This window comes from Coregonus clupeaformis, unplaced genomic scaffold, assembly GCF_020615455.1.
Source record: "Coregonus clupeaformis isolate EN_2021a unplaced genomic scaffold, ASM2061545v1 scaf0217, whole genome shotgun sequence".
NCBI classification, from domain to species: Eukaryota; Metazoa; Chordata; class Actinopteri; order Salmoniformes; family Salmonidae; genus Coregonus; species Coregonus clupeaformis.
Window position 1 is genome coordinate 77,917 of NW_025533672.1, and position 72,089 is coordinate 150,005.

At 41.2% G+C, this 72,089-nt stretch overlaps 3 protein-coding genes across 3 annotated transcripts; all 3 read right to left on the bottom strand.

The window, feature by feature from the left end:
• Nucleotides 1–8,085: 8,085 nt before the first annotated feature.
• Nucleotides 8,086–18,640, bottom strand: LOC121553860 (GTPase IMAP family member 9-like). Its single transcript, XM_045214218.1, has 2 exons — nucleotides 18,523–18,640; nucleotides 8,086–9,164 (listed from the first exon to the last, which is right to left on the bottom strand). The coding sequence occupies exons 1-2, from the start codon at nucleotides 18,638–18,640 to the stop codon at nucleotides 8,278–8,280; spliced, it is 1,005 nt and encodes a 334-aa protein (XP_045070153.1). The 3' UTR covers nucleotides 8,086–8,277.
• Nucleotides 18,641–26,172: 7,532 nt separating this feature from the next.
• Nucleotides 26,173–28,669, bottom strand: LOC121554050 (GTPase IMAP family member 4-like). Its single transcript, XM_045214219.1, has 3 exons — nucleotides 28,599–28,669; nucleotides 27,492–27,581; nucleotides 26,173–26,894 (listed from the first exon to the last, which is right to left on the bottom strand). The coding sequence occupies exons 1-3, from the start codon at nucleotides 28,636–28,638 to the stop codon at nucleotides 26,173–26,175; spliced, it is 852 nt and encodes a 283-aa protein (XP_045070154.1). The 5' UTR covers nucleotides 28,639–28,669.
• Nucleotides 28,670–42,672: 14,003 nt separating this feature from the next.
• Nucleotides 42,673–51,956, bottom strand: LOC123484181 (GTPase IMAP family member 7-like). The gene is made up of 3 exons (XM_045214220.1): nucleotides 51,935–51,956; nucleotides 44,362–44,946; nucleotides 42,673–42,803 (listed from the first exon to the last, which is right to left on the bottom strand). Exons 1-3 carry the CDS (start codon nucleotides 51,954–51,956, stop codon nucleotides 42,673–42,675), a joined length of 738 nt encoding a protein of 245 aa, XP_045070155.1.
• Nucleotides 51,957–72,089: the final 20,133 nt, after the last annotated feature.

Sequence of the window (72,089 nt, forward strand, 5' to 3'; positions counted from 1 at the left end):
TTGCCCAGCGACAGCCCCAAAACATCACTGCTCTAGAGGAGATCTGCATGGTGGGAATGGGCCAAAATACCAGCAACAGTGTGTGAAAACCTTGTGAAGACTTACAGAAAACGTTTGACCTGTGTCATTGCCAACAAAGGGTATATAACAAAGTATTGAGAAACTTTTGATATTGACCAAATACTTATTTTCCACCATAATTTGCAAATAAATTCATAAAAAATCCTACAATGTGATTTTCTGGATTATTTTTCTCATTTTGTTTGTCATAGTTGACGTGTACCTATGATGAAAATTACAGGCCTCTCTCATCTTTTTAAGTGGGAGAACTTGCACAATTGGTGGCTGACTAAATACTTTTTTTCCCCACTGTAGCTGGTGTAACTGAGTCAGGTTTGTAGGCCTCCTTAATCGCACACGCTTTTTCAGTTCTGCTCACAAATTTTCTATAGGATTGAGGTCAGGGCTTTGTGATGGCCACTCCAATACCTTGACTTTGTTGTCCTTAAGCCATTTTGCCACAACTTTGGAAGTATGCTTGGGGTCATTGTCCATTTGAAAGACCCATTTGTCTTGAGATGTTGCTTCAATATATCCACATAATTTTCCTTCCTCATGATGCCATCTGTTTTGTGAAGTGCACCAGTCCCTCCTGCAGCAAAGCACCCCCACAGCATGATGCTGCCACCCCCATGCTTCACGGTTGGGATGGTGTTCTTCGGCTTGCAAGCCTACCCCTTTTTCCTCCAAACATAACAATGGTCATTATGGCCAAACAGTTCTATTTTTGTTTCATCAGACCAGAGGACCAAAAAGTACGATCTTTGTCCCCATGTGCAGTTGCAAACCGTAGTCTGGCTTTTTTATGGAGGTTTTGGAGCAGTGGCTTCTTCCTTGCTGAGTGGCCTTTCAGGTTATGTCGATATATATATAACTCGTTTTACTGTGGATATAGATACTTTTGTACCCATTTCCTCCAGCATCTTCACAAGGTCCTTTGCTGTTGTTCTGGGATTGATTTGCACTTTTCGCACCAAAGCACGTTCATCTCTAGGAGACAGAACCCGTCTCCTTCCTGAGCGGTATGACTGCTGTGTCGTCCCATGGAGTTTATACTTGCGTACTATTGTTTGTACAGATGAACGTGGTACCTTCAGCCGTTTGGAAATTGCTCCCAAGGATGAACCAGACTTGTGGAGGTCTACAATTTTATTTCTGAGGTCTTGGCTGATTTCTTTTGATTTTCCCATGATGTCAAGCAAAGAGGCACTGAGTTTGAAGGTAGACCTTGAAATACATCCACAGGTACACCTCCAATTGACTCAAATGATGTCAATTAGCCTATCAGAAGCTTCTAAAGCCATGACATAATTTTCTGGAATTTTCCAAGCCGTTTAAAGGCACAGTCAACTTAGTGTATGTAAACTTCTGACCCACTGGAATTGTGATACAGTGAATTATAAGTGAAATAATCTGTCTGTAAACAATTGTTGGAAAAATTACTTGTGTCATGCACAAAGTAGATGTCCTAACCGTCTTGCCAAAACTATAGTTTGTTAACACAAAATTTGTGGAGTGGTTGAAAACTAGTTTTAATGACTCCAACCTAAGTGTATGTAAACTTCCGACTTCAACTGTACGTCATTTAAGGGGACATTTAAAAAGCCATGAGACGGTAACATGCCCATTTAAGAATTGTGATTATCGCACTAATGTATACTCCTCATTTAATGCCCACAAGAGTAGGAGACATGCAGTTGCTGTTACAACATCTTCACAGAAGTCGTTTCTATGTGTGGAAAGTGATATTCTCCCAGTCACTAGCTCAGTTGACCCTGATGAAGAGTGTCCCATTCAGAGTGCAGACACTGTTGACCCCCCTGAGTGTCAGTTTGACACAAACGAGTTGGGAGCTCAGTTTTTTTAAATGTGCACCTCTATTCTTGCGAAGTGTTCTCCATGTTTCTGACTACGCAACACAGGAAATAGTTGAGCACTTGGGGCAGATATTTTCTCTCTCTCAACCTCTGGTCAAGGAAGCAATAAAATATGTATTATTGAACAATGAACACACCATTAGTGATTCTGCCCTTGACCAAGTAGTCGAGGCAGTCGTGGACAGCAGTGTTTTTGCCAGTGTCACTGCTAAAGGTGCAGAGATGTCAACTTCTAAGCGCAGGAAAACCTTTGTTGAAAATAATTACCCTCTAGTAATGCCAGTGCATTATGTTTCCTGAACTCAACTTAGCAGGCTTTTTAGAATCCTTTAGTGCTGACTTTGTGTGTTGATTCTGTACAGCCACTCAAGACCAATTTTAAACCTATGACGTTGGTGAGGCAGAATTTAGTAGGAGAACAAGAGCCAGCCAACCGCAGTGTCTTTGTGAGACGCAGAGTAGGTGAACGGATGATCTCTGCATGTGTGGTTCCCACCGTGAAGCATGGAGGAGGAGGTGTGATGGTGTGGGGGTGTTTTGCTGGTGACACTGTCTGTGATTTATTTAGAATTCAAGGCACGCTTAACCAGCATGGCTACCACAGCATTCTGCAGCGATACGCCATCCCATCTGGTTTGCGCTTAGTGGGACTATTATTTGTTTTTCAACAGGACAATGACTCAAAACACACCTCAAGGCTGTGTAAGGGCTATTTGACCAAGAAGGAGAGTGATGGAGTGCTGCATCAGATGACCTGGCCTCCACAATCACCCGACCTCAACCCAATTGAGATGGTTTGGGATGAGTTGGACCACAGAGTGAAGGAAAAGTAGCCAACAAGTGCTGTGCATATGTGGGAACTCCTTCAAGACTGTTGGAAAAGCATTCCAGGTGAAGCTGTTTGAGAGAATGCCAAGAGTGTGCAAAGCTGTCATCGAGGCAAAGAGTGGCTACTTGCACTAACCTGCAAGTATCAGCAGGATCAGGAGCATGGGTTTCCTCCTCCTCCTCTTCCTCCTCTTAGAGGCAAATCAAATCAAATCAAATCAAATTGTATTGTATTGGTCACATGCGCCGAATACAACAGGTGCAGACATTACAGTGAAATGCTTACTTACAGCCCTTAACCAACAGTGCATTTATTTTAAACAAAAAAAGTACGAATAAAACTCACCTGGCAAACTGATGAGCCAATAGTCAACAACAGTGTAAAGGTCAGTGCAAAGGCATTTACAGATTAGAATTGTTATTTACTTGGCTGTGGTTATGCCAAATCAGATATACCGGTCTCATTGCTTTGACACTAAGCCAAATGCAGTAGTTAACAAAGGATTCAACAGTTTTGCTGTGATGCGTGATTTGAAGGAGTTAGGCGCAGGAGGGTAAATCACAGTATACAGAGTTTATTCCGTAATACAACGTAACCAATCCAGTGCGCAATACAGGCGCACTGGAACAAACAGGCACACGGGGAAAATACCCCGGCAATACAAAATACTGAGCTCAACCGGGCTACTAATCCTCACAATACACAATCACCCACAAGGACAAGGGGGCAGAGGGAACACTTATAAATGTACTAATGAGGGGATATGAATCAGGTGTGTGTAATTGACAAGACAAAACAAATGGAATGATGAGATATCGAGTGGCAGTGGCTAGAAGGCCGGTGACGACGAACGCCGAAAGCCTGCCCGAACAAGGAGAGGAGGCAGCTTCGGAGGAAGTTGTGACATTTACTCTCTTTTTTATTTTCATTAAAATAAAATAATATTATATAATTAGAATTGCAATGACAAAACTGAATCATTTGCAATTACACATAATCATATGTTACAATGCATTGATTACCAGAAAATGCACAATATGAGGATTCAATAAATTAAATAAATACTACAATCAAAGGATGTTGTTTACATTTTATTTAAATGTTACCCAATTCAATTGTTTGGTGTCAAATGTCTTAACACATTTCCATACCCCCCCATCTCATTTCAAATTACAGAATAAACAGCATTAAGTACTTGCTTTTAGAAAAAAATAAGCAAACACATTTGGTGTTCGCCAAAAGCCATGTTGGAGACTCCCCAAACATATGGAAGAAGGTACTCTGGTCAGATGAGACTAAAATTGAGCTTTTTGGCCATCAAGGAAAACGCTATGTCTGGCGCAAACCCAACACCTCTCATCACCCCGAGAACACCATCCCCACCGTGAAGCATGGTGGTGGCAGCATCATGCTGTGGGGATGTTTTTCATCGGCAGGGACTGGGAAACTGGTCAGAATTAAAGGAATGATGGATGGTGCTAAATACAGGGAAATTCTTAAGGGAAACCTGTTTCAGTCTTCCAGAGATTTGAGACTGGGACGGAGGTTCACCTTCCAGCAGGACAATAACCCTAAGCATACTGCTAAAGCAACACTTGAGTGGTTTAAGGGGAAACATTTAAATGTCTTGGAATGGCCTAGGCAAAGCCCAGACCTCAATCCAATTGAGAATCTGTGCTATGACTTAAAGATTGCTGTACACCAGCGGAACCCATCCAACTTGGAAGGAGCTGGAGCAGTTTTGCCCTGAAGAATGGGCAAAAAATCCCAGTGGCTAGATGTGCCAAGCTTATAGAGACATACCCAAGAGACTTGCAGCTGTAATTGCTGCAAAAGGTGGCTCTACAAAGTATTGACTTTGGGGGGGGTGAATAGTTATGCACGCTCAAGTTTTCCGTTTTTTTGTCTTATTTCTTGTTTGTTTCACAAGAAAAAATATTTTGCATCTTCAAAGTGGTAGGCATGTTGTGTAAATCAAATGATACAAACCCCCCAAAAATCTATTTTAATTCCAGGTTGTAAAAGGCAACAAAATAGGAAAAATGCCAAGGGGGGTGAATACTTTCGCAAGCCACTGCACCTGTGTGATGGGCGTAACACTCATCACGTTCCACGCTGACTATATTGCTGACGTTACATTGCATAACAGTCAGTCATCAGATTGCTATATCATATGATGTGGTTAGCTGATGTGTCCATCCCCCAATTCAGTGCCTTTTGAGAAGTGTAACTTGGTATAATAAAAAAAAGGGGCTTTACACTGATGGTGAAACTTGTAGACATTTTTGGATTAAGTGGGTTTAAATCTTCCTAAAAGTGACAGAGGGTTGACAGAGGGGATTTGGGCAATTTAGCAAACCTTTTATTCATATTAAGAATATTCATATTATTCCGATTTATTGAATTCCCAATGTGGTCTATATTAAAGGGCACTTCATGTAATATAACAGGCTTTTAAAATTCAAAATTGGTGAACAAAATATCAAGGGACGCAAAAGGCAGTCTTTTCATGGAACGACCGTGACATGTTAAACACCTATCCAAGGCGTTGTGAGATCTGACAGGTGTCGGCATGGTGACTATTATGATCAGTATTGTGATGTGTCATTGTTGGGGCAGAGAATCAAACTGAGAATCAACCCCCCCTCTTCTCTTTCCTGATCAACATAATACATTTCTGTGAAATTGACATCTGTGCAGCAGAGATTCCACCTCCCATTAACCTTAGGTTACACGATCAGTGAATGTTCAGTTCATTACCCGCCAATTGTATAAACAGTTGGGGCCCATAATGACCTAGTTACATAGGTGGGGCCCATAAATAGACAAACAGAAATAAATACTTTCGTTTCTCCAGTGAGCCAACACTGTTATGGATGTGGTACAACCAGACAGACAGCAGAAACAGATAGCAGAAACTCCTTTCAACAGGTGGGGCAGAGAATCAAACTGAGAATAAACCCCCCCCCAAACTGAGAATCAACAGAACACATTTCATTTTATTGAGGTTTTCAAATAAATCATAATTAAAAATGTTAATTTAATTAATGGTTAAATGCTGCTTTATGTCCTAAATCTAGAAAAACGTGTGAAAATGCTAACAAAATTTACCCTGGACCATTTAATTGTGCTATAAAACAAAACCAAAAAGAAGTTTGGAGATTTGTATTACATTTGAATAATCTAATACAGTGAGGGAAAAAAGTATTTGATCCCCTGCTGATTTTGTACATTTGCCCACTGACAAATAAATGATCCGTCTATAATTTTAATAGTAGGTTTATTTGAACAGTGAGAGACAGAATAACAACAACAAAATCCAGAAAAACGCATGTCAAAAATGTTATAAATTGATTTGCATTTTAATGAGGGAAATAAGTATTTGACCCCCTCTCAATCAGAAAGATTTCTGTCTCCCAGGTGTCTTTTATACAGGTAAAAAGCTGAGATTAGGAGCACACTCTTAAAGGGAGAGCTCCTAATCTCAGTTTGTCTACCTGTATAAAAGACACCTGTCCACAGAAGCAATCAATCAATCAGATTCCAAACTCTCCACCATGGCCAAGACCAAAGAGCTCTCCAAGGATGTCAGGGACAAGATTGTAGACCTACACAAGGCTGGAATGGGCTACAAGACCATCGCCAAGCAGCTTGGTGAGAATGTGACAACAGTTGGTGCGATTATTTGCAAATGGAAGAAACACAAAATAACTGTCAATCTCCCTCGGCCTGGAGCTCCATGCAAGATCTCACCTCGTGGAGTTTCAATGATCATGAGAACGGTGAGGAATCAGCCCAGAACTACACGGGAGGATCTTGTCAATGATCTCAAGGCAGCTGGGACCATAGTTACCAAGAAAATAATTGGTAACACACTACGCCGTAAAGGACTGAAATCCTGCAGCGCCCGCAAGGTCCCCCTGCTCAAGAAAGCACATATGCAGGGCCATCTGAAGTTTGCCAATGAACATCTGAATGATTCAGAGGAGAACTGGGTGAAAGTGTTGTGGTCAGATGAGACCAAAATGGAGCTCTTTGGCATCAACTCAACTCGCCGTGTTTGGAGGAGGAGGAATGCTGCCTATGACCCCAAGAACACCATCCCCACCGTCAAACATGGAGGTGGAAACATTATGCTTTGGGGGTGTTTTTCTGCTAAGAGGACAGGACAACTTCACCGCATCAAAGGGACGATGGACGGGGCCATGTACCGTCAAATCTTGGTGAGAACCTCCTTCCTTCAGCCAGGGCATTGAAAATGGGACATGGATGGGTATTCCAGCATGACAATGACCCAAAACATACGGCCAAGGCAACAAAGGAGTGGCTCAAGAAGAAGCACATTAAAGTCCTGGAGTGGCCTAGCCAGTCTCCAGACTTTAATCCCATAGAAAATCTGTGGAGGGAGCTGAAGGTTCGAGTTGCCAAACGTCAGCCTCGAAACCTTAATGACTTGGAGAAGATCTGCAAAGAGGAGTGGAACAAAATCCCTCCTGAGATGTGTGCAAACCTGGTGGCCAACTACAAGAAACGTCTGACATCTGTGATTGCCAACAAGGGTTTTGCCACCAAGTACTAAGTCATGTTTTGCAGAGGGGTGAAATACTTATTTCCCTCATTCAAATGCAAATCAATTTATAACATTTTTGACATGCGTTTTTCTGGATTTTTTTGTTGTTATTCTGTCTCTCACTGTTCAAATAAACCTACCATTAAAATTATAGACTGATCATGTCTTTGTCAGTGGGCAAACGTACAAAATCAGCAGGGGATCAAATACTTTTTCCTCTCACTGTAGACCAGGAAGGGAGGGTAGATGGAGAACATAGACCAGGGAGGGAGGGTAGAGGGAGGGTAGATGGAGAACATAGACCAGGAAGGGAGGGTAGATGGAGAACATAGACCAGGGAGGGTAGAGGGAGGGTAGATGGAGAACATAGACCAGGAAGGGAGGGTAGATGGAGAAGATAGACCAGGGAGGGAGGGTAGAGAGAGAACATAGACCAGGGAGGGAGGGTAGAGAGAGAACATGGACCAGGGAGGGAGGGTAGAGGGAGGGTAGATGGAGAACATAGACCAGGAAGGGAGGGTAGATGGAGAACATGGACCAGGGAGGGAGAGTAGATGGAGAACATGGACCAGGGAGGGAGGGTAGATGGAGAACACAGACCAGGAAGGGAGGGTAAATGGAGAACATAGACCAGGTAGGAAGGGTAGATAGAACGGTACTGTAGATATACAGAAACCTAGAATGTCTTTACCCATTCTAATTTATTATCTATCTCTAAGTTTATGAAACATGATTTGTAGAGTTCTGATTTTTCTGTTTGTTTTTGTTGAATTATATACAGCATCCTATGTTATTATCCCTGAGCCTTTGAATGATTAACATGTTAAAAACTGATCATATTAGAAAGTGATGAACAATCCCTGTGAATGTCATTGTTCAGTATTAATCTACTGCTACTACTTGAGTGGTATTTTACACTGCCACCTCTTCGTCATCTTTACTTACTGAGAATCTTGGAAATATTCAACTACCTCTTCAACTACCTCTTTTGCAAGTAGAGCAACTCCAACTGGAATTGCTGCTGGTCCTGCTACCACCGCTGTGCCAACAGTTGCTACCAATCCCACTACTTTTCCCCATAGGGACTTTGACTTATTCTTCTTAATCTCCTCCTGTTTCTTCCTCTCCTCCTCTCTCGCCTCCTCTACCCGTTTATTCTTCTCCTCCTTTCTCTCCTCCTCCTGCTGTTTCTTCCTCTCCTCCTCGTTGATCTTCCTCTGGATCTCCTGGTACCTCTCATTGGTGTAGTGTTGTCCTCCATTCTTCACCACCATCTTATCTATCTTCTCCAGCAGCTCTGTGACCTGAGTGTTGTCATTCTTCTTTTTATTATTGAAGACATGATATCTGCCGTTAAAGACCTTGACGAGTTTCGTAAGCTCCTCACTCTCATTCACTAAGTCCTCCAATGATTTGTCCTCCAGCTGGTCTCCTCCGGTGAACAGAATGATGGTGTACTTTGAGGCTTCTTCTCCAAAGTTCTCCTGGATCCACTTCACAGTGTTCTTCTCCTCCTCTGTGAACCTCCCCAGTCTGATCACCAGCAGGAAGGCATGGGGTCCTGGGACAGACATATAGATGGCCTTTTCTATTTCACCTTTCATCTCTGCTTTAGACAGTGTTGTGTCATAGAGCCCCGGGGTGTCGATGACATCAATCTTCGTCCCATCCACCACTCCACTCTGTTTCTCACACTGTGCAGTTACAGACTCAAAAGAAGCTTCCACTTTAAACACCTTTTTACCCAAGATGGTGTTCCCTGTTGCACTCTTCCCTGATCCAGTCTTTCCCACCAGAACTATCCTCAGTTCAGAGGGCTGCTCTGAATCTGTAAAAACAGACAAGAAGTGCTTGAGTTGATAGCGATTGTCTAACATTAAACAAACGTTTCTGTCATTGTTGTTCGGAACCCCCTTCTCACAAGTTGTTGTCAAGTTCACCACCCCCCACCCGTCCGTTGGTTGCGCCTGTTTCCCAGTCTGCCCTGTAAGGAGATTTGTTTAACACTTGATAACACTTGATTTAACCTACATCATCATCCATATTCAGTCTGATTGGCTGATAGGCAGCAGAGAGAAGAAGAAAAGACTTCAGTCTGATTGGCTGATACGCCCAGCAGAGAGAAGAAGAAAATACTTCAGTCTGATTGGCTGATAGGCAACAGAGAGAAGAAGAAAATACATGTAAATCACAATCAGTAAAATAAATAATCTAACTAGCAGATTAACATCTATCATCAACATCAATGATCAGCTGATAGCCCGCCTTCTTTTCCCCATGTCAATCATGTCTTTAGGAGGCAATGAACTAGTTTGTAATGATGAGTGTGTTGCAGAAATAAATAGGCCTATGCTTGAAAATGTACGCTACAGAGGCATTTGTTATTTTCTAAATGTTGCCCTGTTTTTATATTGAGCACCTGCCCCCTGAAAGGTCTGTGCACGGCCCTGGTGTGTGTATGTGAATGCATGTGTTTGTGTGTGTATGTGTGTTATTGTACCTTGGCATTGACCAGTGAAGTCTTGCAGACAGAGTGTCAACAGGAACAGAATCTTCAGAGTCCCTCTTCCTCGTTCCATCGCTGCTACAGTTGGCCAATCAAAAACATAGAAAACAGACGATGACCTCATTACAAAAAACAAAGTCCATATGAACTAAATTAGAATTTATTCTCGGCTATTTCACTTGAAAACAATGTGAACTATAAAAAGAGTAATGCTATGTGGTGTAACTGTCGTAAAACATAGTACATTCCCTAACAACGTAGCCTACATCAGGTAAACATAATGTACTCATTTAGGGTGTGTCAAATGACATTCTAAACATGTGTATCATTCTACAGTTTACAGTCTGCTACGTGTTGGGACCAGATGAACCAGTTCAAGATAAATGTTTCAGATAAAAGTGAAAAACATCATTCTCCTTTCATTGTTATACAATATTAAACCATATGTATGAATACAAACATATCGAAGAATGTGATTGTTGACATCCGAATCGTTTGATCATATATGCATAAATGTCAACAAACCTGGTATCAATGAATGTTTACTTAATGTTGTACAGTTATTAAAATACTGTACAATAGATTGTTGTACATTTAATTAGTAAGGTAGTTAAGTTGAATACTCACTTTTAGTGTAGTTGCACGTATCTGTTAATTGTCCCCTGTTGTGACAGTGAGAGGTGAAGCTATGTGCTGCACCTTATAGTCTTGAGTTAAGTTTCGTTTCATCTGTAACTAGTCATTTCTAGCCAATGAGAGAGGCTGAATTCTTATTGGCTGTCACTATTATCAACCTCCTACTGACACCTTACAACCTTGGATAAGCCACAACTCAACCCAGAATCAGAAGATAGGTCACATCTCTGGGGAAATGAAACGTGTCGGAAACATAGATACCTCTTCCTGGGAAAAAAAGGTTCAAAATAAAACTGCATTTTCAAATGTAACTATACAGTTGGTTAGCCTGGTCCCAGATCTGTTTGTGCTCTTTCCAACTCCATTGATCACTATCAAGCCATGACAATAAGTGACAATGAGTTGGAATGATAGCACAAACAGACTGGCACTCAGGGTATTAGTTGCCTAGGTCTTCTAATGTATTTGTTTTGTCCTGCTCAGTGGTGAGCCTCTACACTTATAGAAAAAAAACATGCTATCTATGAAGCTGTCCCCATAGAAGAACCCTATAAAGAACCCTTTTTGGTTCCAGGTAGAACCGTTTTGGTGACTGAGACGTCCATGGCATATGGTTTACATAGTTTTCAAGCTCATCAAACCATTCAGTGACCACTCGTACCCTGTGGATGGGGGCATTTTCATCCTGGAAGAGACCACTCCCATCAGGATAGATATGATTCCCCATAGGTTGAAGGTGATCACTCAGAATGGCTGTGTATTTACTGGTGTTTACCTTGGTCTCTAAGGGGTTGAGTGGACCTAAACCATGCAAGGAAAATGCATAACAGAGCCACCAGAACTTCCAGTTACTCAAGTGTTTCCATTATTTTGGCAGTTACCTGAACATTCCGAGTTAAGTTTCATTTCCCCTGTAAGTAGTATTTATAGCCAATGAGAGTGTTGCTAGGCAAAAATAATTCAACTCAGGACAGGCAGAGTCTGAATTCTGATTGGGTGTTGCTATTGTCAAGCTCCTCCTGACAACTCAACATTGGCTGTCTGCCCAGAAACACAAGATAGTCCACAGCTCTGAGTAAAAAGAAACATGTCGCACACAGAGACACCACCTTCAGGGGGAAAAGGTTGAATAAAATAAACAAGCATTGTGAAATGTTAGTATATAGTTACCTAGCCCGAATCCCAGATCTGTGTGTACTCTTTTCCATTTACTGCTCAGTGGCACCCTCAGCAGGGTCTGAAATAAACATTTTGGGACCCCGCTCAGGCATTTATTTAACTCCTGCTGAGTTAGGTTAGCTCAGTCTCTAGCTGAGTCTCTGTTGTCCCTGCAGTATACCTACACCCCTGGTTCTCAACCAGGACTCTGTCCCTGCAGTAGACCTACACCACTGGTTCTCAACCAGGACTCTGTCCCTGCAGTAGGACTACACCACTGGTTCTCAACCAGGACTCTGTCCCTGCAGTAGACCTACACCACTGGTTCTCAACCAGGACTCTGTCCCTGCAGTAGGACTACACCACTGGTTCTCAACTGATAGGACCCCTAAGGGTACTTGGCTGGAGTGTGTCAGCAGTTCCTGCAAGAGGAAGGCATTGATGCTATGGACTGGCCCGCCCGTTCCCCAGACCTGAATCCAATTGAGCACATCTGGGACATCATGTCTCGCTCCATCCACCAACGCCACGTTGCACCACAGACTGTCCAGGAGTTGGTGGATGCTTTAGTCCAGGTCTGGGAGGAGATCCCTCAGGAGACCATCCGCCACCTCATCAGGAGCATGCCCAAGCGTTGTAGGGAGGTCATACAGGCACGTGGAGGCCACACACACTACTGAGCCTCATTTTGACTTGTTTTAAGGACATTACATCAAAGTTGGATCAGCCTGTAGTGTGGTTTTCCACTTTAATTTTGAGGGTGACTCCAAATCCAGACCTCCATGGGTTGATAAATTTGATTTCCATTGATAATTTTTGTGTTTTTGTTGTCAGCACATTCAACTATGTAAAGAAAAAAGTATTTAATAAGATTATTTCATTCATTCAGATCTAGGATGTGTTATTTTAGTGTTCCCTTTATTTTTTTGAGCAGTGTATAATTCACTGTATCACAATTCCAGTGGGTCAGAAGTTTACATACGTTAAGTTGACTGTGCCTTTAAACAGCTTGGAAAATTCCAGAAAATGATGTCACGGCTTTGGAAGCTTCTGATAGGCTAATTGACATCATTTGAGTCAATTGGAGGTGTACCTGTGGATGTATATCAAGGCCTACCTTCAAACTCAGTGCCTCTTTGCATAACATCATGGGAAAATCAAAAGAAATCAGCCAAGACCTCAAAAAAACATTTGTAGACCTCCACAAGTCTGGTTCATCCTTCGGAGCAATTTCAAAACGCCTGAAGGTACCACGTTCATCTGTACAAACAATAGTACGCAAGTATAAACACCATGGGACCACGCAGCCGTCATACCGCTCAGGAAGGAGACGCGTTCCGTCTCCTAAAGATTAACGTACTTTGGTGCGAAAAGTGCAAATCAATCCCAGAACAACAGCAAAGGACCTTGTGAAGATGCTGAAGGAAACAGGTACAAAAGTATCTATATCCACAGTAAAACGAGTCCTATGTCGACATAACCTGAAAGGCCGCTCAGTAAGGAAGAAGCCACTGCTCCAAAACCGCCAACAAAAAGCCAGGCTATGGTTTGCAACTGCACATGGGGACAAAGATCGTACTTTTGGAGAAATGTCCTCTGGTCTGATGAAACAAAAAATAGAACTGTTTGGCCATAATGACCATTGTTATGTTTGGAGGAAAAAAGGGGGGACTTGCAAGCCGAAGAACACCATCCCAACCGTGAAGCACGGGGGTGGCAGCATCATGCTGTGGGGGTGCTTTGCTGCAGGAGGGACTGGTGCATTTCACAAAATAGATGGCATCATGAGGATATGTGGATATATTGAAGCAACATCTCAAGACATCAGTCAGGAAGTTAAAGCTCGGTCACAAATGGGTCTTCCAAATGAACAATGACCCCAAGCATACTTCCAAAGTTGTGGCAAAATGGCTTTAGGACAAAAAAGTCAAGGTATTGGAGTGGCCATCACAAAGCCCTGACCTCAATCCTATAGAACATTTATGGGCAGAACTGAAAAAGCGTGTGCGAGCAAGGAGGCCTACAAACCTGACTCAGTTACACCAGCTCTGTCAGGAGCAATGGGCCAAAATTCACCCAACTTATTGTGGGAAGCTTGTGGAAGGCGACCCGAAACATTTGACCCAAGTTAAACAATTTAAAGGCAATGTTACCAAATACTAATTGAGTGTATGTAAACTTCTGACCCACTGGGAATGTGATTAAATAAATAAAAGCTGAAATAAATCATTCTCTGTACAATTATTCTGACATTTCACATTCATAAAATAAAGTGGTGATCCTAACTGACCTAAGACAGGGAAGTTTTACTAGGATTAAATGTCAGGAATTGTGAAAAACTGAGTTTAAATGTATTTGGCTAAGGTGTATGGAAACTTCAGACTTCAACGGTATATAAATATGACAGTGACGACAAATACAAAGTTTCCCATTTCTTGCATAACAAGCGAAGGATATAAAGATGCTTCCAATTAAAACAGAGATGACTGTATTAAAATATAAATACCGTATAGGCTACATTGACCTATATATTGGAACTATATTGAAATCAATTTAATGTTAATTTAATTCCGTTTTATTTAGCTATTTGTACGCTAGGCTACTGGTCTGTCATTTTTGCTTCAATATATTTCGTAATGTGTAACATGTGCCAATGATGTGCCAATGATTTTGATTTAGTGCATTGTTATAGTGTAAGCATTTGTTTAAGCCGTCTCAATATTTGTAGCCATAGGTGTAAATATCTCTCTAGGAGCTGATCTATCGTCATTATTGTGGAATAAAGTATGAAAATGTATGCACTCACTAACTGTAAGTCGCTCTGGATAAGAGCGTCTGCTAAATGACAAAAAAAAAAAAGTTATGTAAAAAAATAATAATGTTAAGGTAAGATTGGAAAGGGAGAACGCTGATCTGAGAGCAGCGCTGCCTGTCTTTCGATCCTTTCAGTATCGACAAGCCTCAACGACACACTTAGTGAACATTCTCTCTATGTGGTGTTTTGGGAAACGCATGTTGTAGGAAAGATGCATTGTTAAAACACTCGTAAGCTTAAGTTCTATCGTTATCGGAAAACCTGGCCACGAGGTTATCGGGAAACCGAGATCTGGGGTTAGTGGGAAACCGGGAACTGGAGTTAGTTGGAAACCGAGCTCTGGGGTTAGTTGGAAACCGGGAACTGGAGTTAGTTGGAAACCGGGCACTGTGGTTAGTGGAAACCGGGCACTGTGGTTAGTGGGAAACCGGGCACTGTGGTTAGTGGGAAACCGGGCAATGTGGTTAGTGGGAAACCGGGCACTGTGGTTAGTGGGAAACCGGGCACTGTGGTTAGTGGGAAACCGGGCACTGTGGTTAGTGGGAAACCGGGCAATGTGGTTAGTGGGAAACCAGGCACTGTGGTTAGCGGGAAACTGGGCCCTGGAGTGTCCACTACATCAATCTTCCTCCTAGCCACCTTTCCACTCTCTTTCATTCAGAGTGAGGTCACAGACTTGGGGTAGACATCCATATTAAACACCTCCCTCCCCAGGAGGGTGTTTCCTGTTGAACTCTTCCCTGATCCAGTCTTCCCCACCAGAACTATCCTCAGGTCAGAGGGATGCCCTGAATCTGTAAAACCAAACAGGAAATGTAAACATTCTAACGCAAGCCATTGGTTCACATTTTCCTCTTCTATAATTGTACTGTATATTGTGAAATGCAAATGAAGAGACATTCTAGTGAATGTATTACAATATTTTGTTACGTTTTGGTTTCTCTGTTCAGATACCTAACTCACAGAGCTTTGAAGCTGAAATAGCTGTACTCACATTTTCCCATTCCTCTTAGCCTCTGTGTGTTCTCTGTAGCAGCCTGTCTGTATGTTCTCTGTAGCAGCATGTCTGTGTGTTCTTTGTAGCAACATGTCTTTGTGCTCTCTGTAGCAGCCTGTCTGTATGTTCTCTGTAGCAACATGTCTGTATGTTCTCTGTAGCAGCCTGTCTGCACTTTCAGCTAGTGTCTATCAGCTAAATATGAACACTATCTCCTAGTTTCTTACAGCTAAATATGAACACTATCTGCTAGTGTCTTACAGCTAAATATGAACACTATCTGCTAGTGTCTATCAGCTAAATATGAACATTATCTGCTAGTGTCTATCAGCTAAATATGAACATTATCTGCTAGTGTCTATCAGCTAAATATGAACATTATCTGCTAGTGTCTATCAGCTAAATATGAACACTATCAGCTAGTGTCTATCAGCTAAATATGAACACTATCTGCTAGTGTCTATCAGCTAAATATGAACATTATCAGCTAGTGTCTATCAGCTAAATATGAACACTATCAGCTAGTGTCTATCAGCTAAATATGAACACTATCTGCTAGTGTCTATCAGCTAAATATGAACATTATCTGCTAGTGTCTATCAGCTAAATATGAACATTATCTGCTAGTGTCTATCAGCTAAATATGAACATTATCTGCTAGTGTCTATCAGCTAAATATGAACACTATCAGCTAGTGTCTATCAGCTAAATATGAACACTATCTGCTAGTGTCTATCAGCTAAATATGAACACTATCTGCTAGTGTCTATCAGCTAAATATGAACACTATCAGCTAGTGTCTATCAGCTAAATATGAACACTATCTGCTAGTGTCTATCAGCTAAATATGAACACTATCTGCTAGTGTCTATCAGCTAAATATGAACACTATCAGCTAGTGTCTATCAGCTAAATATGAACACTATCAGCTAGTGTCTAACAGCTAAATATGAACACTATCTGCTAGTGTCTATCAGCTAAATATGAACACTATCAGCTAGTGTCTAACAGCTAAATATGAACACTATCTGCTAGTGTCTAGCAGCTAAATATGAACACTATCAGCTAGTGTCTAACAGCTAAATATGAACACTATCAGTTAGTGTCTAACAGCTAAATATGAACACTATCTGCTAGTGTCTATAAGCTAAATATGAACAATATCAGCTAGTGTCTATCAGCTAAATATGAACACTATCAGTTAGTGTCTAACAGCTAAATATGAACACTATCTGCTAGTGTCTAGCAGCTAAATATGAACACTATCAGCTAGTGTCTAACAGCTAAATATGAACACTATCAGCTAGTGTCTATCAGCTAAATATGAACATTATCAGCTAGTGTTTAGCAGCAACATTTTGTGTACTTTCTCTGAAAAGGTGAAACAGTGATACTCACCAGTGGCATACTCAGTAATTCTTCTTGTTCCTCAGTCTTTGAGTAAACTTGCAGTTGGAGTAGCTGACGTTTACAGACTATGATTGTGGGTGGGTATGGTAGACAATAGTAGGTTTTACTCCGTTAAAATGTTTCACCAAATCTGTGTGTTTGTTGATATGATTGACTGTATTATTATGCCTTCAGCAGTTTCTATGAAGTCTGCATCTATGTCATTATCCTCCTGTCAGTAGTAGTCAACAAAAAGAGATGAAAAATACACATCAACTGATCTATCACATGACCACTGATTGTTACTATCACATGACCACTGATTGTTACTATCACATGACCACTGATTGTTACTATCACATGACCACTGATTGTTACTATCACATGACCACTGATTGTTACTATCACATGACCACTGATTGTTACTATCACATGACCACTGATTGTTACTATCACATGACCACTGATTGTTACTATCACATGACCACTGATTGTTACTATCACATGACCACTGATTGTTACTATCACATGACCACTGATTGTTACTATCACATGACCACTGATTGTTACTAACACATGACCACTGATTGTTACTATCACATGACCACTGATTGTCACTATCACATGATGCTTGCTTGACATAGTTAAACATTATTTTGGCCCATCTCTTGGAAAGGGTTTGACCAGTGTAAATATAACCGGACAGGGCAGACAGAGCAGGTGATGAACAACCAACATGGTCAGACAGATAAACTCCCAAAATGGAGGGGCTGTGTTGACATTACCCTGAACTACACCTCTGTTAATAACTATTATCTTAGAACTGTGTACTAGTTCACTCCCCCTCACAGATTGAAAGACATGGGATTAGCAGATGAGGACTAAACCAGTGAGTATACAACATAGTTCTTACAATTATACATTTCTTTCTACATCCACTAGGGGGAGAGAATATTACAAACTTACTATAGTAGAGAAGGGTAGAGAATGGGACCTCTTACTGTAGGGGAGAAGGGTAGAGAATGGGACCTCTTACTGTAAGAGAGAAGGGTAGAGAATGGGACCTCTTACTGTAGGGGAGAAGGGTAGAGAATGGGACCTCTTATTGTAAGAGAGAATGGTAGAGAATGGGACCTCTTACTGTAGGGGAGAAGGGTAGAGAATTGGACCTCTTACTGTTGGGTAGAAGGGTAGATAATGGGACCTCTTACTGTAGGGTAGAAGGGTAGCGAATGGGACCTCTTACTGTAGGGTAGAAGGGTAGATAATGCAACCTCTTACTTTAGGACCTGTCTATAACCAATCTTTGTTAAACATAAATACCGAACTTGTTTTTGCATGGATTCCACTACGCGGTTAGTTTTTAACAGCTAGGACCACTATTTCTTGTCCCGGAATCCCGCTTAACTGACAGGTTAAAGTCTGCTTGAAAGAGCTGCTAACCTAGCTAAGCTGCTAGCCATCAAGCTAACGAAGTCAGTACCAGATGGCTTTTCCAATGGAGCCCTCTTTGTCTGGAGAAGTAAATGAACGGTAGGAGTTGTATCTGCTACTCTTTGTTCTCGGGACAAACTGGATCACTCAGAGTTCCAATGCGGCAATTATTTGACTTGAGGTGGCTTCCTTGATCACGCAGGTCGCCAGCCTACATAAGAAACTGGGAAACCGCAGAGTGGAATGTTTACCTTTTCCACGCCGGTGGCTGGACCGGCGTTCGTGCTTGTTGGATGCATCTCCGCTTTGTCGTTTGTCGTTATCCGACTGGCCAGTGTTGCCCGGAGTTCGTTTGCGAGGGAAAGCCATCTCCTGCTCTCTCCTCCCCATCTGAGAGCGGAGTCAAAGGATTACACAAGAGGAGCATGGCAGTCAACGATAGTCGCATGTCACGAGCTGTGGAAGCCGAAGACAGCGGCCTCCCACAAAACAATCTACACTCCTAACAAGAGGCAATAAACCAAGCCCAGCTCAGTTAATCCCTACCATTGTGTCGCTGAGTCATCATAATGCTTTAGCAAATGTACATTATACCAGGGGCATTGGAAGACACAATGTAAGTAACTAACCTGAATGCCTCTGCTGATCCTACAGCTATTGTATGCAGCAATCACGTGCTTATGAACTAGATTTATGCTTTTAGCACAGAGGCGGAGTGCCCTAGTAGGAAGTCCACTGTGTGCAGCTCACCCTGCACGAACATGAATAACATGATAATATCTACTTCTGCTAAGCTTCCCAGTAAAACAATGAAAACAAGCAAGCATCCCAGAAAAGTGCTCGAAATAGCCCACGTTACCATATGTAGCTTAAGAAACAAGAAATTTCATGAAATTAATAACTTACATTTACATTACATTTACGTCATTTAGCAGACGCTCTTATCCAGAGCGACTTACAGTTAGTGAATACATATATATATATATATATTTTTTTTTTACACTGGTCCCCCGTGGGAATCGAACTCCACTCCTATTTGCCATATCTTCAATTTAGGCCTACTAAAAAGTGTGTGCCCTCAGATCTGGAGGGATGCAAAAGTCATTCCGCTACCTAAGAATAGTAAAGCCCCCTTTACTGGCTCAAATAGCCGACCAATCAGCCTCTTACCAACCCTTAGTAAAGTTTTTGAAAAAATAGTGTTTGACCATGCTATTTTAAAGTAAACAAATTGACTTTCAGCACGTTATAGGGAAGGACATTCAACAAGCACAGCACTTACACAAATGACATTGCTCGTCCATTTATGTATATATTCTTAGTTCATTCCTTACTTAGATTTGTGTGTATTGGGTATATGTTGTGAAATTGTTAGATATTACTTGTTAGATATTACTGCACTGTCGGAGCTAGAAGCACAAGCATTTCGCTACACCTGCAATAACATCTGCTAAACACGTGTATGTGACGAATATTATTTTATTTTATTTGAATGACTGAAGATTGTCTAAGAGAAATTGATGATAAAAAGCTCATTCAGTGTCCTCGGTTCTTGAACTTGGACCTTCAGTAGTTTGTTCTGGTGTCATTCAACAGATATGAGAACAAACCATAACATTCAGCATCAAGTCTAGTGACTATCAACCTGCACCTTGAGTGTCACAAATAGAACCCTGGAAATTCCATTTACCTCCCGAGTGGCGCAGTGGTCTAAGGCACTGTGCATCGCAGTGCTAGCTGTGCCACTAGAGATCCTGGTTCGAATCCAGGCTCTGTCGTAGCCGGCCGTGACCGGGAGACCCATGGGGCGGCGCACAATTGGTCCAGGGTAGGGGAGGGAATGGCTGGCAGGGATGTTGGTAGAGCACGGCGTTCGCAACGCCAGGGTTGTGGGTTTGCTTCCCATGGGGGGGAGTATGAAAAAATATAATGTATGCACTCACCTAACTGTAAGTCGCTCTGAATAAGAGCATCTGCTAAATGACTAAAATGTAATGTAAATGAAATCATGTGTATTACAGAAACTCTAAATATGTTGATCACTAAATATGAGCTTTAGTGAACATAAATTTCCCCATTGGGTTTGTGTTGGCACCCTGTTCACTTTATAGTGCACTAGGACCCTGGTGAAAAGTATTGCAATATAAAGGGAATAGGGTGTCATTTGTGCTGATGTGTTTCAGACAGTCCTTCCTGTTTAGATACCTAACTCTTACCACAGGTGTATGGAATGTCTGCTTTGTTTTGAAGTCATCAACATGATGCAATGACTTCCCTCATAGTCCTTCTCATCACGAGGTGTGTTTTGATGGAATGACGTCCTTCTCATCACGAGGTGTGTTATGATGGAATGACGTACTTCTCATCACAAGGTGTTTTTTCTAATGTAATTTCCAGCAAAAGGTGTGGCAACGTAGCCTGTGTACCCGGATTCTATTTATTTGTGTGTAACAGTCAGTTTAGCGTAGGAAACATTTGCTTAGTGATTTGATGATCAAAACGAGTTCCAATATTTGCATAACCCTTGTGATTTAAGGATATCTGTGAGGGTTTTTGAATCAGGATAAAATCCTCTTATCTTTTTGAGCTCATTAATGATAGAATGTTTATATGTGACCCGTTTCAAGAAGCTAGGCACTACACTACTTTTTTGGCAGAAATGCCTCCTGGAACATGTAAGCTTTCATGTGCCTTGATAACCATCTGCAAATACGAATAAAATGGTTCAATTACGAACCTAGTCGGTTTAGCCATGGAAAAAGACAGGAACCTTCCCGCTTGCCATGATTGGCTGAGATAATGGATTGGCTGGACATGCTGAGAGATGAGTTCGGAATGGTCTGCCATGTAGCACGCTTCTGTCTATAACGTGATCTGCTCATTATTTGAAGATAATCCTTTCTACCGCGGCTTTTTTGAAAGATATAACGTTAGCAATGGACTGCTCTCAAAAACATTGCTGCTTTGAATTTAGCAGGCGCTACAGACAAAGATCAGTGGGAAAACGTTGTGATGGACTACTACTACGGTCAGTGTGAACTGGAGTGACTTGACACAAAGCGGGCCAAACAAGCTGTAACTACAAAAAAAACAGAGTTAAAGGAGTAGCAGTCTGATGAGAAGCGTTCATCCATGTATACGGGTAAGAGTCTAGCTACATTTTCAGATATTATACGTTTCTAATTTTGTAATAAAGTCATTTTCAATGCAAGTTAAAGCGTACTGTTAGGTAGCTAGCAAACGTTAGCTTGCTGGCTCGCTAGCTAACGTTACTTGTATGATCTGTGTAGTAATATTATTCGTATCTCAGAAATCCCTTTGGATTGCTAGCTATAGCCTAATGTTAGCTAGCTAGCTAACATTGAACCTAGTTAGTTAGCTTGAGCTACCTGCAGATTCATGCATGTTGACTAACTATGACAATCAGTTTGCATTGCTAGTAGTATGGATTGGGAATTATGGTTAATTGTTTAGCTAGCTAGCTGTTGCTACATGTCTAAACAAAAGACCAGGTGTGTCTGGGGCTGATTACGGCCATCCATTGTATTTCATGAACATGTGTACATATCTAGACAATAGTGACCCATCCACTTAGCTAGATATGGCTGAGGGGTGGTTATAGCATTTATTTCACATGACCCATCAATTTAGACAAGTGAGAATCATCTAATAATTATAAAATATTTATAAAATATTTTTATCTGGGCACTTTCTATTTTTGATATTGCGACTATGCAAATATGCAAGTAACCATTTCACTGTACCATTTACACCTTCTGTATCCAGTGCATGTGACAAATACAAATGATATAGTGTGTGTTTACCAGAGACGGTAATGTAAAGAACAACATGATCTGCACCAAAGTCAGATTAGGATAATGTTGTTAACCATTTAATAGAAAAATATACACATCCAACGTATCATGTGCAGGACAGAAGAACGTATCAAATAAAAAAGAAAAAATACATGTTTTAAAAATGACCAGACCAAGATCCAACTCTGATCGAAACGTTGTATTTTTTGTGTCTGATGAAATCACCATGGGAGAATAAATTAGAGTTGAATAAAAGAGTTGAATAAATTCATTTTTGAACGCTAGGACAGCAGAGTCCCTGTCCATCTTCAATGAAGGCCTGATTCACGCAGTCTCCTCTGAACAGTTGATGTTGAGATGTGTCTGTTACTTGAACTCTGTGAAGCATTTATTTGGGCTGCAATCTGAGGTGCAGTTAACTCTAATGAACTTATCCTCTGGGCAGAGGTAACTCTGGGTCTTCCTTTCCTGTTGTGGTCCTCATGAGAGTCAGTTTAATCATAGCGCTTGATGGTTTTAGTGACTGCCCTTGAAGAAACGTTCAAAGTTCTTGAAATTTTGCGGATTGACTGACCTTCATGTCTTAAAGTAATGATGGACTGTCGTTTCTCTTTGCTTATTTGAGCTGTTCTTGCCATATTAGGGACTTGGTCTTTTACCAAATAGGGCTATCTTCTGTATACCACCCCTACCTTGTCACAACACAACTGATTGGCTCAAACACATTGATGACAAAGGTCAACCTGCAGGCGCCCGGCCCGCCACAAGGAGTCGATAGAGCGCGATGAGCCAAGTAAAGCCCCCCCCCCCCTCCCCCGGCTAAACCCTCCCCTAACTTGAACAACGCTGGGCCAATTGTGCGCCGCCCTATGGGACTCCCGATCACGGCCGGTTGTGATACAGCCCGGGATTGAACCCGGGTCTGTAGTGACGCCTCCAGCACTGCAATAAAATGCCTTAGACCGCTGCGTCACTCGGGAGGCGGATTGCAGTTGTTTTGATTGATTGTAGTTTTATTTGTTGAAGTTGTTGAGGTTGTTTTTATTCTTCTTGTAATATTAGTTTTTCTTCCTGTTTGGGAGAACATTTTGTATTTAAGGCACCATCGGGAATGAGACCCTGGTCTCATTTGGGCTACCCTGAATAAATAAAAGTTAATAAATAAATAAAATATAAACAACTATTGGAAAGCTCATGTTCAGAGCTAGCCATAAACAAAATATGGTCTACAGATCTAATTTAATCTGAACAACCCTTTAACTGGAACAGAATATGGAAAAATATGGCATCCCTTGAGCCGAACCATCAACTTTTAAGTTTTGTTCACCTCACTTTCTCCCAATTCACCAGTAGATACAGTAACTATTAGAAGTTATAACATTAGAATTCTGGAGACATGTTAGTGTCATAGAGTCCCGGGGTGTCAATGACATTCTCCACTCTGTTTTTCACTCTGTGCAGTCACAGACACTGGAGAAGCCTCCACGTTAAACACTACTCTCCCCAGGATGGTGTTTCCTGTTGCACTCTTCCCTGCTCCAGTCTTTCCCAGCAGAACTATCCTCAGGTCAGAGGGCTGGCCTGAAACTGTGGAAACAGACAAGAAATGCTTGATTTGATAGTGGGTGTCTTGATAAAAGGCTACTGAAAACTCTGTGTATTTCCATGCATTTATGTATGTGTGTGTGTGTCTGTATGTGTGTCTGTGGCTTTCCTGGTTGAGGGTTGACAAGACATTAACTGCTTTTCTTCAAGTCAAATAATCAAATAACATTCAGCTCATACACCCATATATATCCCACAGAACATGCCACCAGGGGTCTCTTCACAGTCCCCAAGTCCATAAAAAAAAATAAAAAAAAATATTAAACAACTTCTCATGGAATGGCGGGAACTGTGAAGGGACACACACACAAACACACTCATTTTTTTTCTTGTATTATTATTATTATTATTATTATTATTATATATATTTATGTAATATATGACTCGACCTTCGCCTCCCGAGCCCGTTGGGGAGTTGCAGCGATAAGACAAGATTGAAATTGGGGAGAAAAAGGGAGTAAAAAAACTACAAACTAACAAAACAACTGCAATCCTCAATGAATTCATTCAACACCAGAGTCCTAACCTACCCTAGAGGCAACAGGGAATCAAGGACGTTTGTCGGTTATTCCAACAATGGGGGGCACTAACACTAAAGGAGGATTTACCTAAATTGGTCGAGACCAGAGGAACCTCAAGAGCTAACTAATCTCACGAGCGGCTTTGATAGCTCATTCTTTCATACGTTAGCAACGAAGTTAGGTAAGTTGGAAGCTTGTGTAGTAGAGCTTTGTAAACAAAAAGGGAGTAATGAAGTGATCTACGGGACTTTAATGTGGACCAGCCGACCTTTTAATACAGGATGCAGTGGTGAGTATTAAAACTGTCACCTGTGATAAAGCGAAGGGCGCTATGGTAGCATCCAAAGGTCAACAGTTGGAGCAATGGCATACATAACAGTGATGTCTGCATACAGATTACTAATACAAGTTTTAACAGATATACCAATATTATTTATATTAATAGTAAAGAGAACAGGTCCCAGTACCAAGAAACTAGACTTGACACCATCAGAAATAACACATTGAGTCCTGTCTGACAGATAATTCTCAAACCACTTTCAAGAAGCCTGATTCAGGCCTATTTCAGTCAACCTTTGAATGAGTGTGATGGTCAATAGTGTCCAAGGCCTTGGAAAGGCAGCACAATAATTTATCTGATCTAAGCAATTGAACACATGTAAAACAAGCGTAGCAGCTGAAACTGTGTTATGTCCAGGTCTAAAACCGGATCGGTGCACATTAAGAATAGAGTGAGAAGTAAAAAATGTTCCTAGCTGACAGTTGGCCAGGGATTCTAAACTTTGGAAAGGCAAGATCATTTGTAAATTGGACGGTAGTTATCTAAGTCAGAAGGATCTCCTCCTTTATGTGTCGCTTTCCAGACCTTCGGGATAAACAATTGTAAAGTTAAAATATATCAATGGTTCTGTGATAAGTGAAAGTAAGAAGGGATTATGTGAATCAGCCTCTATGGATTTGTTTTACTGTTTTACAATCTTTAGCAAAGTACTTAGTACATCATAGACATCAAATGGTTGGAATGAAAATAAAGTATGTGAGTCTGTTAGTGGATCATTATCTACAAGGTGAGGCGACTAGAGGACTCTCTCCAGTAGAATGATATGCATTTTCAGAGATTATCCTTTCAAATAATTGGCCAGCTGAAGCAAAATGGTTATTAAAAGTACCACAAATTAAATTGTTCTCTAGTATGGGACCAGAGGCTGTCAAAACCTGCTGGGACAACAAGGGGGGTGGAGTTGTTTAAAATGTTTACCACTTTCCAGAAGTTAGCATGTATAGCATGCATATTATAGAGATCAGTCCTTTCATCATTGGATAGTTCGGTAGTTGGGTTTCCCAAGGGACTTCATAGGCCAACATAGCTAACCTAAATTGTAAATATAAAAAAGGTTTGCCTGGTAATGTAGTATGTATCTTTCAAATCTCTGAATGCCCTCAAACCATTACTGACCACATCGGCAAAACGGTACGAGCCTACATTTGGACCATTGGGGGATGCAAATGACCGCCTCCACATAGCAAGGCATAATATCCAACATCTGATCTGAGGCTTTTGACCATTATTTTTCTTAATCATTGTTGGGAAAAAAATTTGATCCAGATCAGATGTTGGGTACTATATTTATTGAATAGTATATGAATCCTATTAATTAAAAGGGACAATTTGGGCGCAATAAATTAGCGAAATTTCTCAGAGATCAAATTATATTTATCTTATTATATAACAAAATAATTAATCTTCATTTCAAAACAATCTGAGATGGTGGATGTGGGAAATCTTATTCCTTCTTCTCTTTTGATGGTGGAACCTGATTCGAAATAGGTTCCCATGCATTCAAACCTTTCCAAGCGGCTGCTGCAACCCTGCTGCAGCCCTGCTGCTAACGACAACGGAGAGCCGTACAAGGCTCCCAACCCCAATGCAGCCGTACTGGCAAGCGCTGACCACTTGCATTCAGTCAATCTTCTCTTCTCTTCTTCTGCTTTCTTCCTCTTCCTGTCTCCTCTCTCTCTTTATCTTCTCCTCTTCCTGTCTCTTCCTCTCCTTTTCCTCGTTGATCTTCCTCTGGGCCTCCTGGTACATCTCGTTGGTGTAGTGTTGTCCTCCATTCCTCTTCACCATCTCCTCTATCTTCTTCAGCAGCTCTGGGACCTGAGTGTTGTCTCTTCTCTTGTCATTGTTTAGGGAGTGATATCTGCCCCCACAGATATTGATGAGTTTCTGTAGCTCTTTGCTCTCAGCCAAAAACTCCTCCACTGATTTGCCCTTCAGTTGATCTCCATGTGTGAACAGCAAGATGGTGTACATTGAGGCTTCTTCTCCAAAGTTCTCCTGGATCCACTTCACAGTGTTCTGCTCCTCCTCTGTGAACCTCCCCAGTCTGATCACCAGCAGGAAGGCATGAGGTCCTGGGACTGACTCCTCTACACACCTGACTATTTCACTTGTCATCTCTTCTGGAGACATGTTAGTGTCATAGAGTCCCGGGGTGTCGATGACATCAATCTTCCTACCATCCATCACTCCACTCTGTTTTTCACTCTGTGCAGTCACAGACACTGGAGAAGCCTCCACGTTAAACACTACTCTCCCCAGGATGGTGTTTCCTGTTGCACTCTTCCCTGCTCCAGTCTTTCCCAGCAGAACTATCCTCAGGTCAGAGGGCTGGCCTGAAACTGTGGAAACAGACAAGAAATGCTTGATTTGATAGTGGGTGTCTTGATAAAAGGCTACTGAAAACTCTGTGTATTTCCATGCATATATGTATGTGTGTGTGTGTGTCTGTATGTGTGTCTGTGTCTTTCCTGGTTGAGGGTTGACAAGACATTAACTGCTTTTCTTCAAGTCAAATAATCAAATAACATTCAGCTCATACACCCATATATATCCCACAGTACATGCCACCAGGGTCTCTTCACAGTCCCCAAGTCCATAAAAAAAAAAAAAGATTAAACAACTTCTCATGGAATGGCGGGAACTGTGAAGGGACACAAACACAAACACACTCATATTTTTTTCTTTTCTTGTATTATTATTATTATTATTATCATCATTATTATATATATTTATGTATTTATTAGTGTGACTGTCCTTGTCCATCAGTGTTGTGTTATTTGTCATGTTTTTTGTTGACCCCAGGAAGAATATCTGCTGCCTCTGCAAAAGCTAATGGGATACAAACAAACAAGTGTGTAGTGTGTGTGTGTGAGTGTGTAGTGTGTGTGTGTGTGTGTGTGTGATTTGTGTGTGTGTGTGTGTGTGTGTGTGTGTACCTTGGCATTGACCAGTGAAGTCTTGCAGACAGAGTATCAACAGGAACAGCATCTTCAGAATCCTTCCTCTTCCTTGAGCCATTACTACTACTGCAGCCAATCAAAAACATGGAAACAGATGATGACCTCGTTACAAAATACAAAGTCCACATTTCTTCAGTGACTCATCCCAGAGTGTTTGGCAAAGTTCCAACGTTTACAGATGAGGATGAACTAAATTATATATTTTTCTCAGCTATTTGACTTTCAAACAATAAAAACAATAAAACTATAAACTATAAAAAGAGTAATGATATATGGTATAACTGTCGATAAACACAGTACATTCCCTAACAACGTAGCCTTACATCAGGTGGACATAATGTACTCATATGCATATCAAATGACGATCTAAACATGGTTATTATTCTACCGCTGCCTGGCCTGCTCACGTGTCAAGACCAGATAGACCAGTTAGAGGTTGTGTTCCCATTAACATCACAGCTACTGTGTAGACAGACAGGAAAAGTTCAAACAATAATTAAGTGGTATCAGTATAACTGAAACCAGCGCTAATGTGTCGGAACACAGGTGCGTTACTCTGCTCAGACGTTGCTGACGCCAGATCTTACAACGCCTGGAGAGGTATTTTACATATGAGCTAACCACATCATGTGTTTTAGCAATCTGTCAGTCAACCATTGGTTGACGCATGCAACGTCTAAGCCGTGGAGCGCGACCTTAGTCAGTACTGACAGAAACCTGCAGGTGTGTCCCTCACAGCAACAACCTGCTATAAGATGGTTGTTGACCCAAGTTCGGCCCCCTTGAACAAGATACAGTATACTGCACTAAAGTCTAACCATGTTTCTCCTTTCACTGTTCTACAATATTAAAACGTGTATAAATACAAACATACTGTACAGCATAATGTGATTGTTAACAGCTACATATTGTTTTGACATTTTGATGATAAGTGATTTAATCATATGATTATTTATGCATAAATGTTAACAGACCTGGTATCAATAAATTGTCTACTTTATATTGCGCTACAGTTATTCAAATACTGTAGAGTAGATTGTTGTACAAAATTTAATTAGTAAGGTAGTTACGTTTAATACTCACTTTTAGTGTGGTTGCACAGATCTGTTAATTGTTGTTCCATGTTGTCACTGAGTGAGCTGAAGCAGACCCAATGTGCTGCACCTTACATTCTGTTAAGTTTCATTTTCCCAGCATCTAGTCATTTCAAGCCAATGAGTGTTGCTAGGCAAACATTATTCTACTCAGGACAGGCAGAGTCTGAATTCTGATTGGGTGTCGCTGTTTAACCTTGGCTGCTTGCCAGAATCAGAAGCTAGGCCACGTCTATGGGTGAAATGAAATGTGTTGGACACATAGACATCTCCCTCTGGTGGAAAAAAAGGTTAAAAATGAAATAACAAATAAAACTGAATTTTCAAATGTAACTACACTGTAAACCCTAACAGTGTCATGCAGTAAAGTATTGGGTTACGCTAACGTGCATGTAGCATTTCCCTTTCCTGAACTCAACTATTTTATCTGTATATTGTAACTTTGTACTCATTGTTGATAATACAAGTTTACTGGAGAACGGAGACCAAGTAGAGACTTTCGGACAAGGTGGATAATTGTATAATATAAGGCAGTTTATTCAGAGGTAAAGATATCTGAGAATCGCGTGCACGGACCCGTTCGTCAACCTCGTAGGGAGATATCTGAGAGCGAGCCCTAATACATTGTGTGCTGACATTTTATACAATAAAATGAAGTAGGTTGATTCTAGAAGTTCTGATCTTCTGATTGGTCCTGATGAGTTGGGCGAGGTCCCCTCCAGGCTAGTGTCACTGTTGCATTGGCTCTGAGTCAGGTTCTCTGTCTTCAGATGTTCAGCCTAAGAGCGGGGATTTTGTGTGTGCGTGTGTTATCAGTAATAATGTGTGTGTGTGTAATAATGTGTGTGTGTGTGTGTGTGTGTGTTTGTGTTTGTGTGTGTCATGGGAAATGTTCAGCCAAAAGAGGGGATGTGTGTGCGTGTGTGTTTCAGTAATGTGTGTGTGTGTGTGTGTGTTTGTGTTTGTGTGTGTCGTGGGAGAACTCGTGAGTTGGAAGGACTGAGAGACCTATGGCGTGGGTGTTGTTCTTAGCCACCTGCTGACAAGGACGACAAGATAGAAGTCCTCTGTGCATTGTATCAAATACAAAAGGCCCAACACAAGATGGGTCATGCACAAGATCTCAGTCAGACCAAGCTACAACACTATACATTTACTACGACAAATCCCTCTCTTCACGTCTCCCCAGAGACGTGACCAAGTAACAGTAAAGAAGGAAAACTTAAGACGTGACACAAGCTAACAGTGTAATTGGCAAAATAGGGAAAACTTTATCAGAAGATAAAGTTTGGATTCCCCCTCTTCACGCTCACAAGAGACGTGACAAAAAGCTTAAATGCTGCAATTTGGCAAAATAGGGAAAACTTTATCAGAAGATAAAGTTTTAATTCCCCCTCTTCACGTCTCACAAGAGACGTGACACAAAGCTAAAATAGGGAATTGTCAAACTTCCATCGTTTGTGAGGAATAAAGTACAACTGTTACCATAAAATAGACATACTCCCAGCTCCTTTTCGCAGGAGCAGTTATGACATGCAAATGCGATTTTGGAAAGCCAGAGAGGTTGCAGCCAACTGGGACCCGCCAAACCTTGTTGTGTCCATGCCTAATTTAACATTAATGTATGCAGTTAATTCTATCGACGTTTTATTAATAGTACAACAGTCAGCACCCAAAAGGACGAGCCCCCAAAAACTGTACTCCATGTACCCATGTTCAAGGACAGTTTCACAGACCACAAAGAGAGAGTGTTCTTATCTGCCTGTTATGTGAAACAATCCATATCAGTACAGTGCTCCTCATTAATGCATTCCTTCCAAGCTATTCATCACATACAGATCCAAAAAATAAAACCCAACAATTTTATGGTGTCACTCTAAACAGAGTATAATCACCCTTAAGAATAACAGGATATGGAAATTAAATCACAACATTTTAATGTTAATAGAAAATTAAAAATAATAATTTTAACCCTCTATTCCTCCCCTACACCTAACATGTACTGAGTTGGCTACCAGCCACCCAGGAATCCTTTACCTTCACATCAGGAAGAATAAACAATCACAGTGGTTAGTAAAAAACGTAAGGTAATAAATGAGCAAGAACTGAAAATAAATGCGTGTATGTATTTTACTAGGCAAAACATGGATCATCCAGCTTGGTCTCAGAGTCAGTGCAGAGTCACCTGCATCATCCTGGGCCGGTAACAACAGCATCATACCTGACGCCTGCACCACTCCTACCACTGACCTCCTGAGACAGGGGGACGATGCAAGCAGCACAACACATTAACAGCAAAACACAATTACTAGGGTCAGAAATCCAGTAACCACCATGAGAGAGTACTCACCAAACCAGTCACTCAGCCAGGAAATAAGGCAACATCCACAAAGAACAAGTATACCCATAGAGGCCATAACTTCACCCAGAATAGTCACAACAATAGTTTTCCATTTACCAAATATGTTATCAAACCAACCGTTTATGGAGCTATCAATACCAGAGTTCTCAACCAGTTCGTTCGCCAGCGTGGTGATGGTCACTCAAGCGCTTTGGTCACAGGCCCGTCCGGTGCTATATTGTTGGAGATGAAAGTACAACACATATATCCAAACAGAACACAAACCCCCGTCCCATCACGCCAAAAGCATATCTAAAGCTATTCTATTCTGCCATGTCATTAAGCTAGTTGCCGCTGTCTGCTCAGCTAATCCCTTTATTGCATCCGAGTGTGGTTTATAAATATTTTGCTGGTTATATTAAATATAATTTATCCAATCTACATTTTTATTAATTGTTGACCACCAGAAAATACTTGATTCAAACTCAGCTGCGATCTGATTGTGGATCCCATCAATATTTATCCTTTCATCAAAGGATCCCGGGAGGAGGTCCTACTTTCTATGTGACAACTCACCAATCTCTGACACGTTTGATTGTTTGCGTATGTAGGTGAGTTCACAATCAGTTATCACCACACATCCATCAGATGTCAGCACGGGCCTGGTTTTGGCTCCTATAATCCTCTTGCTGCAACAAGAGGAGAGGATTTAGTCATGGTCTCTTTTAGGTGTGACATTCTCTGTGTGGGAGCAGGAGCTAAGATGCCCTACCCTGTATCCTATCCTTACTAGTCCTAGAAAAACAATAATAAGAATCCCTGTGACTTCAAACTGAGGCAACCCAGGTCGGGATGACTTTGTTATCGGGGGAAACAGATAGTGCAAGTTACCATAAGACTCTTTCACCACATTCCCAGGTGGCTTGCATGGAGGAAAAACCTGACAGAGAGTTAAAGCCTGTCAAGGGGAACGGAGTAGTTGTTATCCCTGGTTTGGCTGTCCTACAGGCAAAACAGTCCTCTTTAGACATAGTTTTTTTTTTTTTTTTTTTTTTTGCCGTATACTGAATCCATTCCAACCACAGGTTAAGATTTCTATACCCCGTTTCCACCTGTACTACTTCCTCCAGGTCTATAGTTTTGCACTATCTTTATCACAGCCCCGGTCTCACTACCTCCCTCAGAGAGGTTTACTCTAAATTTCCCCTTTCCCTACGTCTAGCTGTCTCCTATGCCTTTTCAACTTGTGTTAGGTTAACTACCACTTCTGGCTGAAACAGGAGGGTCACGTGTGTGTTAGGAACATGGCCCCCACAATCAGACAGCTACCTACCGTCGGGAGACCTGTGAATCCCACACCCTTGCCCTGAGAACATGTCAGATGCCAGAGGCCAACCCATTGCTTCACCTTCTATCGAACTCACACAGGGGATGATCAGGACAGGGTAAGGGAATCTTCGTTAAGGAGCCAACCCCGGACCCTTGTAGGTTATCGGATCTTTCTCCTAACTCTGTGTTTGTTCGTCAGGTGTAGCTGGTTTTGCCTTTTTACAGTGTGTGACATGCACCCAGATGGATCTCTCAGCTATTCTGCTGGCAAAGGGCAGTACTTTCTGGTAGGGCCCCTTCCCCCCAGGCCTGATTCAGTCTCCTGGTTAGATAGAGTGGGTCACCTTCTCCTTTAGTTCACCTGTGGGGCACAAAACCTCTGACATACAGGTGTGGTTAATAAACTATCATACATGTTTTTTTTTTAAGTATTTTGTCCTCTCCTTCGTATATATTTATATTTAACACAATATTTAATCAGTCAACCATCCCCCCTCTTTGACACATGATTTGGCCATGTGTCAATATTACCACCTACCTAAACAATCACTTTAGTTAATATTGGTATTTCATTATCCAATTACCATTCCTCCACTCTCTCTTCTGTTATTTTTATGGTTCAAATCAAATATATTATTACCAAATTATAATCTTCTTCACAATTTTCACAGTACTATAAATTACCCTCAACTTAGTAAAATAAACTATCTTAAAGTCCTCCTCTCATGCCTTTAGAATTTACTAGTGTGGATGATTAAAATAACACCAGAATGTTAAAACAGAGTTCAGAGGCCATTGAAATCATTTAACGAACTGTTTAATCCCATAGTATACTAAACATTACCATTATTCTAAATATTTCATAAATGTTAGTTATCCCAAGTGTTCATTAAGTCCTCATGACATTCATTCTCCTAAGAAATCATATATACCCCAAACTCAGCCAAAACCTAAAAAATCCATAAAATTCACTGTGTGCACCTTTAAGACCTATAACCCTTGACCTGCTGAAAACCCTCCAAAATTGAAACAACAAGACTTTATTAACATCATACTAGGTGTGTTGTTTTCTATTTGAAAACCCCCAATTAAAAAACAACAACCAAACAGCCAGGTCATGAGGACTCCTGATTTCTCTCTTCCCCTTCTGCCTACAGTTTTTAACAGGTGCCTTTCCTTGCAGTAACTCCACGGTTCCTCACATTCTCTAGCAAAATGTCCCGTTTTGTCACAATTGTAACACTTCCACTCACTCCTGTCTCCACTATTACTATTTCCTTCTTGTCTGTCTTTGCTACCGTAACTCTCTTCTCTCTAGGTATTGACTAATAGTCTCACTGTCTCTAATTCAACACAAAACCCCATCATCCAATTAATTTTCATACCCATTACTGTCAATGCCAAATTAGGTTTCTCTGTTCCTGTTGAAGTGCTGGGTCAATAGTAGCCAATTCAAACACCTCACAATTTGGATCAAAGGGTTCCTTAGTCTTCCCCCACTAGAGTCTACTATTTCTCCCTCAAGGACTAGTCACGCCTTATCTTCCTCTTTCTCACGCTCAAAGCTGGGGGATGGACTTCTCTCTCTCTTCTCCTCTCTCCTGTCTGACTTTCTCTCATGATGGATTGCATGTCTCTCTGAGACTATTACACAATTCAGTTATTTTCCCAACATACTCTCCGTAATCGGCCCATGGCAAAAGTGTCCTATGGGCATCCCTGAAACCCACTGCCCTCTACGGCAGCCCAAACCTTACTATTCCTGTCATGGGGTGGGTCATTCTTTCTACCGCTCTGGCCACGTCCTCTGTGTTCATGGCCTGTCTGCTAAATGGCATATTATTATTATTACTGTATACATCTAAGGTTGCTTGGGCCCCTTTCATTCCCGCCAATAGATTAGGTAAGGCTGTCAGTGGGTACTGGCCCCCTCAACTCTCTCTCTCTCTCTCACTGCTTATTTCTCCTTTACACACCTTATGTATCTGTTTAAGCATGGATTCGAGTTTATCTCCGTCCAGAGCGTCCCTCAAACCATACCTCCTCCCTCCACCTGGTTATATAATGGAGATTTCTATCCCTGGATTCCATTTAATTAAGCATTTCTCGTCCCCAGTAAATTCTGGGACCTCTTGTGAGATTTGCCCCCCATGGTTGGTACTGTTAAAAATCCCTTAGCCACCTCTTCTATATTATAAGTCAATTTAACAAGTAATTCTAAATAGCTTCACACAACACGCGGGCGGCAGGTAGCTTAGTGGTTAAGAGCATTGTGCCAGTAACTCGAAAGGTCGCTGGTTCTAATCCCGAGCTGACTAGGTGAAAAATCTGCCGATGTGCCCTTGAGCAAGGCACTTAACCCTAATTGTTCCTGTAAGTCGCTCTGGATAAGAGCGTCTGCTAAATGACTCAAATGTAATGTAAAAGAACAACACCTCATAAGGAGTGCCCAGCAGGAGTCCAATTCCTATCAGAAAACATACATACAAACATTCAGACACTCCCAATCTCTCCCAGGGGGAAAAAGTTCTTCTTCACCCTGAGTGAGATTGTTGTTCCCATAAGGGTTTCTTCATTGTGTTGTCAGGATTGGTTCTCGCTGCTCAAATCAGCCCTGACTTCTGTCAGTGATCTAGAAGGAGTGGGGGCTGGTGTGCAATGAGTTAGATGGTGTCAGTGTCGCGCCTAATTTACCTCTGACCTGGACTGAGTGTGAAGTAACCTCCTTCACTTCGGACGGTCCAGTCCACCTGGGTTCCAGCCACTTTCTCTTGTGGACTTTAACCCTCACCCAGCCTCCACGTTTGCACCTTCAGTGTCACGTACTTCCCGACAGCTCCCCCTCCTGGGCCTTCTGCGCCTGAGAAGAGAGTGCTGCAGAAAATTCCGTCAATTTCTTCACATAATCAGTCATTTCTATCTGTTGTACATCAAGGGCGGGCATATGACCTCCCTCCCTTGGTGGACCTGGCATTACTCTCCCTGTCATTCGTTGTTCTATGTATTCATTGAATTTGGGTATGGTTATGTTTGGTCCTGCCATCTTGCTTTCTCTATCTTGGATGTATTATTGGTATCAAATACAGACTTATCTCATGTTGACACCTCGCATATAAAGAGGCTAATTTTATATAATTTGTAATGCAATTATTATCATAAGAATCAGAATTCCAGTCACATATACCAATGCAGTAATCTCTACACACAGCACACCACGCTTTAGTTATCTCACGCTTGTTCTAGAATCATGCACAACTTCAATATCAGTCTCCCCCAGTCCCCGGTTCCTGAAACCCTAGGTCAAATTCACTCAATTCCACAGATTGGTGTTCGGTCTCATAAGTCTCACTATAACTTCCCATCATCCATTACCTGCACGTTATAATACATAAAAACACAGACACGTTAAAAATATAAACACAGCAAAACAAAACTGCCAATTAGAATACAATACCTTAAAAAATTTAGGGTTACCAGAGCGTCCTAAAACATAGTCTCAGTTCCTGCCACCCTTCACACAACCTTACTTATGTGAAGTCACAGAAGCAACTGGATCCCTATCAAAGGATTTTCTTTAGACAACTCCAATCACTAGGAAAGACTTAATCTCAGCTTAATTGTACCTTTCACACAACCATTTATATGGAACGTTTTAAGTGTGAAATCACAGAGATAACTGGCATCCCCGGGAATTTAATACCTCTGGTCAATTTTCGGTGATTCTCCCCCCACCTAATGTCTGACTCTGCCACAGTTAAACTTCTACCTCCTGCAACCTATAGGGTAGGACCTCCCCTAATAGGATTTATGCAAAAGGTCTCAGTTCAAACTGGGTCCCTTTAGGAATCTAGTTGTGGGTCAATCTTATCCACCAATGCGTCAATCCGTAGTTCGACACATTCTGGATACGTTTATCTTTATTCCTTATTCCTTATTCCTTAATTCCTTAGTATAAAACACAGTACCAGATATCTCATGTATGCCTTAATTCGTTTAGGATGGAAATTATTTAACAAGTATTCATACTCACGCTCAGTACTACTGATCATAATTTGGTATTGGTCTATAATACAATATGCAAGATTTCGTTTTAACAGGCTCTGCATACCTTTTTAGAAAGAGCGGCGCTCTGATCAGGTTTCCTGAGCCAAGACGAATAGTTGATTTCTCCAGGATTTTCAGGTCACTCTTCCGTCTGTTTTTAGATCGATGATTTGCCTTTTCCTCTCGCACCAACTTTTAGATCGAATTAAAAACCATTCGGCACCACTCGCGTCTATCCTGTATTTTTTGATCTAGATATTCATTAAACTTGAGTTTTGGGACTGTAGTGGTTGCCATGGTTATGCGAAACCAGCAATGTATTCTTGGCGCTGACTCAGACTTATCTCTGATGTCACACTCGTACACAATTTTCAATACTTTATTATTAGGAATTATTTTGCAAAAGGTATTATTGTTTTTCAATTATTGAATTATTATATATTTTCCCAAAAGGTATCAGAACCGCCCCTTTGGAACAATACATTTAACAAACTCAAGCGCTCCCAAAATAATTATCAATTTAATTTTAGGAATTATTTGGCAAAAGTTATTATTGTTTTTCAAGTATTCGAGGTTATTATATATTTTCCCCAAAGGTATCAGAATCGCCCTTTTGGAACAACTATATTAACAAACTCGAGCGCTTCAAAATAATTATCAATCTAATTTCTAGGGAATTATTGAAATACCAACACCTCAAGAGGGAAAAAGTTCAAGTCAGCTTTTGGCGCAGCGGCTACATAACAGGCAAAATAGGACTCGGTGGTCCTCTTAAAAGTTATCCACTAGTTAGTCTCATGAAACGGCCAATCTTACACAACATTCAGGTTATCATTTCAACAATTACATTTTTCATTACATATCAGCATCAACACACGAATTCAGTTTAAGTTCCTCACAGTGCATATAGTTGAGTGCCACGTCAACCAATTGCCCGACTATCTGAACTTGTATTTTTTAATTATTATTTTTTTGATTCTCCTCAAGGAGACTCCCAGTCGTTTAAACCATTCAACTGGCGTCTAGTCGGGAGAACCTTTCTCTGGACTTGGATTCTCACGGAATTAACTCAACCCGACTATCTGAATCTTTTTTTATCAAGTCACCAGATCCTTCTCTTGTGGATCAAATAAAAGGGTCCATCGCTTGTGAACCAAAAACTGTAATAGGCTTCTCACTAGAAACGCAATTCAACAGGAAATAAAATGGGTCCTTCTCTCGCGAACCACTGTAACTAGACTCTAGAGTCACATTTCAACAGTAAAAAGCCTAAGATTTCAGATATCAACAGTAAAAATAAAAGGGTCCTTCTCTTGTGAACCAAAACCTCTGTAACTAGACTCCTCACTAGAGAATCACAATCCAACAGAAAATAAAAGTCGGTCCTTCTCTTGTGAACCACTGTAACTAGACCTCCTCTCTAGAGAGTCACATTTCAACAGTAAAAAGCCTAAGATTTCAGATATCTTTACATATGTGCCTTTTGAGTCATAATAGATATGTTATAAATTTAACAGTAATCCATACTCACCTGCCCCAGTACTACTGATCAATAATTTGGTTTATCCTACAATACAATATGCAGATTTTGTTTTAACAGGTTCTGCTTACCTTTGTATTGGACGTCGGTTTAGATCAGTTTCCTGAGGCGAGCTGGATTCCCGGCTGCTCCTGCGGATCTGGTCACCCTTCCTTCTCTGATCAGTCTCCTACTTGTCTCCTTTCTCTATCAACTTTTTTGGATCGATTCAGAGTTAGAAAACCATCCTCTGCTACCAAGTTTGTTGATAATACAAGTTTACTGGAGAAGCGGAGACCAAGTAGAGACTTTCGGACAAGGTGGATAATTGTATAATATAAGGCAGTTTATTCAGAGGTAAAGATATCTGAGAATCGCGTGCACGGACCCGTTCGTCTCAACCTCGTGAGGGAGATATCTGAGAGCGAGCCCTAATACATTGTGTGCTGACATTTTATACAATAAAATGAAGTAGGTTGATTCTAGAAGTTCTGATCTTCTGATTGGTCCTGATGAGTTGGGCGAGGTCCCCTCCAGGCTAGTGTCACTGTTGCATTGGCTCTGAGTCAGGTTCTCTGTCTTCAGATGTTCAGCCTAAGAGAGGGGATTTTGTGTGTGCGTGTGTTATCAGTAATAATGTGTGTGTGTGTGTGTGTTTGTGTTTGTGTGTGTCATGGGAAAATGTTCAGCCGAAAAGAGGGGATTTTGTGTGTGCGTGTGTTATCAGTAATAATGTGTGTGTGTGTGTGTGTGTTTGTGTTTGTGTGTGTCATGGAGAACTCGTGAGTTGGAAGGACTGAGAGACCTATGGCGTGGGTGTTGTTCTTAGCCACCTGCTGACAAGGCCGACAAGATAGAAGTCCTCTGTGCATTGTATCAAATACAAAAGGCCCAACACAAGATGGGTCATGCACAAGATCTCAGTCAGACCAAGCTACAACACTATACATTTACTACGACATCATATATTTTAATTGTACAGACCGACGACGTCCGACGTCATGTGCGTCTCAAAATGTATTGACAAAGATGGCTGCTCGATTCAAGCGAGGGAAGTTCAAATACCGTTAAGGATTTTCGTTAAATAGTTCCCTTTGTTAGCTCCGGTATTGGCAACATCAAGCCGAAGAGGAAGATTAGCAAACAGCTGAGCAAATATTAGCATTGGACAGTTCACGTTCGTATGTTGATTGAGTTTGAGTTATTAGTGAGTTCTATGGAGATATCGTGCAATTCAGTTTAGCTAACGTTAGTCTAAGTTATTTTAAACCGCTGCTTGACAAGTGCATGTTTTGACAGCATGTACAGTACAGCGACGGCATGGTTTTAACGTTATGCCAAAGGTGCAGCAGCATCTAGTTGGTGCCATGTTGTTAACATAACCATCATCTCCTGCTGCAGCGTGGTGGTCATATGTTTATTGAGCGCACTGATCTGGGGAGTTATAAATTATCAGCACATTTGAAGTTTTAATTCCTTGCTGTGTAAAAAGTATTCCGTTAAATCTGTGCGATTTGACTTCGTAAACCCACTAGCTAGTTTACTAAACTAAGTAACTTACATCGTGCTTGCTAAATAGATAATTGCAAAGCATTGATACATAGCATGTGGGCTAGCTAACATTAGCCATCAAGCGAAGGCCTGTTGATTAAGTCCATCGAGTGCTCTATTTTCTGATTTAGTTGCATCGACCACATTGTTTCTTCCTCCCTTATGCTCAGAATGGTGAGCAGCAGTCCTTAATGTCCGTACTTAAAAGTATGTGTCTCAATGGAAGGCTGTACCATTTTGAGTATCCAGGAATATCTGTCCCGTGATGCCATAAGATACAGGAAGTAGCCTAACTTGGGGATTCTATTTAGATAAATCTAAGTGACTTAAGGAATGAACACCACTTTAATTTGACTTTCAGATTTTTTATTTGATGGGTAGAAATGTCAGTTGTGTGCTGCCTCCTTTGATACCAGAGCTAAATTACTTAAACACTACCGTTTGAAGCACAGCTTTTACCCAAGAATAAGCCCGCTGCCATGTCTTTATCATGATTGCCTGTGCGCATTTCAATCCATCAATGCACTCAAAATGTATGTATCTCGATTCCATCACGTGACAGCGAGAGATGTAGATTCAAACAACCCTTCTCAGAGGTAACACACTTACATCATTTAAGGGGACATTTAAAAAGCCATGAGACGGTAACGCCGGTAACATGCCCATTTAAGAATTATGATTATAGCACTAATGTATACTCATTTAATGCCCACAAGAGCAGGAAACTTGCAGTTGCTGTTAGTTCTGACTTCTGTGAAGATGTTGTATGTGTGGAAAGTGATATTCTCCCAGTCACTAGCTCAGTTGACCCTGAGGAAGTGTCCCATTCAGAGTGCAGACACTTTTGACCCCCCTGAGTTGTCAGTTTGACACAAACGAGTTGAGAGCTCAGTTAAAAAATAAATAATGTCTGCCTCTATTTTTAAAAATGCAAAGTGTTCTCCATGTTTCTGACTACGCAACACAGGAAATAGTTGAGCACTTGGGGCAGATATTTTCTCTCTCTCAACCTCTGGTCAAGGAAGCAATAAAATATGTATTACTGAACAAATGAACACACCATCAGTGATGCTGCCCTTGACAAAGTAGTCGAGGCAGTCATGGACAGCAGTGTTTTTGCCAGTGTCACTGCTAAAGGTGCAGAGATGTCAACTTCTAAGCGCAGGAAAACCTTTGTTGAAAATAACTACCCTCTAGTCATGCTAGTGCAGTATGTTTCCTGAACTCAACTTAGCAGGCTTTTCAGAATCGTTTAGTGCTGACTTTGTGTGTTGATTCTGTACAGCCACTCAAGACCAATTTTAAACCCATGACGTTGGTGAGGCAGAATTTAGTAGGAGAACAAGAGCCAGCCATGACCTTAACGTGGAAGATGTTGTGAATGGGAATGGTCAGAGTCAGTATAGTGTGAAGCGTGACTGTGTTTTGAGCCAGACCTTGCAATATTTTCATGCAGTTACTGGTTTCCCTCCTGATATACTGCATGATCTGCTCAAAGGTATTGAGCCTGTTGAGTTGGCCCTTCGCATCAGCGAGATGATACACGTCTGAAGTATTTTACTCTTGAGTATACTCTGAGTGGCGCAGTGGTCTAAGGCACTGCATCGCAGTGCTAACTGTGCCACTAGAGATCCTGGTTCGAATCCAGGCTCTGTCGCAGCCGGCCACGACCGGGAGACTCATGGGCGGCGCACAATTGGCCCAGTGTCGTCCAGGGGGGAGGGAATGGCCGGCAGGGATGTAGCTCAGTTGATAGAGCATGGCATTTGCAACGCCAGGGTTGTGGTATGTTTCCCATGGGGAGCAAGTATAAAAAAAAAAAAATATTCACTAACTGTAAGTCGCTCTGGATAAGAGCGTCTGCTAAATGACTAAAATGTAAAATGTAAATGTATTTAAACCAGAAAATGGCTTCCATCCCATATCAGTACGCAGACAAAGTAAACCGAGCACATCCAATCCCAAAGACATTTGCAACCAAAGGGACTATCGGTGGAAATGTTTATGAAAATGCAACATTGCTCAGACTGCTTCCTTTACTGGTTGGTAGTGATGTGCAAGATGGAGATGGAGCGTGGGTAGTGTTAATGGATTTTAAAGATGTCATCAAGCTTGTGTTGTCACCAACATTTACAGCTGAATCAGTGATCATAGACAGACTCTGCAAGAGGTCTTTCCTGGGTTTAGACTTCTAACCAAGCACCATTATGTTGAGTATTACCCTGAGCTCATCAAGTGTTATGGGCCTCTTGTACACCTTTGGACCATGAGGTTTGAGGGTAAAGCACCGCTTTTCAAAAGGGGTTGAGCATGACACCTCAGAACTTCAAGAATGTCCTGAAAACTCTGTCGGCCAGGCACCAACACGTGATGGCATATTACCTCAGTGCACCATCATTCTTCAAACCACATACACTACTGGTCAAAAGTTTTAGAACACCTACTCATTGAATGATGCCATTTAGCAGACGCTTTTATCCAAAGCGACTTACAGTCATGCGTGCATATATATATATATATATATATTTTTTTTGTGTATGGGTGGTCCCGGGGATCGAACCCACTACCTTGGCGTTACAAGCGCCGTGCTCTACCAGATGAGCTACAGAGGACTACTGCCTACTCATTCAAGGGCTTTTCTTTATTTTTACTATTTTCTATATTGTAGAATAATAAAAGACATCAAAACTATGAAATTACACATGTGGAATCATTTAGAAACCAAAAAGGTGTTAAACAAATCAAAATAGATGTTATATTTGAGATTCTTCAAATAGCCACCCTTTGCCTTGATGACAGCTTTGCACACTCTTGGCATTCATTCAACCAGCTTCATGAGGTAGTCTAATGGTATGTTAATCTGTTGCCTCCATTTAGTATGATACATTATGATACATTATGTTAGGTTACGTTATGAATTAAATAGCGGTTGGACAATATGATATGAATTAGAGGACGTATAGTATCATATGTTTTACCCAGTCGTAAAATAGCATACACATTGGATGACCTAACTTATCATACGTCTTGGAGGACGGAAAATTTTATACATCTCAATTTATTTTTGAGTTCACGGCATCTGGTATTCCCAGGCGGTCTCCCGTCCCAGTACTAACCAGGCCCTAACAGGTGTGTTCAGGGGGGTGTGGCCACAAGCATATTTTTTACCCCGTTTTCTCCCTGAATTAGGTCCCTTGGCTCAACCCTGAAACTCCTCTAATGTGCTCTGGAGGCGAAGGTCGAGAAATGCGTCCTCTGAAACGTGACCCGCCTGGCTGCCTACTTCTTATCACACTGTTCGCTGTCCCTGATGTCAGCCGCACCAACGTGTCGTGATCGAACCACAGGCTGTAGTGGCTTTTGACCGCTGCGCCACCCAGTATTATACGTCTTTCTCTGAGACCAGGTTGCTGGTTGCGTCATAACAACAAAGGAGAATTATGGGGATAATTTACAGTGGTGATTAGGATTACTAAGATAATCAATGTACAAGGTTATGTGAATTGGGTTAAGGTTAGAATAAGGGTTAGGGGAAGGGTTAGCTAAAATGCTACAATTCTTCCCGACGCTCCTTGATCACACAACCTTTACATTGCTAGATGGTTGCAGTATACACCCACCCATAATCCCCAACCGACCTCCCTCCTGTTGTTTCTGTCTTAACTAACCTACTGTCTTTAGTTAATTGATCACCCCCACTTGCTGGCCAACAGAGGTTGGCCAGCAAGTGTCAGTCATTTTCAGTACATTTGTCTTAAGCCATCCCTTTAAATACGGTGCACCTTCAATTAAAATGTTGTTGACAGACTCAATAGAAAACATAGCGAACAGGTTCAGATCAATGAAAGAAAGAAAGCCATCTATGCATATTAATCTCCGTTTCAGTACCAACTAGTACTGTAGATTTAAAAATACTATTATTTAGGCACATTTTAGGGTTAAGAAAGTATCATAAAAATATTTGTTTGGAGAGCCTTTACGCACAAAATACTGTATATTGATGAATAAAAAATACAATTCTTAAGTTCAAGGTCAGAATTTGCATAGAGAGAAAAGTGCATAAAAAGGGAATTACGTTCCATTTCCGTGTGCTGAACTCGGCGTATCTCATTGTTAGTTACTTATTTTTTTAACTATTGAATATCTTAACTTAATTTTATAAACCTTTGAAGTTACAGAACTATAAATGAGAACTAGTATTTTTCAGATTTTTTAACAATGAAAATGTATTTTTTTATTCTTAATATTTCAAATCTCAACTCACTTTACAGGAAAAACAATAAAATGCAGGAGATATAACACAAGCAGGAAGCAATAAAATAGATTCATAAAGGGAAAAAAATGTAGGAACATAAAACAATGAATGATCTGAAAGGAATTATCTCAATTATGAATAGGTGAAAGAGCATATGGATGTATAGTGTATATATATATTGAAAGAAAATATTAATTATAACAATGATACAATAGCAAGATACTTGGCATTAATCTACCTTGACTGCTCTGATTTTGACTTATTGACCCCTTGACCATTTCATGAACCCTGACCCCTCACCATGACCTTTTTAATGATACCAAGCAACAAGAATGTTGCCATGAAAAAACCTCCCTATATTTCTGATGACTCATACATCTCAAGTCAACTTTAGGAGAGTGTCCTGAATTCCCTACTCGTCATTTTCTGCTAAATATTATCAACTACCGCTGTACCTGTCACAGCAGCTCCAGCTGCTATTAAAGGTGGAAATCCCAACATAAATCCCAGACCTGTAAGAGCTGCACCACCTATTTGTAATAGAGAATTTCTAAATTTTTTGTTTCCTTCACTCTTCTCCTTCTCATACTGTGCTATGATCCTTTGCTGACCCTCCCATCTATTCTTCTCATCCTCCTGTCTCTTCCTCTCCTCCTCCTGTCTCTTTCTCTCCTCCTCTTTGATCTTATTCTGAGTCTCTTCATACATCTTACTGGTGTAGTGACGTCCTCCATTCTTCACCACCATCTTCCCTATCTTGTCCAGCAGCTCTGTGACCTGAGTGCGGTCCTCACTCTCTATATTGTTAAAGACATGAAACCTGTTCTCACAGACCTGGATGAGTTTCTGAAGCTCATCACTCTCTCTCAGGAATGTCATCACTGGTTTGCCGCTCAGTTGATCGGACCGAGTTAACAGTAAGATTGTGAAGGGAGAAGCGTCTGCTCCAAAGTTCTCCTGGATCCAGCTCACAGTCTTCCTCTCCTCCTCTGTGTATCTATCCAGCCTAATCACCAGCAGGAACACATGGGGTCCTGGGACTGACTTCTTAATGCACTCATCTATTTCCCTCTTCATCTCCTGGTCAGACAGTGTTGTATCAAAGAGGCCTGGGGTGTCAATTACTGTTATGTTTGTTCCTGGAACATACGCTTCACCTTTCTTACATTGTTTGGTCACAGACTTGGGGGAGGCCTCTGCTTCAAACACCTCTCTCCCCAGGATGGTGTTTGCTGTTGCACTCTTCCCTGCTCCAGTCTTCCCCACCAGAATGATCCTCAGGTCAGAGGGCAGTGGCACTATATGAAGTATAAAGAATAACAATGAAGAATAATTCAACAGAGTCGGGGTCAATTCCATTTCAATTCAGTCAATTCAGTGGTTGAATTGAACATTTCAATTCAGGGGTTGAAATGTGTCCAATTCTAATTTTGTTATCCTTAAAAAGGAACTTACCCAAATCATTATCATCATTAACACTATACAGTGTTTTCATTCACTGGTGGCAAAACAAAACACTGTAATCTGATCTTCTTTTGTTATATATACACTATATATACAAAAGTATGTGGACACCACTTCAAATTAGTGGATTTGGCTATTTCATGCACACCCGTTGCTGACAGGTGTATAAAATTGAGCGCACAGCCATGCAATCTCCATAGACAAACATTGACAGTTGAATGGACTTACTGAAGAGCTCAGTGACTTTCAACTTGGCATTGTCATAGGATGCCACATTTCCAACAAGTCAGTTCCTCACATTTCTGTCATGCTAGAGCTGCCCTGGTCAACTCTAAGTGCTGTTATTGTGAAGGGGGAAATGTTTAGGAGCAACAACGGCTCAGCCGCAAAGTGCTAGGCCACACAAGCACACATAACTGGACTGCCGAGTGCTGAAGCACGTAGGGCGTAAAAATCGTCTGTCCTCGGTTGCAACACTCATTACCGATTTCCAAACTGCCTCTGGAAGCAACGACAGCACAATAACTGTTTGTCGGGAGCTTCATAAAATGGGTTTTCGTTGCCAAGCAGCCGCACACAAGCCTTTGATTTCCATGTGCGATGCCAAGCGTTGGCAGGAGTGGTGAAAAGCTTGCCTCTATTGGACTATGGAGCTGTGGAAATGCAATCTTTGGGTGATGAATCAAGCTTCACCATCTGGCATTCCGACAGACGAATCTGGGGTTGGCAGATGCCAGGAGAATGCTACCTGCCCCCATACACAAAGCGGGTCCATACAGAAATGGTTAGTTGAGATTGGTGTGGAAGAACTTGACTGGCCTGCACAGAGCCCTGACCTCAACTCCATCGAACATCTAATCGCCCAACATCAGTTCCCAACCTCACTAATGCTCTTGTGGCTGAATGGATGGAGGTCCCCGCAGCAATGTTTCAACATCTAGTGGAAAGCCTTCCCAGAAGAGTGGAGGCTGTTATAGCAGCAAAGGGGGGACCAACTCCATATTAATGGCCATGATTTTGGAATGAGATGTTTGACGAGCAGGTGTCCACATACCTTTGGTCATGTAGTGTATATATGTAATTATATATCAAATGTATTTCTGATTTTGTAATTTCTATAATGCACATTTGCCTGCTTAGATCTTTACTCTGACACAGATGGTTATTGGTAGCACTACGTTGAATGAAATAATAGTATGAAGATGAGAGAGGAGGAAGTTTGGATTTGCAAAAGGACATATTTGCATAGTCTCTGCATGCAAGTGATTATATGTATTGAATGTTATGACTGCATGGGGCTGATCCAAGGCTCTGTCAGCATCAACAGCAAAGTACAGAGATGTGTAGCTATGGTAACAAGAATAAAAGGGTACAACGCCAATAAAGTTTTTCCCCTTCCTTTTTTGTTTCCTGTGGTTTAGTTGGTTCAGGCGGCAGGTAGCTTAGTGGTTAAGCACGTTGAGCAAGTAACTGAAAGGTCACTGGTTTGAATCCCCAAGCTGGCAAGATGGAAAAATCTGCCGTTCTGCCCTTGTGCAAGGCAATTAACCCCCAGCAATAACTGTTCCCCGGGCGCCATGGACGTTGATTAAGGCAGTACCCACACCTCTGTGATTCAGAGAGGTTGGGTTAAATGCGGAAGACATTTTGGTTGAATATATTTAGTTGTGGAACTGACTAAGTACCCCTTCCCCTTCTTTTACATGCAGAAATCAACAATTGAGTTTTGTCTGCTGGGTCCATATTTTACCTGTTGTCTTGTCCTTATGTTCTGACTCAGCAGCGGACAGTACAGAACCTGGGGATTTTCAAAAGAGGATTTAATCAGAATCACACACACACACACGGTCAACATTGTACTATTTATTACTAGATATCTGAGCTGTTCAACCATGTCATTATTAATTTGAGCAAATATCACATATACACTCTGTATCCTGTGCACTTGACCAATAACATTTATTTGATTTGAAGTACATTTACATGTACCAGGAATTTTACCTGGTGAAATGATGCAGACAACAATAGACAGTATATATATATATATATACACTACCGATCAAAAGTTTGGGGGTCACTTAGCAATGTCCTTGTTTTTGAAAGAAAAAGCAATTTTTGGTCCATTAAAATAACATCAAATTGATCAGAAATACATTGGAGACATTGTTAATGTTGTAAATGGCTATTGTAGCTGGAAACGGCTGATTTTTAATGGAATATCTACATAGGCGTACAGAGGACCATTATCAGCAACCATCAGTCCTGTGTTCCAATGGTACGTTGTGTTTGCTAATCAAAGTTTATCATTTTAAAAGGCTAATTGATCATTAGAAAACCCTTTTGCAATTATGTTAGCACAGCTGAAAACTGTTGTGCTGATTAAATAAGCAATAAAACTGGCCTTCTTGAGACTAGTTGAGTATCTGAAGCATCAGCAATTGTGGGTTCGATTATAGGCTCAAAATGGCCAGAAACAAAGCTTAGTGGTTAAACGCATTGAGCAAGTAACTTAAAGGTCACTGGTTTGAATCCCCAAGCTGGCAAGATGGAAAAATCTGCCGTTCTGCCCTTGTGCAAGGCAGTTAACCCCCAGCAATAACTGTTCCCTGGGCGCCATGGACGTCGATTAAGGCAGTCGCACACACCTCTGTGATTCAGAGAGGTTGGGTTAAATGCGAAATATATTTTGGTTGAATATATTTAGTTGTGGAACTGACTAAGTACCCCTACCCCTTCTTTTACATGCAGAAATCAACAATTGAGTTTTGTCTGCTGGGTCCATATTTTACCTTTTGTCTTGTCCTTATGTTCTGACTCAGCAGCGAACACTACAGAACCTGGGGATTTTCAAAAGAGGATTTAATCAGAATCACACACACACACGGTCAACATTGCTGTACTATTTATTACTAGATATCTGAGCTGCTCAACCATGTCACTATTCATTTGAGCAAATATCACATATACACCCTGTATCATGAGCACTTGACCAATAACATTTATTTGATTTGAAGTACATTTATATGTACCAGGAATTTTACCTGGTGAAATGATGCAGACAACAATAGAGAGTGTATATATACTGTGGGGAGAACAAGTATTTGATACACTGCCGATTTTGCAGGTTTTCCTACTTACAAAGCATGTAGAGGTCTGTAATTTTTATTGTAGGTACACTTCAACTGTGAGAGACGGAATCTAAAACAAAAATCCAGAAAATCACATTGTGTGATTTTTAAGTAATTAATTAGCATTTTCTTGCATGACATAAGTATTTGATCACCTACCAACCAGTAAGAATTCCGGCTCTCACAGACCTGTTACTTTTTCTTTAAGAAGCCCTCCTGTTCTCCACTCATTACTTGTATTAACTGCACCTGTTTGAACTCGTTACCTGTATAAAAGACAGACTCCAACCTCTCCACAATGGCCAAGACCAGAGAGCTGTGTAAGGACATCAGGGATACAATTGTAGACCTGCACAAGGCTGGGATGGGCTACAGGACAATAGGCAAGCAGCTTGGTGAGAAGGCAACAACTGTTGGCGCAATTATTAGAAAATGGAAGTTCAAGATGACGGTCAATCACCCTCGGTCTGGGGCTCCATTCAAGATCTCACCTCGTGGGGCATCAATGATCATGAGGAAGGTGAGGGATCAGCCCAGAACTACACGGCAAGACCTGGTCAATGACCTGAAGAGAGCTGGGACCACAGTCTCAAAGAAAACCATTGGTAACACACTACGCCGTCATGGATTAAAATCCAGAAGCGCACGCAAGGTCCCCCTGCTCAAGCCAGCACATGTCCAGGCCCGTCTGAAGTTTACCAATGAACATCTGGATGATCCAGAGGAGGAATGGGAGAAGGTCATGTGGTCTGATGAGACAAAAATATAACACCGTCCCAACCATAAAGCATGGAGGTGGAAACATCATTCTTTGGGGATGCTTTTCTGCAAAGGGGACAGGACGACTGCACCGTATTGAGGGGAGGATGGATGGGGCCATGACCTGAACCCAATAAAAAATCTTTGGAGGGAGTTGAAAGTCTGTATTGCCCAGCGACAGCCCCGAAACCTGAAGGATCTGGAGAAGGTCTGTATGGAGGAGTGGGCCAAAATCCCTGCTGCAGTGTGTGCAAACCTGGTCAAGACCTACAGGAAACGTATGATCTCTGTAATTGCAAACAAAGGTTTCTGTACCAAATATTAAGTTCTGCTTTTCTGATGTATCAAATACTTATGTCATGCAATAAAATGCAAATTAATTACTTAAAAATCATACAATGTGATTTTCTGGATTTTTGTTTTATATTCCGTCTCTCACAGTTGAAGTGTTACAGACCTCTACATGCTTTGTAAGTAGGAAAACCTGCAAAATCGGCAGTGTATCAAATACTTGTTCTCCCCACTGTATGTATGTATGTATATATATATATATATATATATATATATATATATATATATATATATATATGAGAGAGAGAGAGAGAGAGAGATATATATAGATATGCTGCATATATTATAATAATTATATAAAAAAATATAAATAATTTACAGATATTCCACCAACAATATGTACACTATAGATACAGCAAGAACAGAACACATAATAAGAAATCAGATGTAACTTTGTTATAAATTAATACACTTTGAAACCAAGATACAATTACATGGATGACATGAATGCACTTAGTGAGTGAAAAAAGTATTTGATCCCCTGCTGATTTTGTACGTTTGCCCACTGACAAAGAAATGATCAGTCTATAATTTTAATGGTAGGTTTATTTGAACAGTGAGAGACAGAATAACAACCAAAAAATCCAGAAAAACACATGTCAAAAATGTATTAAATTGATTTGCATTTTAATGAGGGAAATAAGTATTTGACCCCCTCTCAATCAGAAAGATTTCTGGCACCCAGGTGTCTTTTATACAGGTAACGAGCTGAGATTAGGAGCACACTCTTAAAGGGAGTGCTCCTAATCTCAGTTTGTTACCTGTATAAAAGACACCTATCCACATAAGCAATCAATCAATCAGATTCCAAACTCTCCACCATGGCCAAGACCAAAGAGCTCTCCAAAGATGTCAGGGACAAGATTGTAGACCTACACAAGGCTGGAATGGGCTACAAGACCATCGCCAAGCAGCTTGGTGAGAAGATGACAACAGTTGGTGCGATTATTCACAAATGGAAGAAACACAAAATAACTGTCAATCTCCCTCGGCCTGGGGCTCCATGCAAGATCTCACCTCATGGAGTTGCAATGATCATGAGAACTGTGAGGAATCAGCCCAGAACTACACGGGATGATCTTGTCAATGATCTCAAGGCAGCTGGGACCATAGTCACCAAGAAAACAATTGGTAGCATACTACGCCGTGAGGTCCCCCTGCTCAAGAAAGCACATATACAGGCCCGTCTGAAGTTACCGTCAAATCTTGGGTGAGAACCTCCTTCCCTCAGCCAGGGCATTGAAAATGGGTCGTGGATGGGTATTCCAGCATGACAATGACCCAAAACACACGGCCAAGGCAACAAAGGAGTGGCTCAAGAAGAAGCACATTAAGGTCCTGGAGTGGCCTAGCCAGTCTCCAGACCTTAATCCCATAGAATATCTGTGGAGGGAGCTGAAGGTTCAAGTTGCCAAACGTCAGCCTCGAGACCTTAATGACTTGGAGAAGATCTGCAAAGAGGAGTGGGACAAAATCCCTCCTGAGATGTGTGCAAACCTGGTGGCCAACTACAAGAATCGTCTGACCTCTGTGATTGCCAACAAGGGTTTTGCCACCAAGTACTAAGTCATGTTTTGCAGAGGGGTCAAATACTTATTTCCCTCATTAAAATGCAAATAAATGTATAACATTGTTTTGTTGCATTTTTCTGGATTTTTTTGTTGTTATTCTGTCTCTCACTGTTCAAATAAACCTACCATTAAAATTATAGACTGATCATGTCTTTGTCAGTGGGCAAACGTACAAAATCAGAAGGGGATCAAATACTTTTTTCCCCCACTGTAGTTTGGACAATTAATTCCACAGATACAAGATCGTCATGTTTTAGGGGTGAATCTTAACTTCCTCTTTTAAATAAATGTGTCACTTAGTGTCCATTTGAAATCATTGCATAACTAAGAGAAGATCTGACCCAAGTGGAAGTTAGGATTCACCCCCTTAACACCAGAATCACATCATTGATCTATTGTCTTTGTTTTACTCTTGTAATTTTTCAAACATTCAAACAAAATGTCTCCTAACCTGCAAGTATCAGCAGGATCAGGAGCCATGGGTTTCCCCCTCCTCTTCTGTCTACTCCTCTTCCTCCTCTTAGAGGCACCTGGCAAACTGTTGAGCCAATAGTCAACAACAGTGTAAAGGTCAGTGCAAAGGCATATACAGATTAGAATTGTTATTTACTTGGCTGTGGTTATGCCAAACCAGATATACCGGTCTCATTGTCTTATGGCTTTGAAACTAAGCCAAATGCGGAAGTTAACAAAGGTTTCAATAGATTTACTCTATTTTTTATTTTCATTAAAATAAGATAATATTATATAATTAGAATTGCGACAACAAAATGGATTCATTTGCAATTACACATAATCATAAATTACAATGCATTGATTACCAGAAAATGCACAATATGAGGATTCAGTAAATACTACAATTGAAGGATGTTGTTTAAATGTTATTTAAATGTTACCAAATTCAATTGTTTGGTGTCGAAAATGTCTTAACACATTTGATATTCCCCCCCTATCTTATTTTAAATTACAGAATAAACAGCATTAAGTACTGGCTGTTTAGTACTGGCTTTTACCTTGCTTGCTCGTGACTGTCATTTTCATCTGTCTCTCTTCCTTGATTGTGTTCACCTGAGAGGGATATACCTGCAGAGCTATGACAACAGTCCGCTGCACACACACTCCTGGAGGTTTGGATGCAGTGTGCCTAAAATATATATAGACAGACTTACCTGTATGATGGGCGTAACACTCATCACATTCCAGGTTGACTGTATTGCTGATGTTACATTGTGGTCCTCTGTAGCTCAGCTGGTAGAGCACGGCGCTTGTAACGCCAAGGTAGTGGGTTTGATCCCCGGGGCCACCCATACACAAAAAAAATGTATGCACGCATGACTGTAAGTCGCTTTGGATAAAAGCGTCTGCTAAATGGCATATTATTATTTATTATTATATTATTATAACAGTCATTCATCAGATTGCTATATCATATGATGTGGTTAGCTGATGTGTCGTTTGTCCTGTCACGCGACGTGTATGCGGTAGCGAAGTCAAAAGCAGGACACAGAGCGGCTGGCAACTGTAGTGTATTGAGATTATCATGGTGTTAAATGTTTTTTGAGTGGAACTGAAAGAATGTTGATTTTAGTATCAAGAGGGAATGTTTTAGTGTAACGTCACATACAACAGACATGAAGTGTGTTGTAGACAGGGGAGACTGGTGATTGGCCAGAAGAGGGAGCCCATCTTTTTGCATTGTTTATAAATAGGGGTTAAACGAAGAAGAACGTCAGAACGGCCATGGCAATCAGGGACGCCGTTCTCCGGACTCCGCGGGTCTGTAACTTATGCTGTAACCTTGTGATATTAAGAAAAGCCTCTAAATCATTGTGCAGCATAAGCGGACTCTTTGTTGACAGCAATAATTGCCACCATTCACCCGATACGACACAACGTTTTTTACTGAACACAGTAAAATCAACGTACAAAACAACAAACCTCCAAACAGGGAGGAAAACACAAAGACCCTTACATACAAGCAACTGCCGGAATGACAACGAACAATAACACACAAAATAACCAATGAGAGACAGGGGTTAATATAGGGAATACAATCTAACATAATGGGAAACAGGTGTAAACAATAAAGACCAAACAAGACAAACACCGAAACATCGATCAGCAGCAGCTAGTACTCCGGGGACGACGAACGCCGAAGCCTGCCCGAGCAAGGAGGAGGAGTAGCCTCGGCTGAATCCGTGACACCCCCAATTCAGTGCCTTTTGAAAAGTGTATCTTACAATGATGGTGAAACTTGTAGACATTTTTGGATTAAGTGGGTGGAAACCTTCCTAAAAGTGACAGAGGGGATTTTGGCAATTTAGCAAACCTTTATTCATATTAAGAATATTCATTTTATTCAGATTTATTGAATTCCCAATGTGGTCTATATTAAAGGGCACTTCATGTAATATAACAGGCTTTTAAAATTCAAAATTGGTGAACAAAATATCAAGGGACGCAAAAGGCAGTCTTTTCATGGAACAACCGTGACATGTTAAACACCTGTCCAGGCGTTGTGAGATCTGACAGGTGTCGGCATGGTGACTGTTATGATCAGTATTGTGATGTGTCATCGGCGGGGCAGAGAATCATCAGAGATTCCACCTCCCATTAACCTTAGGTTACATGATCAGTGAATGCTCAGTTCATTACCTGCCTATTGTATAAACAGGTGCGGTCCATAATTACCTAGGTGAGGCCCATAAAAGACAGAACATATCTTGGCACAATAGATTCATACTTAAGTCAAACAGGAATAAATACTTTCGTTTCTCCAGCGAGCCAACACTGCTATGAATGTGGTACAAACAGACAGACAGCAGAAACAGACAGCAGAAACTCCTTACAACCAGACAGACAGCAGAAACTCCCTACAACACTCCCAACATTCCATTTATTTGACAGGTGTATTTATGTAATTATGAACAGAGTAAACAGAGCTGTTACTTAATGCACAATATATTTATTTAGTTGCACCGTAATTGTCATCACCATCCTTTGATAATGTTGCCCAATTAAACAATTGTAATGTTCATTTTCCACTAGTATTTGAATGCAGGCATTGGCATAGCACACACCCAGTGGACGTCAGGCCTCCCAGATAGTATATGAACATCATAAGCCATAAAAAAAGTGTTTGGAATTACAGGAAATACAATTTAAAAGTGCACAATTTTCTCTCAGCCTAATGGAAAAATTTGTAGAATAGCAGGAAATTAGCTCAGAGATTCTTGAAGTCGAAACAATCCTTGTCCGGCTGGGAAACGTTATCTTTATAGTTATAAAAATTGCATTATTTGAGCTTAAAACGTACATTTAGGGGAATTTTATCATGTAAAATCAGTATGTGTTACACCTGTGCTGGCTTGTCATGTTGATTGTCCGAAGTTGTTTTACCTGTGCTGGCCAGGTGATATTTAAGAGCGTCTGGCCCAGTGCTTCAGGTGGCTTGAGAGATGTGGAGGATTAACACCTATGGTTCCATATTTGATTTCTAATAAACAATCCTTTATCTGATCATCCCTGTTTTTGTTTAACTCCACTTTGAGGTTTGCTTCCTGTCTTTTAGTTTGGTGTGGGTTTTTATTTCGTTTGCCTCTTATGGGGGCAAATTTAGTGGGTTGTTGTTGCTAGTCAACTCAGTGGACTCCCCCATGAATGTCTTTCAGAACCCTTCCTAGATCCCCACCTGTTTCGTTTGGGTTGTTAGTGTCTCTGTGTTAGTTCCCCCTTCTTTTTGAGCATCAGTTTTTGATTTCTTGCTGGGGAACGTAACGGCCACAAAGCAACTGAGGAAAAACTGAAATGATTCTGTGTATACCACTTGAACGTAGAAGAAAAATTACATTTGAGTCAATTCCGTAAAACATCCACTGCCATCACATTTTTGTCTAACGTCTACTCTGTCAGAGTGCTTAAAGATCTGAGAATGGTTTTTGGTTTTATTGAGGTTTTCAAATGAATCATAATTATAATACATAAATGTTGCTTTATGTCCTAAATCTAGAAAAACTTGTGAAAATGCTAACAAAATTTACCCTGGAGCATTTAATTGTGCTATAAAACAAAACCAAAAAGAAGTTTGGAGATTTACATTACATTTGAATAATCTAATGTTACAATTAAACAATCAAGGCCTTTAAACATTTGTTGGACAATAATTGTAAAAATGAAATGCCTTCTATGGTGTGTGACGAAGTTCACATAAATCCAGGATTTGTCTTAGAAATAGTTTGTTCCTTTACGTTACAGTTTGGCCATTTAGCAGACACTCTTATCCAGAGCGATGTACAGGAGAAATGAGGGTTAAGTGCCTTGCTCAAAGACACATCGACAGATTTTTCACCTCTGGGATTTGAACCAACAACCTTTCGGCTACTGGCCCAATGCTCTTAACCACCAGGTTACTTGCCTTACAGTAATTGACAATAAAATGTTTTACACTTTATTTAGAAATCCACTATATAATGTTGATGCATTCTCTGTAGCAAGGTTTTGATATTCTCTGAAACATTGAAAGTCTATCTGTAAATGTTGATTTATATTACAAATATTGTATCCTAAATGTATCTATTCACATACAGTGAGGGAAAAAAGTATTTGATCCCCTGCTGATTTTGTACGTTTGCCCACTGACAAAGAAATGATCAGTCTATAATTTTAATGGTAGGTTTATTTGAACAGTGAGAGACAGAATAACAAAAAAATAATCCAGAGCAGGGGTGTCAAACTCATTTTAGCTCAGGGGCCACATGGAGGAAACTCTATTCCCAAGTGGGCCGGACTGGAAAAATCATGGTATATATAACTTAAAAACAACAACTTCAGATTGTTTTCTTTGTTTTAATACGATCAACGTACAACATAAAGCTGGAGCCTGAGGACAGTGTGTCCAAAATAGTACCAGCACAACATCACTATTAATCATAAAACACGTCAAGTTTATTTGAAAATTCTAAAGAAAAAGAACACACAAACACACAATGCCTCAGTGATTAACAGAACTGTTTCACAGATCACAGAACTATATCAGGGTGTCATTTCTCAGGCAGGAATGTAGATACAAATAATGAAATCCTGTTCCCCAAACAAGTGCAAGAACCACAGAGTCAAGAATAGGTTAAATATACAAATAAAATAAAATCAATTAAAAACAATAGCACATCAACATAAAAACATATAAACATAAATCTGAAAGCGTTGCTCAAACTCCCGTAGCAGTCCAGTGATTTTATCTTTGAACCGCTTCATGTCTGCCACATGTTGGGTCGCGCACACATTTTTCAGACAGGGGAAGTGAGCTGCATCACCACCGGCAAGTTGCGTCACCCACAATGACAGCTTCAACTTGAAAGAACGTATGCTGTCATAATACTGCGTGACAACTTTGTTGCGCCCTTGTAGCTGTTTGTTCAAGTTATTCAGGTGCTCTGTAACATCCACCATAAATGCAAGGTCCGGCATCCATTCTGCGGAATGAAATTCTAACACTGGTTTGCCCTTTTCTTCCATGAACTGTTCAATTTCTTCTCGTAAATCAAATAAACGCCTCAGCACAGCACCTCGGCTTAACCATCTTTCCTCAGTGTGGTATGGCAGGCCATAGATGTGGTCTTTCTCTCTGAGAAGGCTGTCAAACTGACAGTGATTCAGGCTTCTGGATCGGATGAAATTAACAGTTTGGATGACCACCTTCATGACGTTATCCATCTTTAATGACTTGCAACACAAAGCCTCCTGGTGCAAAATACAGTGAAAAATCAAAAAATCACGTCCTCCATTTGTAGATTGCACTTTCTCTTTGATTTTTTCCCAATCATTGAGGGCGCACCATCTGTAGCCAGGCTGACAGCGCGGGACCAGTCCACTCCGACCCTGTCCAGCGCGCCGACGAAGTGCGGTAAAAATATCAGCTGCTGTCGTTGTATCTGTCATCGGCACCAACTCCACGAACTCCTCGGTGACGGTCAATGTGTCATCATCTCCGCGGATGAAAAAATGGCCAGTTGTGCAACATCTGTAATGTCCGTGCTTTCATCAATTGCAACCGAAAACGCAATAAATGACTTTACTTTTTGCTTCAACTGGCTGTCCAAATCCACTGAAAGATCGGAAATCCTGTCTGCAACTGTGTTTCTTGTCAGGCTGATATTTGCATGGCTACCGCTTTTCAGGGCACACAATCTCCGCTGCCTTCATCATGCATGTTTTTACAAATTCACCCTCACTAAATGGTTTTGAAGCCACTGCGATTTCATTAGCAATGAGGTAGCTAGCTTTCACTGCAGCGTCACTGATGTCTCGGCTGTGAGTAAACACAGACTGCTGTTTCTTCAGACCCGCCAACAGTTCATTCACCTTCTCTCATCTCCGCTGTCCTTGAAAGTTGTCATATTTGTCGGCATGAAGACTCACATAGTGGCGACGAAGGTTATATTCTTTCAGCACTGCAACATGCTCTGAACACACCAAACATACAGCTTTCCCATTCAATTCCGTGATTAAATAGGATGACCATTTTTCTTGGAACACTCTGCACTCTGCGTCCACTTTTCTCTTTTTGACAGAGACATATTGGGGCAATGAGGGTGCCAAAGCACATAATGTTAAAAGTAGAAGCCGTAATAAATATCGCGGGCAAAACAAAGTAGATCATTGGCTGCACGTGCTTGACCTACTTGCTCTGCCCTGGTATAAACAGTTTGCTTGCTTAACACAATTGCTATTGCGCCATCCAGTGGACGCAATTGGAACAGCAGTTTATTTTATTGAAAAATTGCAGCGCATTTTTATACTTAAAAAAACAAAAACAGTCCAGTTATTTTATCTTTCAACCGCTTCATGTCTGCCACATGTTGGGTCGCGCACACATTTTTACGCGGGCCGTACGTTTGACACCCCTGATCCAGAGAAACGCATGTCAAAAATTTTATAAATTGATTTGCATTTTAATGAGGGAAATAAGTATTTGACTCCCTCTCAATCAGAAAGATTTCTGCCTCCCAGGTGTCTTTTATACAGGAAACGAGCTGAGAATAGGAACACACTCTTAAAGGGAGTGCTCCAAATCTCAGTTTGTTACCTGTATAAAAGACACCTGTCCACAGAAGCAATCAATCAATCAGATTCCAAACTCTCCACCATGGCCAAGACCCAAAGGGACAAAATTGTAGACCTACTCAAGGCTGGAATGGGCTACAAGACCATCGCCAAGCAGCTTGGTGAGAAGGTAACAGTTGGTGCAATTATTCGCAAATGGAAGAAACACAAAATAACTGTCAATCTCCCTCGGCCTGGTGCTCCATGCAAGATCTCTCCTCGTGGAGCTGCAATGATCATGAGAACGGTAAGGAATCAGCCCAGAACTACACGGGAGGATCTTGTCAATGTTCTCAAGGCAGCTGGGATCATAGTCACCAAGAAAACAATTGGTAACATACTACGCCGTGAAGGACTGAAATCCTGCAGCGCCCGCAAGGTCCCCCTGCTCAAGAAAGCACATATACAGGCCCGTCTGAAGTTTGCCAATGAACATCTGAATGATTCAGAGGAGAACTGGGTGAAAGTGTTGTGGTCAGATGAGACCAAAATCGAGCTCTTTGGCATCAACTCAACTCGCCGTGTTTGGAGGAGGAGGAATGCTGCCTATGACCCCAAGAACACCATGCCCACCGTCAAACATGGAGGTGGAAACATTATGTTTTGGGGGTATTTTTCTGCTAAGGGGACAGGACAACTTCACCGCATCAAAGGGACGATGGACGGGGCCATGTACCGTCAAATCTTGGGTGAGAACCTCCTTCCCTCAGCCAGGGCATTGACAATGGGTTGTGGATGGGTATTCCAGCATGACAATGACCCAAAACACATGGCCAAGGCAACAAAGGAGTGGCTCAAGAAGAAGCACATTAAGGTCCTGGAGTGGCCTAGCCAGTCTCCAGACCTTAATCCCATAGAAAATCTGTGGAGGGAGCTGAAGGTTCGAGTTGCCAAACGTCAGCCTCCAAACCTTAATGACTTGGCGAAGATCTTTAAAGAGGACTGGAACAAAATCCCTCCTGAGATGTGTGCAATCCTGGTGGCCAACTACAAGAAACGTCTGACCTCTGTGATTGCCAACAAGGGTTTTGCCACCAAGTACTAAGTCATGTTTTGCAGAGGGGTCAAAGACGTATTTCCCTCATTAAAATGCAAATCAATTTATAACATTTATGACATGCGTTTTTCTGGATTTTTTTGTTGTTATTCTGTCTCTCACTGTTCAAATAAACCTACCATTAAAACTATAGACTGATCATGTCTTTATCAGTGGGCAAACATACAAAATCAGCAGGGGATCAAATACTTTTTTCCCTCACTGTAATGTAACAACATACTGTATATGTATAGACAAAATTGTGGATTTAGAATTAAACTATGCTCTAAACAGAGCCTGTTATAAGTAGTAATGGATCTTGTGCAGTTGTAACAGTTTTATGGTGCCATCTGGTGCAAATGGGACTGTCCTTAACCTTACTTACTGTATATCTCATGGAAGAATGAAAAAATATGAATGTATTCATCAAAATAACATGTCAATCGTTATTTTAATATGTTGGTAACACGTTTTATAAAAGTGATAATGCCCTCGAAGCCAGTGCTTGGAGGATAAATTGGCATAGTTTGCAACACCTAACAACACCAATGCCAATAACTCCTGTTTGTCACTTAATTTGAATTTTTTTCTCAGCAATTTCACTTTTCAAAAATCTAAACTGTAAAAAAAGAGTAATGATATGTGGTATAGCTGTCAATAAACACAGTCTTCTCAGGTCAACATATTGTACCAATAAAGCGTATCAAGATCAAATGATCAAAATTTGAAACCCAACCTCTTTAAGGAATACCTGGGATAGGATAAAGTAATCCTTAAGTTTAATTTCCCCCTGTAACTAGTCATTTATAGCCAATGAGAGAGTTAATTCAACTCAGGACAGGCAGAGTCTGAATTCTGATTGGGTGTTGCTATTATAAAGCTCCTCCTGACAACTCAACGTTGGCTGTCTGCCCAGAAACACAAGATAGTCCACAGCTCTGAGTAAAAATAAACATGTCGCACACAGAGACACCACCTTCAGGGGGAAAAGGTCGAATAAAATAACAACACTTTTTGAAATGTAAGTATATAGTTGCCTAGCTTGATCCCAGATCTGTTGTACTCTTTTCCAACTACTGCTCAGTGGCACCCTCAGCAGGGTCTGAACTAAACGCTCAGGCATTTATTTTACTCCAGCTGCATTAGGGTAGCTCAGTCTCTACTTTTGTCCCCAGTGGTTCTCAACAGGGCTGATAGGAGCGCTAGGGTCACTGCCTGGCCCTATCCACATGGGGTACTGAGAAGACTCATGAGACATTAGGCTTACAGGTAAAATTGCATGAGGGGGTACAGAGCAAAATGTACTTGGTGGTACAGTATCCGAAAAAGGTTGAGAAACACTGGCCTCCTCATCATAATGGGACCCATCTCGTCCAAAAAGTTGACTCAAGTTTGCCAAAAAGCACCTGGATGATCATCAAGACTCTTGGAAGAACGTTCTATGGACAGATGATTCAAAAGTATAACTTTTTGGATGACATGGTTCCAGTAATGCCTGGCGAAAACCAAACTCTGCATTCCACAGTAAGAACATCATAGCAAAGGTCATGCATGGTGGTGGTGGTGTGATGGTTTGGGGATGCTTTGCTGCCTCAGGACCTGGACGACTTGCCTTAATAGAAGGAACCATGAATTCTGCTCTGTATCAGAGAATTCTACAGGAGAATGTCAGGCCATCCGTCTGTGAGCTGAAGCTGAAGCGCAGCTGGGTCATGCAGCAAGACAATGATCCAAAACACACAATCAAGTCTACATGAAAATTGCTAAAAAGCAACAAATTTGAAGTTTTGGAATGGCCTAGTCAAAGTCCAGACCTAATCCCAATTGAGATGTTGTGGCAGGACTTGAAACGAGCAGTTCATGCTTGAAAACCCACACATCACTGAGTTAAAGCAGTTCTGCATGGAAGAGTGGGCCAAAATTCATCCACAGCGACGTGAGAGACTGATCAACAACTACAGGAAGCATTTGGTTGGAGTCATTGCAGCTAAAGGTGGCACAACCAGTTATTGAGTGTAAGGGGGCAATTACTTTTTCACACAGGGGCATTGGGTGTTGCATAACTTTGTTTATGAAATAAATGAAATAAATATGTAATTGTTGTGTTATTTGTTCACTTATGTTCCCTTTATCTAATATTAGGTTTTGGTTGAAGATCTGATAACATTCAGTATCACAAATATGCAAAAGTAGAGAAAATTAGAAAGGGGGCAAATACTTTTTCACAGCACTGTATCTCTCTAGGAGCTCATCCGTCGTCAGTATTGTGGAATAATTATAACGTTAAGGTAAGATTGGAAAGGGAGAACGCTGATCTGAGAGCAGCGCTGCCTGTCTTTCGATCCTTTCAGTATCGACAAGCCTCAACAACGCACTTAGTGAACATTCTCTCTATGTGGTGTTTTGGGAAACGCATGTTGTAGGAAAGATGCATCGTTAAAACACTTGTAAGCTTAAGTTCCATCGTTATCGGAAAACCTGGCCATGAGGTTATCGGGAAACCGGGCCCGCGGGTTATCGGGAAACCGAGATCTGGCGATACAGGATGACCGGGCCCTGTGGTTAGCGGGAAACCGGGCAATGTGGTTAGTGGGAAACCGGGCACTGTGGTTAACGGGAAACCGGGCACTGGATTGTCCACTACATCAATCTTCCTCCTAGCCACCTTTCCACTCTCTTTAATTCAGAGTGAGGTCACAGACTTGGGGTAGACATCCATATTAAACACCTCCCTCCCCAGGAGGGTGTTTCCTGTTGCACTCTTCCCTGCTCCAGTCTTCCCCACCAGAACCATCCTTAGGTCAGAGGGATGCCCTGAATCTGTAAAACCAAACAGGAAATGTAAACGTTCTAACGCAAGCCATTGGTTCACATTGTCCTCTACTATAATTGTACTGTATATTGTGAAATGCTAATTAAGAGACATTCTAGTGAATGTATTACAATATTTTGTTACGTTTTGGTTTCTCTGTTCAGATACCTAACTCACAGAGCTTTGAAGCTGAAATAGCTGTACTCACATTTTCCCGTTCCTCTTTGCCTCTGTATGTTTGTAACGCCAAGGTAGTGGGTTCGATCCCCGGGACCACCCATACACAAAAATGTATGCACGCACGACTGTAAGTCGCTTTGGATAAAAGCGTCTGCTAAATGGCATATTATTTATTTATTATTCTCTGTAGCAGCATGTCTGTGTGTTCTCTGTAGCAGCCTGTCTGTGTGTTCTCTGTAGCAGCATGTCTGTGTGTTCTCTGTAGCAGCATGTCTGTGTGTTCTCTGTAGCAGCCTGTCTCTGTGTTCTCTGTAGCAGCCTGTCTCTGTGTTCTCTGTAGCAGCCTGTCTGTGTGTTCTCTGTAGCAGCATGTCTGTGTGTTCTCTGTAGCAGCATGTCTCTGTGTTTTCTGTAGCAGCATGTCTGTATGTTCTCTGTAGCAGCCTGTCTCTATAATTATTATAATAATTGATGAAAAGAGCACTATCTGCTAGTGTCTAGTAGCTAAATATGAACACTATCTGCTAGTGTCTAACAGCTAATTATGAACACTATCTGCTAGTGTCTAACAGCTAAATATAAACACTATCTGCTAGTGTCTAACAGCTGAATATGAACACTATCTGCTAGTGTCTAACAGCTGAATAAGAACACTATCTGCTAGTGTCTATCAGCTAAATATGAACACTATCTGCTAGTGTCTATCAGCTAAATATGAACACTATCAGCTAGTGTCTATCAGCTAAATATGAACACTATCAGCTAGTGTCTAACAGCTAAATATGAACACTATCAGCTAGTGTTTAGCAGCAACATTTTGTGTACTTTCTCTGAAAAGGTGAAACAGTGATACTCACCAGTGGCATACTCAGCAATTCTTCTTGTTCCTCAGTCTTTGAGTAAACTTGCAGTTGGAGTAGCTGACATTTACAGACTATGATTGTGGGTGGGTATGGTAGACAATAGTAGGTTTTACTCAGTTAAACTGTTTCACCAAATCTGTGTGTTTGTTGATATGCCATAATCAGTTTCTATGAAGTCTACATCTATGTCATTATCCTCCTGTCAGTAGTAGTCAACAAAGAGAGCTGAAGATAAAAATACACATCAACTGATCTATCACATGACCACTGATTGTTACTATCACATGACCACTGATTGTTACTATCACATGACCACTGATTGTTACTATCACATGACCACTGATTGTTACTATCACATGACCACTGGTCGTTACTATCACATGACCACTGGTCGTTACTATCACATGACCACTGGTCGTTACTATCACATGACCACTGGTCGTTACTATCACATGACCACTGGTCGTTACTATCACATGACCACTGGTCTTTACTATCACATGACCAAATGGTCGTTACTATCACATGACCACTGATTTTTACTATCACATGACCACTGATTGTTACTATCACATGACCACTGGTCGTTACTATCACATGACCACTGATTGTTACTATCACATGACCACTGGTCGTTACTATCACATGACCACTGGTCGTTACTATCACATGACCACTGATTGTTACTATCACATGACCACTGGTCGTTACTATCACATGACCACTGATTGTTACTATCACATGACCACTGATTGTTACTATCACATGACCACTGATTGTTACTATCACATGACCACTGGTCGTTACTATCACATGACCACTGATTGTTACTATCACATGACCACTGGTCGTTACTATCACATGACCACTGGTCGTTACTATCACATGACCACTGATTGTTACTATCACATGACCACTGGTCGTTACTATCATATGACCACTGGTCGTTACTATCACATGACCATTGGTCGTTACTATCACATGACCACTGATTGTTACTATCACATGACCACTGATTGTTACTATCACATGCCCACTGATTGTTACTATCACATGACCACTGATTGTTACTATCACATGACCACTGATCGTTACTATCACATGACCACTGGTCGTTACTATCACATGACCACTGGTCGTTACTATCACATGACCACTGATCGTTCCTATCACATGACCACTGATCGTTACTATCACATGACCACTGGTCGTTACTATCACATGACCACTGGTCGTTACTATCACGAACACTGGTCGTTACTATCACATGACCACTGGTCGTTACTATCACATGACCACTGGTCGTTACTATCACATGACCACTGATCGTTACTATCACATGACCACTGATTGTTACTATCACATGACCACTGATTGTTACTATCACATGACCACTGCTTGTTACTATCACATGACCACTGGTCGTTACTATCACATGACCACTGATTGTTACTATCACATGACCACTGATTGTTACTATCACATGACCACTGATTGTTACTATCACATGACCACTGATTGTTACTATCACATGACCACTGGTCGTTGCTATCACATGACCACTGATTGTTACTATCACATGACCACTGATTGTTACTATCACATGACCACTGATTGTTACTATCACATGACCACTGATTGTTACTATCACATGACCACTGATTGTTACTATCACATGACCACTGGTCGTTACTATCACATGACCACTGGTCGTTACTATCACATGACCACTGATTGTTACTATCACATGACCACTGATTGTTACTATAACATGAACAATCACTGATTGTTACTATCAAATGACCAATCACTGATTGTTACTATCACATGACCAATCACTGATTGTTACTATCACATGACCCCTGATTGTTACTATCACATGACCACTGATTGTTACTATCACATGACCACTGATCGTTACTATCACATGACCACTGGTCGTTACTATCACATGACCACTGGTCGTTACTATCACGAACACTGGTCGTTACTATCACATGACCACTGGTCGTTACTATCACATGACCACTGGTCGTTACTATCACATGACCACTGATCGTTACTATCACATGACCACTGATTGTTACTATCACATGACCACTGATTGTTACTATCACATGACCACTGCTTGTTACTATCACATGACCACTGGTCGTTACTATCACATGACCACTGATTGTTACTATCACATGACCACTGATTGTTACTATCACATGACCACTGATTGTTACTATCACATGACCACTGATTGTTACTATCACATGACCACTGGTCGTTACTATCACATGACCACTGATTGTTACTATCACATGACCACTGATTGTTACTATCACATGACCACTGATTGTTACTATCACATGACCACTGATTGTTACTATCACATGACCACTGATTGTTACTATCACATGACCACTGGTCGTTACTATCACATGACCACTGGTCGTTACTATCACATGACCACTGATTGTTACTATCACATGACCACTGATTGTTACTATAACATGAACAATCACTGATTGTTACTATCAAATGACCAATCACTGATTGTTACTATCACATGACCAATCACTGATTGTTACTATCACATGACCCCTGATTGTTACTATCACATGACCACTGATTGTTACTATCACATGACCACTGATTGTTACTATCACATGACCAATCACTGATTGTTACTATCACATGACCAATCACTGATTGTTACTATCACATGACCAATCACTGATTGTCACTATCACATGATGCTTGCTTGACATACTGAAACATTATTTTGGCCCATCTCTTGGAAAGGGTTTGACCAGTGTTAATATGACCTGACAGGACAGACAGAGAAAGCATTTAACCAGTGTTAATTTGACCTGACAGGACAGAGAAAGCATTTAACCAGTGTTAATTTGACCTGACAGGACAGAGAAAGCATTTAACCAGTGTTAATTTGACCTGACAGGACAGAGAAAGCATTTAACCAGTGTTAATTTGACCTGACAGGACAGAGAAAGCATTTATCCAGTGTTAATTTGACCTGACAGGACAGAGAAAGCATTTAACCAGTGTTAATATAACCTGACAGGACAGACAGAGAAAGGGTTTGACCAGTGTTAATATGACCAGACAGGACAGACAGACAAATGGTTTGACCAGTGTTAATATGACCAGACAGGACAGACAGACAAATGGTTTGACCAGTGTTAATATGACCAGACAGGACAGACAGAGAAATGGTTTGACCAGTGTTAATATGACCAGACAGGACAGACAGAGAAAGGGTTTGACCAGTGTTAATATGACCAGACAGGACAGACAGAGAGAGGGTTTGACCAGTGTTAATATGACCTGACAGGACAGGCGCAGTGGTCTAAGGCACTGCATCGCAGTGCTAGCTGTGCCACTAGAGATCCTGGTTCGAGTCCAGGCTCTGTCGCAGCCGGCCGCGACCGGGAGACCCATGGGCGGCCCACAATTGGTCCAGCGTCGTCCAAGGTAGGGGAGGGTTTGGCCGGCAGGGATGTGGGTTCGTTTCCTACGGGGGGCCAGTATGAAAAACTGTAAGTCGCTCTGGATAAGAGCGTCTGCTAAATGACTAAAATGTAATGTAAAATGTAATGGTTTGACCAGTGTTAATATGACCTCACAGGACAGACAGAGCAGGTGATAAACAACCAACATGGTCAGACAGATAAACTCCCAAAATGGAGGGGCTGTGTTGACATTACCCTGAACTACACCTCTGTTAATAACTATTATCTTAGAACTGTGTAGTAGTTCACTCCCCCTCACAGATTGAAAGACATGGGATTAGCAGATGAGGACTAAACCAGTGAGTTTACACCATACTTCTTACAATTATGCATTTATTTCTACATCCACTAGGGGGAGAGAATATTACACACTTACTGTAGGAGAGAAGGGTAGAGAATGGGACCTCTTACTGTAGGAGAGAAGGGTAGAGAATGGGACCTCTTACTGTAGGAGAGAAGGGTAGAGAATGGGACCTCTTACTGTGGGGGAGAAGGGTAGAGAATGGGACCTCTTACTGTAGGGGAGAAGGGTAGAGAATGGGACCTCTTACTGTAGGGGAGAAGGGTAGAGAATGTGCCTACTACTCCTTCCCCTACGATTTCGAAGTCGACGTTGGCAACCTTCCGTCCCTGCTCTGGATCGAGCAGGGCTTCTCCATCTGTCGGAGGCACCAGGCTCAAGTTATCCTGCCTCTCGTCCGTCCTTAAATGGTTCTCCGAATCCTGTGAAGCGTGGGAGTGGGCGGATTTCCTCGTCCTTCTCGCCAGCCATGATTTTGGGCAGCTCCATGGTAAGAAATGTGACTGTTCCTGGTGCAAAAACAATGTCCTATCCCAGAGCTGGAGTAAATTACATTACTAAGCTGCTCCCGAATATACTACACCAGGATATGGACATCGATTCTATCATAGTCCATGTGGGTATTAATTACATTATGAAGGGCAGCTCTGAACAGTTGAAACTGGATTTTAAAGAGCTGATTGACTCTCTGCTAGACACTAATAAAATACCCATCATATCTGGCCCTGTGCCCTCGCTGAATCGCGGCATTGAATGCTTTAGCAGGATTATTTCTCTTCACAACTGGCTATGTGATTATTGCAGCTCAATGGGTGTAACTTTTGTTGACAATTTCGATACCTTTTGGAAACAAAACACGTTTTATAAGGAGGATGGGATCCACCTGAATCATTTGGTTCCTGTATCCTTTCACAGCATTATAAGGCTGCGTTGAGACAATTACTTATCAATAACCCAAGCCCAGCTCAGTTAATCCCTACCATTGTGTCACTGAGTCATCATAATGCTTTAGCAAATGTACATTATACACAATGTAAGTAACCTAATTTATGTCCCTCTAACTAACCTGAATGCCTCTGCTGATCCTACAGCTATTGTATACAGCAATCGCGTGCCTGTGAACCAGATTTATGCTGTTAGCACATAGGCGGAGTGCCCTAGTAGGAAGTCCACTGTGTGCAGCTCACCCTGCACGAACATAGATAACATGAGAATATCTACTTCTGCTAAGCTTCTCAGTAAAGCAATGAAAACAAGCAAGCATCCCAGAAAAGTGCTCAAAATAGCCCACGTTACCATATGTAGCTTAAGAAACAAGGTTCATGAAATTAATAACTTGCTAGTAACAGATGACATTCATATTCTATCTCTGAAACTCACTTAGACAATACCTTTGATGATACAGTGGTAGCAATACAAGGTTATAACATTTAGAGAAAATACAGAATTGCCAGTGGTGGAGGTGTTGCTGTTTATATTCAGAGCCTAATTCCTGTAAAGATTAGAGAGGATCTCATGTTACATACTGTTGAAGTAATATGGCTACAGGTTCATCTGCCTCACCTAAAGCCCATTATTGTGGGAAGCTGCTATAGACCACCAAGTGCTGACAGTCAGTATCTGGATAACGTGTGGAATGCTTGATAATGTATGTGATATCAACAGAGAGGTATATTTTCTGGGTGATTTAAATATTGACTGGCTTTCATCAAGCTGCCCACTCAAGAAAAAGCTTCACTGTCACCAGTGCCTGCAACCTGGTTCAGGTTATCAGTCAACCTGCCAGGGTAGTTACAAACAGCACAGGAATGAAATAATCTACATGTATTGAACACATCTTTACTAATGTTGCAAAAATGTGCTTGAAAGCAGTATCCAAATCCATCGGATGTGGTGATCACAATATAGTAGCCATATCTAGGAAAACCAAAGTTCCAAAGGCTGGGCCTAATATAGTGTGTAAGAGGTGATACAATAAGTTTTGTAGTGATTCCTATGTTGTTGATGTAAATAATATTTGTTGGTCTGTGGTGTTTAATGAGGAGCAAACAGATGCTGCACTTGACACATTTATTAAACTGCTTGTTGCAGTTACTAATAAGCATGCACCCATTTAGAAAATGACTGTGAAAACGGTTAAATCCCCGTGGATTGATGAGGAATTGAAAAATGGTATGGTTGACAGGGAAGAGGCAAAAGGAATGGCAAATAAGTCTGGCTGCACAACCAATTGGCAACTGTACAGCAAATTGAGAAATCATGTGACTAAACTGAATAAAAAGAAGAAGAAACTACACAATGAAACAAAGATAAATGATATAAAGAGTGATAGTAAAAAGCTTTGGAGCACCTTAAATGACATTTTGGGAAAATATCTCAGATATTGCCCGCTTACCATGATTGGCTGAGATAATGGATTGGCAGGACATGTCGAGAGATGAGTTCGGAATGGTCTGCCATGTACCACGCTTCTGTCTATAACGTGAGCTGCTCATTATTTGAAGATAAATCTTTCTACCGCGGCTTTTTTGAATGATATAACGTTAGCAATGGACTGCTCTCAACAACATTGCTGCTTTGAATTTAGCAGGCGCTATAGACAAAGATCAGTGGGAAAAAGTTGTGATGGACAACTACTACGGTCAGTGTGAACTGGAGTGACTTGACACAACGCGAGCCAAACAAGCTGTAACTACAAAAAAAAAAAACAGAGTTAAAGGGGTAGCAGTCTGCTGTGAAGCGTTCATCCATGTATACGGGTAAGAGTCTAGCTACATTTTCAGATAATATAAGTTTCTAATCTTGTCAGAAAGTCATTTTCAATGCAAGTTAAAGCGTACTGTTAGGTAGCTAGCAAACGTTAGCTTGCTGGCTTGCTAGCTAACGTTACTTGTATGATCTGTGTAGTGTTGGGTTTTATTTTTCTCATAATTGGATTTGTATGTGATGAATAGCTTAGAAGGAATGCATTGATGATTAAGCATGAAGGGTTTGTACTGGACTGATATAAATTGTTTCACCTAACAAGCTGTGATTAATGTGAGGAGCTGTTTTAGGGAGTAGGGGGAGATAAGAACTTGTGTCTCAAAGTACTAGACCTCACTGCCTCTTTGTATTCTGTGAAACTGTCCTTGAACCTGGCTACACTGGCTACAGTGGATTTTGTGTATTCTCGGTGCTGACTCTGCAGGTTATTATCATAGCAACCATGCCTGGCAACAACTGGAGTGCCAAGGAGTTGAGACCAACCCCCGCGCCAACGGATTGGCTGAAAAGGAGTCTGGACCACACTCAGTCCTTTGCTCTGGTTGGCCAACAGAAGAGGTGGAAACTTTCTGTCAGAGTATTTGAGAAAGAATCTGTAAACAATAAGTTAGTTCTCTGTCGGCCCTGCGTGGTTTGTCAGTGAGCCCGTATACGAACTTTCATACTTATCATACATACATTTTGCATATAATAAATTAAGCTTGGATTGAAGATCTCTTGATTCTTATTCCAATACCAGATTTGAATTACGCAATTTCTAACAATTGGTGACCTCCGACTGTGATCTGGTAGCGGAACTTCACTTCGCTGGAATTCACCCAGCCTATTGGACATCACTGTCATCGAACTGTGTTTCACAAATTGCCCGGGCTTCTATAAAGGTAAGCAAAACACCTATTGTAATATAACTGAAGTTTTGCACATTGGCTTTATCCAAATTAATTTTGTGAAGCACCTGTTTGATGTAAGTGAACCCTATTCTACTATAAATAACAATTACAGTATACTATTTCGATTTCATAATATACTATGCAAATGTTTGATAATTGTGATGGTTAAACCCATGGGAGTGCGACGCTATGACTGAGGCTCATAGGAGGCACTTTAAAGTAGATTAGACAGTGCGACGCTATGACTAAGGCTCATAGGAGGTACTTTAAAATAGATTAGACAGTGCGACGCTATGACTAAGGCTCATAGGAGGTACTTTAAAATAGATTAGACAGTGCGACGCTATGACTAAGGCTCATAGGAGGTACTTTAAAATAGTTTAGACAGTGCGAGCTATGACTGAGGCTCATAGGAGGTACTTTAAAATAGTTTAGACAGTGCGAGCTATGACTGAGGCTCATAGGAGGTACTTTAAAATAGTTTAGACAGTGCGAGCTATGACTGAGGCTCATAGGAGGTACTTTAAAATAGTTTAGACAGTGCGAGCTATGACTGAGGCTCATAGGAGGTACTTTAAAAGTAAGACAGTGCGAGTGTTGTCGTATGCATGAGAGTGTGAATGACAAACCTGTATACTTTGTTAGAAAACTAATTAGAAGTTAAAACGTCTGTGGCTGTCCAAACTGTGTAATTTGGGGATAACTGTTGGGTTCGTGATTGTTTAAACCATATAACCCATCAATAACAATTGGGAACATAAAGCTAAAGTGATTAATTGTGTGACTGAACTGGTTTTGAATAGTTGTGTTGAAACAATTTGGTTTATTATTTGATTCAGTGTTTGATGTTTGACATAGCATAATACTGGTTCTAGGTGTTTGGGTTGAAGCTTTTTGGTTTATTATTTGATTTAACGTTTGATGTTTGACCGTGCAAAATACTGGTTAAACAATTAGACCTAAACAATTCGGTTTATAAACGTGCACCAACTTTAACTAATTAGGTGGGAATTATTTGATTTAAATAAATGGACTGGGGTACTTTGAGTAACGGCGGAATATTGGAGGCGCGCTGGGACGAGAAGCAGCTCCTCACAGCTCCTCAAAAAGGTAGAGTTGCGAGGAGGGGCTGGAGAGAGCGAAAGTGTGGCTTTTGGAGCCATGAAAAGACTGGGAGATGGCTGGGAACGCATGTGGGTTTCTGACGAGAGATGTTCTGAACTTGCTCACCCGAGCGTCGTGGGTGAGAAAGTAGAGAATGTTACATTTGCATTTGTGGTAATTTGGCTGACGCTCTAGTCTAGAGCGATTTATGGGAACAATTAGGGTTAAGTGCCTTGCTCAAGGGCACATCGACAGATTTTTCACCTAGTCGGCTTGGGGATTAGAACCAGCGACCTTTCGGTTACTGCCACAACGCTCTTAACCACTAAGCTACCTGCCGCCCTACATTGAATAGCGAACTGAAATGGGTTAGCGGGGAAATACAAGATAGATGGACCATTTTGAAACGATAATTTATTTTGGTTAGGATGAAAGTATGCATTGGCTGTTGTGCTGGGGAATGGCGCCAGCCTGTAGTGGGTTATGGATTTGTTACATAAACTTATATTTTGGACTGGGGTGATAAAATAGGCTACAATTGTAGCATAATCAGAAAAAGGACACAATTTAATGTGAATTAGTTATTACAATTGT

Bases quoted from the DNA above. Each gene is read 5' to 3' on its own strand.
- LOC121554050 (XM_045214219.1), bottom strand. From the start codon at position 28,638: ATGGAACAACAATTAACAGATCTGTGCAACCACACTAAAA. The intron at 27,582-28,598 runs GTGAGTATTAAA...GATTGGCTGCAG, and splicing joins TCTGTGCAACCACACTAAAA to TAGTAGTAATGGCTCAAGGA. The intron at 26,895-27,491 runs GTACACACACAC...CTGTTTCCACAG, and splicing joins CTTCACTGGTCAATGCCAAG to TTTCAGGCCAGCCCTCTGAC.
- LOC123484181 (XM_045214220.1), bottom strand. From the start codon at position 51,956: ATGACAGTCACGAGCAAGCAAG. The intron at 44,947-51,934 runs GTAAAAGCCAGT...TACTTCATATAG, and splicing joins GACAGTCACGAGCAAGCAAG to TGCCACTGCCCTCTGACCTG. The intron at 42,804-44,361 runs GTAAGATGTATG...TGACGCAACCAG, and splicing joins TGGAGGACGTCACTACACCA to CAACCTGGTCTCAGAGAAAG.
- LOC121553860 (XM_045214218.1), bottom strand. From the start codon at position 18,640: ATGGCTTTCCCTCGCAAACGAACTCCGGGCAACACTGGCCAGTCGGAT. The intron at 9,165-18,522 runs GTAAACATTCCA...CTGTTTTTACAG, and splicing joins CAGCCACCGGCGTGGAAAAG to ATTCAGAGCAGCCCTCTGAA.